The sequence below is a fragment of the Mercenaria mercenaria genome, chromosome 10, assembly GCF_021730395.1.
Source record: "Mercenaria mercenaria strain notata chromosome 10, MADL_Memer_1, whole genome shotgun sequence".
Lineage (NCBI taxonomy): Eukaryota > Metazoa > Mollusca > Bivalvia > Venerida > Veneridae > Mercenaria > Mercenaria mercenaria.
The window spans coordinates 18,314,689-18,386,777 of record NC_069370.1 but is presented as its reverse complement, the minus strand read 5'-3'; the positions used below and the strand labels follow the sequence as shown (position 1 = coordinate 18,386,777).

At 34.5% G+C, this 72,089-nt stretch overlaps 3 protein-coding genes across 6 annotated transcripts; 1 reads left to right on the top strand and 2 right to left on the bottom strand.

The window, feature by feature from the left end:
• The first annotated feature begins 12,708 nt into the window (after positions 1-12,708).
• Positions 12,709-26,464, top strand: LOC128559804 (uncharacterized). 2 transcript variants are annotated; one of them, XM_053552384.1, is made up of 8 exons: positions 12,709-12,852; positions 14,272-14,580; positions 16,166-16,477; positions 16,851-17,153; positions 17,875-18,147; positions 18,591-18,743; positions 20,460-20,511; positions 21,951-26,464. In XM_053552384.1, exons 1-8 carry the CDS (start codon positions 12,768-12,770, stop codon positions 22,048-22,050), a joined length of 1,587 nt encoding a protein of 528 aa, XP_053408359.1. In that variant the 5' UTR covers positions 12,709-12,767; the 3' UTR covers positions 22,051-26,464. The 2 variants fall into 2 exon arrangements, with proteins under 2 accessions (XP_053408359.1, XP_053408358.1); XM_053552383.1 differs by having other exon boundaries at positions 21,948-26,464.
• A 17,941-nt stretch (positions 26,465-44,405) lies between these two features.
• LOC123559853 (uncharacterized) lies at positions 44,406-66,435 on the bottom strand. 3 transcript variants are annotated; one of them, XM_053552382.1, is made up of 12 exons: positions 66,218-66,435; positions 60,906-61,002; positions 59,414-59,557; positions 55,386-55,418; positions 55,030-55,112; positions 53,195-53,890; positions 52,824-52,857; positions 50,847-50,996; positions 50,442-50,522; positions 49,461-49,619; positions 47,602-48,657; positions 44,406-47,267 (listed from the first exon to the last, which is right to left on the bottom strand). In XM_053552382.1, the coding sequence occupies exons 2-12, from the start codon at positions 60,961-60,963 to the stop codon at positions 46,279-46,281; spliced, it is 3,483 nt and encodes a 1,160-aa protein (XP_053408357.1). In that variant the 5' UTR covers positions 60,964-61,002; positions 66,218-66,435; the 3' UTR covers positions 44,406-46,278. The 3 variants fall into 3 exon arrangements, with proteins under 3 accessions (XP_053408357.1, XP_053408356.1, XP_053408355.1); XM_053552380.1 differs by having other exon boundaries at positions 44,411-47,267; positions 49,461-49,847; positions 66,218-66,434; XM_053552381.1 differs by lacking the exon at positions 50,442-50,522 and having other exon boundaries at positions 44,407-47,267; positions 49,461-49,847.
• LOC128546358 (loricrin-like) lies at positions 62,551-69,416 on the bottom strand. Its single transcript, XM_053516795.1, has 3 exons — positions 69,253-69,416; positions 68,712-68,959; positions 62,551-62,609 (listed from the first exon to the last, which is right to left on the bottom strand). The coding sequence occupies exons 1-3, from the start codon at positions 69,414-69,416 to the stop codon at positions 62,551-62,553; spliced, it is 471 nt and encodes a 156-aa protein (XP_053372770.1).
• Between the last annotated feature and the right edge of the window lie 2,673 nt (positions 69,417-72,089).

The following is a 72,089-nucleotide window of genomic DNA, read 5'->3' as shown; positions in this document are numbered from 1 at the left end:
CAATCGAGGTAAAAAAATTATTTGTTAGATTTTTGTATGATTTTTTAATTACGATTTTTTTTTAGTAAATGTTTGTTCATTCTACAGGATTTTCGGCAAGATATTAACTAGTTTCGGTATGTCAGGCTTATTTATTATTTCTTATTTTGATTTTTTTGTAAATTATTTATTTCGAAAGAGGAATCTAAACAAGTTGAAAAATTTATATTAAAAATTGTGTAACGTAATAATTAGAAAGACATTTTTGCATAAATTGTATATGGCAATCATTTCGTTGTAAATTATGGAACGCCGGTACTGCATTGTATAGTAATGTATAAATGTATGTTTCGACAAGTATAGTACTGTGTATTTGATAGGTTATTGCAAATTAAAATTTCTGTGTGCCAGTATATTGCATATCTATACAATATCCGTTTTAATGTATGATAGTCGATAATACGTTCATACCAGCTATTGTGTTATGTTTAATTTGCATTGCATTTTCGTTAATTTGTGGTAGTAAATAATAGCTGCAGTTTATCATCTTCTTAACTATGATTTTTCATCATAATTTTTTCATATCTTTATCATACTTTAACTTTAGTCTAGTAAGTACATTGATTTGAGAATTGATGGAAGTAATAAGTGACGTATTGTATTCACGTGACGCAAGAACTTAGTAGCACGTTTATTTTGTATAAGTAGCACGTATTATTTATGGGAGCCTGTTGAGGTATCGTGTACCAAAAGGAGCATTGTTATGTCTTTATTTGTATTTGCTATAATGATGCTTATCATATGTTATATATTTAAGCTTCTCCCACTAGATGATATTTTTCAGGTGATGTCAAGAAGTCTTAAACACCTGTTTAACCGTCACCCTGACAATCCAATGTAATTTTGAGACCTGAACATCTTTTAAAAAACATCAGATATTTTTGAGCTCAGTTTTCTTCTTCTTCTATTTACTAAATATAGTTTTTTTTTCATTCATTGCAAATATTCATTTTTTCTGTAAATAAACTTGTAAATATTATAATGAGTGTTAAATTGTTCGTATGGTTTCTGTCCCCGACTCGATCATCCTGCCACAAATTTATATTCTTGTTCATTAATATTGCGTTTCAGTCGTAAACCAAAGAACTCTCTTTAAGGCTGTTTCGTGATCAGTTTCGGAAATGAGCTTAAAATTTCGAATACTTTGAAATATTTTACTAATATAGCATTTTGGTTCGTGTTAAACTCTGATCAACCATTTGGGACACGGCACTAAAAAAATTATGTTTGTGTGGTAAAATCACTTCCTTTGAGCACTAACGGGAAAAAGGCGACATTATTAATGTCTACATCTTTATTAGAAAAGAATAATAATTTTGGACGTACAGTTAGTAGAGAATATTGACCCCATATAACGCATTGAGGTAATCGTGATATAAGCCCTAAATTGTTTACTCTTGTTTTCATGCATGAATGTTTTTAAAAATAAACATCAAAAATTATACGTAATAGCTTTATTTTTACATTACTTCAAATTTTCAAAGTATATTTGGCCGAACGTAAAAAATTGTTGGTTTTTCAATACTGTCGAGTGCACGTAATCAAATCAATGTACGTACATAATTTAACTCATTATGATACATCTTCCCTCATCGTTAGCCAGTAATTTAGCGCGGTAAGGTCACCATGAAATATATACTTTGTTTTGTAATCCTTTGCTTTTGTAAATAATGATTTAGAAAATGAGTAAATGTTTAATATTTTTCATGGTTTAATGTTTCTTAATTACTCTTTGTGCATGGTGTTGTTAAAATAATGCTAAAACTTTAGTTTGCATTGCTGGTATTTCGAGCAAAAGTTTGAGTTTGTTTCAGCGTAGTACTATGCCCCAACGATAACGTGCTCATCACGGTGATGTTTACATTTAGTTCGGTTTTAAGGTCAGCGATGTTTTTGCACTTTTGATAATGGAACGGTCCGTTATTTAGGTAGTGTTATTCATATAGTGGTTCGTACCAAATAAGATAAGATAAAATATACTGTTTTCCCTATTCGGCAGACGAGTCTATAAATTGAACTCTCAAACGTCAAAATCAAACTTTTTAGATTTAAATGAGGCACAGGGCTTTCAACATTTTTGTAACTAGTCAAAATGTAAATATTTCTAGTCTTCATACGGATTACAAATTAGCTCAGAGGTAAAGTACACTGTTTAATTTCATCAGCTCTTTTTTCTCTATGTGGGTTCGAAACTCAGGCGTGACAGTTAATTTTCTTTTTATTTGTGCATTCATTTTTCTCTATGACACAACGACAGACAATACGTCAGATAAGAAAATGTTTAGTATCACATCCAAGGTAATATTAGTTAAATGCATGTACTAATCATATAAATAGGAAATGAATAAAGAACATATGTTATGCAAATGCAAAACATCAAGGAAAGAAACGAAAAATACTGGAACATAACTGAAATCGGATAGAAAAAAAACAAAATCATCCAAAACAAAATCCTCTGGAGCGATGAGCATTCAACTCATACAAAAATACTGGTATCTGCATTTTACCTGACTAAGCTTTTTTTCTGTGTTGATAAGAAACAAATACAGATATTAACTTGTCAAGTATTGTACTAGCAATATGAATTGTTATTTTAACAATTATCATGAAATGGACGCGTCCTCGCATTTGCGCGGAAATCACGTTATTTGGGAATAGTACTGTCTATTTGTTTACTTGTGTCAATTATTATAAAACATTTTACAATTTCACTACATGCATATGTATTATTTTATTCGAAATGAATCACAGATACAACTCGCACGCTTCAGATACAGAAATGACAAAATATTGACATATGTTCCAAATGACTGAAACCTGAAAACACACAGCAGAAAATCAAACTAATCAGCAACATGTACGAACAGAATATCTCACAGAAATGGCTCTGATGCTGTCAATTTACATATCAATGACGCATCATTTTATGTGCGAAATCTAAATCTTATTTAGAAAGATTAAATTTTGTTTTTACAAAAAGTTAAGTATATTATGTATGTTGTTGTCATCTGGTTATCGTATGTCATGTATCATTATATTGCTCCTGTATTTGTATCAATGTCCGAGTGTTATAAATAAAATCTTGACTAAAGTGTTAAATTCAATATCGACTTTTCCAATATAATTATGGTAGATGCAAATCCTTCCAAGCCGAACAATAATACACATACTAAATTGCCTGCTGGCCAATAGACAAAATTGTTGGTCCAATGTCAGAATGCCCGAAAGCATGTATTTTAGACAATTAAAGTAAGTTTCATTATGATCCATCATTCAGTTACTTAAATACAGTCATAAATCCATACTTTGTACCAAACCGAGGAGGAAACCTGCCTTTCCTCAGTAAAGGCAGAATATACTATATGTGAGCAAAGGTCATGTGCTTCGTAATCATTATGTGAGGTTTTGTTAAAATACCTTTTAAATAAGAAGCATTTTCTATTATTTAACCAAATCAAGGGGGATAATATAACATTTGCGCAAAGGTCATGTACTAGGTAAAAATAATAGCTTTTGGGACTCTGAAAAACTTTTATAATTACAAGAGGGACATGATGATCCTATATTGCACACCTATTAAGCTTGGCCTTGGAATCATCAAGATAAACATTCTGACCAAGTTTCATGAAGACAGGGTCGTAAATGTGGCCTCTACATTGTTAACAATCTGTTCCTTTGATGTGAGCGGTGACCTAGTTTTTGTCCTCACATAACCCAGTTTCAAACTTGACAAAAATATCATCAAGATAAACATTCTGACCAAGTTTCATGAAGATAGGATTAAATATTATGGCCTCTAGAGTTTTAACAAACATTTCCTTTGACTCAAGCGGGTGACTTAGTTTTTGACCCCACATGACATAATTTCAAACTTGGCCTAGCAATCATCAAGATGAACATTCTTACAAAGTTTCATGAAGTTAGGGTCATAAATATGGCTTCAAGAGTGTTAACAAGCTTTTCCTTTCATTTGACCTAGTTTTTGACCCCATATGACCCAGTTTTGAATTTTGCATAGGAATCATATAGATAAATCTCTGACCAATATTCGTGAAGATAGGGTCATAAATATGGTATCTAGAGTGTTAACAAGCACTTCCTTCGATTTGTGAAAGTGACCTAGTTTTTGCATAGGAATCATCAAGAAGAACATTTTGACCAATTTTTATGAAGATAGGGGCATAAATGTGGCCTCTAGTGTATTAACAAGCTTTTTCTTTGATTTGACCTGGTGACCTAGTTTTTGAATCCACATGACCCAGTTTCGAACTTGGCCAAGAGATCATTAAGATAAAACATTCTGTGCTAGTCTGTGTCAAATCAAAGCATAAATGAAACCTCTATATTGCTGAAAATATGGAAAATTTTTACCCTTTCAGGTGCAAGTAACTCTAGAACCCATGATGGAATTTAGCCGGTTTTCGCAAAGGAACCGAGACATCACATTGTGACTTTTTGTGTAAGTGTGCTTAAAATCGAATGAAAAATGTCACTTCTATCATGTTCACAAGGTAAATCTCCATCATTTACAGAAAAAGAAAAAAAAAAAAAAAAAAAAAAAAAGGAATCAATAGTTTTTATGTAGAATATGAAAATTTTTGAAATACAGGTATGAAATAGTGGCCTCTGGTGCGTTCCTGGGTACAAATTTTGAGAGAATACAAAATTCCTTTACCAAAATAGTAGGGTGCATCTTTGATGAGTAATATGAGTAATATAAGTAGGGCTATAGGTCATTTCTCAGCCAACTGGAGGTGGGGGGGGGGGGGGGGGGGGAGAGGAAGGGGGGCAAGGGCCCCCTCGACCCGGCCCTGGATCCTGGCCTGCGGAATCTCTTGAAACTTCAGAACTTATGTTGACAGCGATACATTTGTTGGTTTTCGTGTTGTTGTTTTTAGGCTTGGTTTTACGTCACACTGACACAATTTAGGTCATAATGGCGACTTTCCAACAATCATCTACACTTTACAGGTAAGAAGTCAAAATTTCAAATTTATAAATATGACACACCTTCCGTAACCGGTAACGTCAATGTTGTTTCTTTTTGTCGGTGATAGAAAAATCCCTTTTTACACGTTTTCTTTTAAAGTAGCTGTGTCGATATGTTATAAAGGAAACTGAATCATTCCCGCCTTTGATTTAAATTTCATCCACGTAGTCAGACTGGCACAGTCAACAGGTAATTTGCTTTATCCTCATTAAATTCGGGACTCAGTTAGCTTCAATATTTACTTATTTAATCATTGTTGGGGTAGCTATGCGTAAGAGAGCCAGCATGTGCCGATTATGCACTTGATCGCTCGAGATATTTAGTGACGTCATATATAATGTATGAGATAATTGGAATTTAGCGTTTGAAAAGTTATTGTGTCATGGCGAGCTTCTTAAGTGTGTAGAAGGCTATATTCTAAGGAGGCTGAAGCAGTTGACGTCTTTGTATCGTACAGGTTCTTCCTGGATTATGCATTTGGAAAATACTGTGATTAAAGATATTGTTTCAAATGCATAGTTCAGTTATTTGCCTGAAGTTCTTCGAAAGACTGCCGCAGATTGACTAGATCAATTCTCGGATAATGGATTTTCAGTGTGAAACTTCTGACTTTGAAAATTGTGCATTGAACTGGCTATCGTTTGGAAGGACTTATGGATAAACGTTATAATGATTAAAGGAATTTATAACTGAATACTTTGCTTAATGGCCGGATTCTTTCGTTCAAAGTAAGTTCTTTTTCTATTTTAATTTTTACAATTTTCAAAATTTCGTTTGTTTAGATATACTAGATCTAAATTGTAAATTCTATTTCAAACCCATTCTGTTTCTTACGGGAGGAAAAATAGCTAAGTGTAAAAAATAAGTGTGAAACATCCCCAAGGAATAACACGTGAAATTTCCCGAAAATCTCCAAAAAAGAGAATATTTGGCAATGGCGACCAGAAATAAACACCAGCGAATTCCCATAGAGAAACTGAAATTTAGTCGCACGGGAAAACCAGACGATTGTTTCAAAAATCCTTGAAATTCTCGAGGGTGACTTATTTTTCATTCCCAAAAACATGTTTTATGTTCTTTGATCCCGTTTCATTTCTCCATACAAGCCCAAAGTTGAGGTCCAAAATTAGGTGGGACAGACTATAGTTAATTTTTTTCAGCTTTCACAAAACGCACCCGTAAACGATCCAACGCAGGAACGAAAATCGCGTTACACGCCTGTTTTAATTCCGGGCTACAGTCACTTACGTTTTGTCACTTCCTGTCATTGAAGGTATATCTTTGAAATTAGGATTGTGATCTACAATTTGAAGGGTTACATTGCCGATTCGGTGCATTAGTTAGGGTAGGTGACGGTATCAATTTGGAGAACAATTATATATTTACAGAGCAAATGTTTTCCATACGTTGCATATGAAAATATATATGGTACCGGAAGATTACTATGAGCTTTCACAAAACTTATCCGTATAGGGTTCATCGTAAATGAGGATCTTACACGATATCAAAAGCCTTAGTAATTCATGCTACTGTGACCTGAGATATATGTCACTAGTTAGTTACTTTAAGCTTTCACTTAACGCACCCGTATACGACTCAACGCAGAAACGAAAATCGCATTACAAGCCTGTTTTGATCCCGAGCTACGTTGACCTATATGTTTGTCCCTAACTGTCATTGAAGGAATATCTTTGAAGATAAGATTGAGATCTACAATTTGAGGGGTTACATTGCCGATTCGTTTCATTGGTTAAGACAGGCTGACGTTATCAATTCGGAGTAAAATTATCCGTATAGCGCGCTACGTAAATTAGGACCTCACACGATATCAAAATCCTTAGTAAAATTCATGCTACTGTGACCTGAGATATATGTCACTAGTTAATTCTTTTCAGCTTTCACAAAACGCATATGTATACGACTCAATCGCATTACAAGCCTGTTTAAATACCGGTCTACAGTGACTTAAGTTTGTGTCCCTCCCTATCACTGAATGTATATCTTTGAAGTTAAGATTGTAATATACAATTTGGGTATATGGTACCGGGTGATTACTTTGAGCTCTCACAAAACTTATCCGTATAGCGCGCTACGTAAATGAGGACCTCACACGATATTAAAAGCCTTAGTAATTCATGCTACTGTGACCTACGATATATGTCACTAGTTAATTCTTTTCAGCTGTCACAAAGCGCATCCGTATACGACTCAACGCAGAAACGAAAATCACAAGTGTGTTTAAATCCCAGGCTACAGTGACTTATGTGCGTGTCCCTCCCTATCATTGAAGGTATATCTTTGAAGTTAAGATTGTGATATACAGTTACACTGCCGATTCCGTGCATTGGTTATGGCAGGGTGACAGTAATAATTCGGAGTAAATTTATATATTTACAGAGCGAATACGTTGCATATGAAAAAATATATAGTACAAAATGTACCGGGTGATTACTTTGACCTTTCACAAAACTTATCCGTATAGGGTTCAACGTAAATGAGGACCTCACACGATATTAAAAGTCTTAGTAATTCATGCTACTGTGATCTGAGATATATGGCACTAGTTAATTCTTTTCAGCTTTCACAAAACGCAGAAACGAAAATCGCATTACAAGCCTGTTTTAATTCTGGGTTGTTACTTGTTAGTGACTTATGTGTGTGTCCCTCCCTGTCATTGTAGGTATATCATTGAAATTTTGATTGTGCTCTACAATTTGATGGGTTACATTGCCGATTCGGTGCATTGGTTAGGGCAGGGTGACGGTATCAATTTGGAGTAAAATTATATATTTACAGAGCAAATGTTTTCCATACGTTGCATATGAAAATATATAGGGTCCGGGTGATTACTTTGAGCTTTCGCAAACCTTATTCATATAGGGTTCAACGTAAATGAGAACCTCACACGATATTAAAAGTCTTAGTAATTCATACTACTGTGAACTACGATTCAACGCAGGAACGAAAATCGCATTACAAGCCTGTTTAAAATCCCGGGCTACAGTGACTTATGTGTTTGTCCCTCCATGTCATTGAACATATATCGTTCAAGTAAAGATTATGATCTACAATTTGAGGGGTTACATTGCCGATTCGGTGCATTAGTTAGGGCAGGGTGACGGTATCAATATTCGTAGAAAAATGATATATTTACAGAGCAAATGTTTACCATACGTTGTATATGAAAAAATATATGGTACCGGGTGATTACTTTGAGCTTTCACAAAACTTATCAGTATAGCGCGCTACGTAAATGAGGACCTCACACGACATTAAAAGTCTTAGTAATTCATGCTACTGTGACCTGAGTATTATGTCACTGGTTAATTCTTTTCAGCTTTCAGAAAACGCATCCGTATTCGACTCAACGCAGGAACGAATATCGCATTACAAGCCTGTTTAACTCCCGGGTTACAGTGTCTTATGTGCGTGTCCCTCACTGTTATTGAAGGTATATCGTTGAAGTTTAGATTGTGAAATACAATTTGAGGGGTTGCATTGCCGATTTGGTGCATTGTTTAGGGTAGGGTGACGGTATATTTTCGGATTAAAGTTATATATTTACAGAGCAAATGTTTTCCATACGTTGCTTATGAAAAATATATGGTATCGGGTATGTGTTTGTGCCTTCCCATTATTGAAGGCATATCCTTTACGTTAAGATTGTAATCAACAATTTGACGGGTTACTTTGCCGATTCGGTGCATTGGTTAGGGCAGGGTGACGGTATCTTTTCGGATTAAAATTATATATTTACAGAGCAAGTGTTTTCCATACGTTGCTTATGAAAAATATATGGTACCTGGTGATTACTTTGAGCTTTCACAAACCTTATCCGTATTGGGCTCAACGTAAATGAGGACCTCACATGATATCAAAAGCCTTAGTAATTCATGCTTCTGTGACCTAAGATACCTGTATGTCACTAGTTATTTTTTCAGCTTTCACAAAACGCATCCGTTATACGACTGAACGCAGGAACGAAAATCGCATTACAAGCCTGTTTTAATGTCGAGCTACGGTGACTTATGTGTTTGTTGAACTCTCGAGCCTTCCATAAGAACTACTTGATGGCCATAAACATATTTTACCGTGCGGCGAAATGGTGTATGTATTTAAAACTAAACAGCACTTGAAATTAACACTTACCAGGAATGAATTTATGCACAGTTTGATATATTTTAGCCCCCCTAGATTTTATTTAGGGTGACTTTTTAGTATAATAGGATGGACCGGCGTCCGTTGTTCATCATCCTGCGTCTTGCATCAACATTTTTCTCAAACATCTCCCCTGAAACCATTCGCTGGAAGTTGATGAAGTTGATGAAACCAGGCATTTTATAAGCATTGTAGGATTTTTTATCTTGTGTTCAACAGTACAATTTTGAAGACACTATAGTTAATTCTATGAGATTTAAATACCTAGTACATGTATTTTCTATAGTCGAGGGTGACGAGACGGCGTTATCTCACCGTTTTCTTCTGTTATAAGTATGTCAAATCTACGGAGACAGTAACATCGTTTATAAAATAAATGCTTTTGCTCTACTTTTCTCTGTGAACGTAAAACAAAGAATTGTTATTCTGGTTTTCTCTAAGTTATCAGCGGAATTTTATGTAAGAATCCCTGGATGGTCCATGCTTTTGGTATGATAACTGCCGCTAGTGTAACCAATTTATTCAGGCTTCACAAATTACAAGAGCAGATGTTCAATCATGTGCCACAATGTATCATTTATCATTAACTTAATCCAATTAAGGGGAGCTTATTTTAATATGTAAGTAACTAATTATCAGCAGAAACTGAAAAATAGGTATTACAAATCAAACTGCTCAATTTCTTTTACAAAATGGCCGTAATAAGTAACTTTTAACCCAGCTATATTCCCAATAACATCAGTTACCATCATCCATTTTCATTCATTCCGCATAACATTTCATTATAACTTCATAAAAGATGAAAAAATATTGATAATTATATTACCATCCATGAAAACTTTAATCCATGTCTTAAACGATGTTCATTTTGACGCTTTAGCGCAAATTATCGGCGAGTAATTGCTACAGATCGGTAAACAAACAAATTTTACTAAGTCTCACCACTATTGTATTTCTGTTTCACTAAAGATAGACAAAAATCAGTCCCAAGTAAATTTCAAACATTTTTCGCCAACATCCTCCATCTTCCGCATGTCGTGTGCTATTTACAGAACCGGTGATGTTACAATTGATTTGATTGACTAAGCGGCGCTTTAAAATCACTTTTTACATTACCCGTTCTGTCAAATAGCACGCGACCGAAAGGTTGAAGAAAATAAACTACTCCTAAAGCTGCAGTAAACAGAATTTGTCTTTTGAAGTGCCTGGAGTAGTAACAAGTAACAGCAATTTTGCTGTTATTACTGATGCATTCGCGTGTAAATGGATCGAAATTGATTCGTTATTATGACATACAAACTAACAAAGCTTACAAAATGAATATGGATTAAAGTTGTGTGTTTTCATGAATGGTAATGCTTAGCCCTGTAATTCAAAGAGAGAAACAATATATGCACGGAAGCGTGTTAAAATCTTAGGGGTTTTGTAGTGTGAGGTAGTTAAAGGGCCCATAGAGAGCAATTTTCCTGGTCACAGTTATATATCTAGTGGCCGATGTTTTTGCCTCCAGTGGCTTAGGACTATTTATTATGCCATATTAAGGTGACACACAGGTGTCGTACCCCTTTGGTCGTTGCTTGTGACTCTGTTGACGGACCGTTAGGGGAGGTAACTAGAGTCACCGATTGGGACTAGGTGGGAGGTGACTTATAACGGTCATTTTCAAATAAAGTTTTTGCAGTTTGATTTGTAATATCTATTTTACAGTTTTCGTTGATAATTTGGTACTTATATACTAAAACTAAGCTCTAAAATTGTTCAATTTTAGTAGAAAATAGTGGTTTCTTGAATTAGATTAATCTACAAAGCCCGTGACCTATATATCTAAACGTAAAATTCAAAGGCGTTGAAATAGCATAGCTTCGGGTTTATTTGTATTTCAACAAATTGAATATCCATGAGAATAATAGCTGTATTCACAATGACTTTTCCATAAAAAATGTCAGATCATGTTTACTGCTGTAAGTATTTTAAGCTGTGAAATTTGTTTAAATAGATGCAAGTAACAGAGAACATAACATATTACTTACGTTAGAATTAAGATATATCAAGATAGATAAACATGAAAGATATTTTTTAAAAATAGTTTTATAAGAAATTACGGTAAAAAGCAAAATATAATGTTTGGTGTTTTAAACATCTCTGTTGCCACGGTTACTTTAAATGCTAAGAAAAATAGAGTACCATGTAAAGTGTTTGGTATTTTGTTAATAATACTTTCCTAATATTCTATGTTGGTCATTAACAAAATGGCACTGAAGCCGTCGAAAAAAATCCGTTTTCATACATAGTTGTGTAAAAATGAGAGAAAATGCTTTACCATGGAAACACGAGCCCCGCGACATATACATTTGAAGCTTATAATAGAAAGCTAACGCGTATACAAGTGTTTGATCATTAGAAGCGTCACATTTATAGAAGAAAGGCACAAGATTTAGAAAATTTGCATTTTTCATGATTCCATACTTTTTTGACAGTTTGAGCCAACAGGGTTTCGTGATAACAGGGCTGATTCTTAAATTAAGAAGGTGATATTTCACACATGATCTTTATTCATTTTTGTGTCGAGTTTTTTCGAAAGCACTCGAAAATGTATCATTATTTACAAAAACAAAAACCCATCTACCTCGATTTTGTATAAATTGATGCGCAACACCGGACGTCTGTAGTGTAATGGTTAGGTGTTTTGTATTTTATTTCGGGTATTTCTTTCAGAAGTCTAAGACTTTAAAAATTATAGAAGAAAAAACTGTATATTTCATAAATTAACAAGTCAGACAAGATTTGGCAACCTTCAGTAGCTTAAGGGTATGAACTTGTACACATCAGTGAATTCTTTTCTACGTATCATTAAGTGGTCGGGAAATTAGGTAATGTGTCTGCTGTGTTTTCCTGTATAATCCTATATAAACTCATTATACTCTGTGATCGGGGAAGCTGCCCAGGTGACGGGCAAGGGACATATGTCCCCGCTCTCATGAACTGAAACTTAATAAGCAATGTTAAAAGCTATGCTGAAGTACATTTATAATTAAGAACTTGTGTTTATCAAGTTGTTAACAGAACTGATTTTAAAGGCTCATTGAACATTGATTATATCTGTGAAATTCGTCTGAACATTTATAAGTAACTGCATTGCTCCACGTAAGAAATGAAAATGTTAGAACTTTCATAATCGTGTTGTGTTTCAAGACAAACTTCAGGTACACTACGTTACACGTCGCGCAACCCATTTTAAGCGTATTCCCAGTGGGAATTGGATTGCTCGTTTACCACCCGTGAAATTACTGCGGTTCAACTTTTTTGAATGTACCATGATAATAAGGTATCCTACCTCCTTAATTATGTAAAGGAAAGAAAGTATTTTTAGCAATAATTTAGGAAGTTTTAATTGTTAGTAACGATATATCATACTTTACATCAATGTTATAAGTCTTCAACAAAGTCGGAAGTCACGGCAAAATGCACTTAAGAAAACAATTAAATTTGTCATTTAACGTTAGATGAGAAGTGCACAAAATCTTATCTTGATCTTATTTGATAACATGTAGTAGATTTAATTAATAACTTATGCAATAATATGAATATTGGAATGGCTCAGAATATTTGTTTCTTTTTCAGAACTTTTCTCATTGTTTTATCAATACTGATTTTGTTTGGAAAAGGTATGTATAGTTTGGTTTTTGACGTTTGTGACTTCTATTTATAGACTAATCTGCTGTTTAGGGAAATCATCATGGTTTGCTTTGTTTTATTAAATAGATTAGAACGACTTAGTGTTATAACGTCAAAATGACGTAATGGTTACGTGATGGCACGCCACATATGCTACATATGTACTGTGGTTCAATACTCCGACGAGTCTTTTTTTTCAGTGAAAATATTTAAGATGTAATCATGCTCATTTTATTATTTTAATATAATTTTACAATCATAATTTTTCACCATTATTGTCATGAACACTTAAATTCCACCTAAATGCAAAATACTAGTCATAATTCTTTGTGGTAAATACATTATATGATTTAATATTTGGTGTCCCCAGAAGGTGTAGCTTCTCTTTTAACTTAAATACTAACATGATCATTACCTTGACAGGAATATCCCAAGCATGCCGTAAAACAATATTACGAAGTTGAAATATATATTTTCTTAATGAACCCTACTTTTTACATTTGAATGATCTTCTGACTTTAAATTGTTTACAGTTAAATACACGGGATTGGTTTGCAATGATCCCGATGAAGACATAATGCAAAGGATTTGGAGTGACTAGCCTAATGGCAAAACAAAAATAAGATTCGAAAGAAAACGGCAAAACGGTCGACCATTTTCAAATTCAGTCAAAGAATTGTTACATAGGGTCATTTTCTGAAGTTGTACCCATAAAGTTATTAATATCAAGTTAGGGTATGTTATATGAATAGGGGTAAGTGGGAGTGGGGCAAATAAATGTAAATGGATATCTGCAAAAAATCACAGCTACCCTCGATTTATGTATGACATCATGCATTGATAAAACTAGGAAGTTAAGCTTGTAATTTTTTTGATCATGATATCATAAAGATTTGAGTTGAATAAAAATCAAAGTCCTCCATTTATTGTATGATTTCGTGTAACACGCTTCCCCTCAGTATGATAATTTTTACATTTAACGGAGGCAATTTCGTAAAATAATATACTCCTTTATTGAATTTTTAAGTTTATTCATATTTTTATGTGTAAAGTTGAGCCATTAGGCATTTTACCAAAGTCTGCCTAAATTCAGTTCCTCCAACAGTTTGAATGTCAGACACAGTTGTGACCAGCTGTTGTTTATTTATTTATTTGGGTTTTTCGGCGCACCAACACAGTATAGGTTATATGGCACCAGACCAGCTGTTGTAATTGCAGAATTTTTAAAAACAAAAAGTATATACATGCATGTGTAAATTTAGGAATTTTAATGTACATGTATTGAAATCATATCTCATACGTAACAACGCAACGTGTACTGAAACCTTCAACTGCATCAACTGCATTGTATGTTTTGCTGTTTTTGTCATAAAAATATAATTATAACTTAAATGTGTATAATTTCAAAGTCATTGCCGGCGTGAACCAATGCGGGACCCTGACGATAGAACAGCCCACTATATTGGGAAGAAATGTTACTTTTACTTTTACTCCGGAAACAACTTCAGACGCAGACGTAAACTGGCAGAGAGCAAAAGAAAGAAATCCGTGGGCTCATCTTCCTAATGATAACAAGTTTACACAGTATTTCCAAGATGGAACATATTACTTGATTTTAACTGATACTGTCATTGGCAATGACGAAGTACTTTACCGTGTTGATTATAGGAACAAGAGCGTAAGCTGTTCAATGGAAACTCCAAAACTTCAACTTCAAAGTATATATAATATATACATCCTTCCATGATATACTATTAACATTTAACTGATAAGCCACAACTATTACTGCTAATCAATATTTATGTTAAATCAAATGTGTTCTTTGTAAATATCCGTCCGGTACGTAAAGTATTTAAGACTTATCTAAGTTCAAACGACTGACTTATACGGATTCTTAAGCATGTATATGTTAAAACCAGAAATTCAAAGTTATTTTAATGTCAAGGTCTTTGATAAGTGTGGCAGTTATAACGCTTCATGTATATAATATGAATCATGATATCTATGGACCAGTCTTGTGAAAATAAATTTAGTTATTATATTACTCTTTATATAAAATCATGGGTCATTAATGTGTGCTATGTGACTAGTCTATATGCAAAATGTGCTTACTGGGCTAATATGTCAAACATTTGAAATCAAAGCTGTGGAAATCAGATGTGCTGTCATGTAATAATAACTTATTGAATGGCTTGTCGGTCAGTTGATGTAAGAAACGAAAATATACATGTTATACCGGTCTCGAACATATTTATGTGATACATCGAAACTATGTTTTAGTCATTCAGATATGCACGTGTTGTCCGTAAAGATAGATGAAATTTTGCAGCTGTAAACAACATTGATTTTACAGCTGTATATTTCAATTTGCAGCTGTAAAACGACTGTAAGACAGTTCGAATTATGCAAATGAGATACAGCAGCTGTACAACATCTTACAGCTGTAAAAATGAAAAAAGTTACAGCTGTAAAAATGCCTCAAAGTTACAGCTGTAGAAATATTACAGTTGTTGAAAAAGAGAATATTATTTTAGGGACGAAAGCAGAGGTACAAAAGTTTTAGGATGAATTTTAATTCTCTAGAAATGGTAGCAATTACTACAAAAATGGCAAAATAAATGATCTTGTTACTAAACAACAATATGAAATATGTTTACAGTATAGCATTTTCAAAATTCAAGAGTAGGATACAAACTAGAAAATATGTATCAGATCTTCTTTATAAAACTTTTTGTGACATAAAAGCATATGACAATTTTATTATTTATTTCATTTAAACTTATCAGCTTCAAATATAGTGTAAACAATTAGTGCATGCACTTATACATGTGCTTCTACAACTAGATTACATAATAAACAATCGCACTTACTCTATGATAGTTACAATTCCAATATTTTAGAAGATGTTTTTTTTCCTGTTAACTTCATTTATATCCCACCAAAATGAATAAAAGAATGCTGACATTACCCGTGTTTTCCTAAAGAAAGTTACAGCTGTAAGTTTGAGACAAGAACATTTTACAGCTGTAACTTTCAATTGTAATTTTTACAGCTGTATTTTTGAGAACTACATGTAAATCTTAACTGTATTTCTGGTCATTTTCCATTTACATGTATTTTACAGCTGTAATTTCAAAATACAGTTCATTTACAGACGTTTTACAGCTGTAAAACAGTTCCTATTTTCGCACAGTAAGACTGATAACAAGTTCTCTCGGCAAAATATTTAAAAAATGAAAATTAGTGCAGTCAAATATGAAATAAATTGTATTATTTTTCATTTCCTGTTTTTTTTTCACTTAGATATATCAGATCTGTGTGGGTTTGTCTACCTTAGAACAACAAATGTGACAGAAGGCGAGAACGTAGAACTAGAATATTATCCATCGAAATTTGTTATGCGACTTCCAGAATACACTGTACGACAATGGATGCGTTCTACAAATAAAATTTTTCAAATAATTCTAACGAAAGGTCTGTATGAGGAAGAAAAGGAACCGAATGATAAATATGTGTTGACACTAACGATGTTTAATGAACGAATGAATGGCCGATATGGAGTTTACTGCGGCGAAGCTGCGAAATATTCAAATTTTGTCGATGTGATATTACCAGGTACATATATTTAAAGTCAAGTTTCTGATTCAGTTACATTCCGAAAAAAAAGTTTAAACTTACGGTAGTGGACCGGTAATGACAATCGGCTATTTCCGTACGATTAAAGTATTCTCCGTTTGAAATTCGGCATTCTTCGGCTATAACTTCATAAACAACAGAAGAATGCCGAAATGTAATCGGATAATACGTAATTTCACGGAAACAGCTGATTGTCATTACGTGTCCACGACCTAAAATTCATTGTGTCTCGTTTTAATGATATTTGTTAATATTATGCAGTCACAATTATCCATTTGGTCATTTTTTCAAATACTTTTACAAATTATAATTTTACGTACGACTGAATTTTAATTTGAAATATATATTGTAGTTGCACCAAAGACGCCAGTATTTGAAGGTTTAAAGGACATAGACGACTGTAAGGGATGTATTGTTGGTGAGGATGGTGATCAGTTCAGCGTACTCTGCAAGACAAGTGGTGGTACACAACCAATTACAGTCACCATGTCGATAGGGAATGAATCGCTAAGCCCTGTACGATATAATGACACAGCGGATTACATGGCATTCTTCTTTCTTCGCAACAGACATCATATGGCAAATATGACATGCACTGTTATGAACGATGCATTAACATCGCCTTTTATCACAACTGCACCTGTGTATGTTATCAGTAAGTGAAAACGTTCGTAATTATTTCATTCTAAAGATTCAATCAAGTAGAAATAGGTTAACTCCAGTTAGTGTTAGTTTTGTCATCTTGTCAATATATTTATTACATTGCTTAGTCATTCGCCATACTTGTTTTTAGAGTCGCCTACATTCCATTTGTTTATGGTACCTAAAGTACATATAGAAGTTTCTGGTACGGAAGTGACATCAGCTGCCCAGACGGATTATTTCAATTCTTCCATCTCTTTAAACACTAATGCTGTCTCCCTGACAATATTCGAGCCAATCTGGAACAGAGAAAACATCACATGTTGTCGTTACAGTGAATGGTACAAGATCACCAGCAAGTGTTCCCCGCCAAAACAGGTCAATTTGTTGTGTAAAGATTTCATTCATATAAAGGCCTAACAAAACGCCGAAATGGTCTAACGTCATATGTTAATATTCGTGGACACATTCAAGTTTTCCTATGAATATTAATGCATTTCACCACGGCGTCATTTGGTCCTATAATCGGAATTGTAACGAAAACAGTTATTATTCAGTGTTATTTCAGATAAAATATTATAATTTGAGTATGACTGAGTGTGAAATTTAGTTCATTGCGATAGAAAAAATATAAACCTGTTCAAGTCAGCTTTGGCGTTTGTGGCTTGAGTAACACAAAAAGAAATACTATACGCTTATCATAATTAATCACTATTTCCTTTTCTTAACTGTAGATGCGCCTGTTGAATTCAACATATCTGGTTCAGTATTGAATATTTCTGAAGGGGAACGGGCATACGTAAAGTGTTCAGTCAAAAGCTTGCGCACCTTCAACATTTCATGGGTGGAACATACTGATGATGGAAACATGTACCAAAAGCACTGTCTCATGAAAACAGACTGCGTCATAGTAATTGATGCGTACCGTATTTCACAACGGCATTTGAATTGCCAGGCCAGCTCTTTACAAACAACCGAACAGGAAACATTGACAGTTAACATTTATGGTAATCACTTTATTTACGACCTATTTCGAGACATCTCTTAAATATGATATAACGTATCATTTTGCACTTGTTTTATATCCATAATCCTACAATTAAACTTCATTAAAAGAAATTTATCTTTCTCCAAAATTCAATATACTTTCTGGGATGTCAAACTTCAGATATCAATGAATAGCTTCATGCCATAGTGGTAATATGCAGTGACAACAATTACGGATGATATATCGTTTGTGCAGGTAAATCTATAGGTAACTCGCGTAGCCTTTTCCCAACTATCTTCTAGAATAATTAATTAATATAATATGCTTATAATCTTAGTACATTACAGAATAAAACAGATTGATCATTTAGATGGCGTTAAACTAACGTCTGATACTAGATATAGGAGTAAGTATAAACTTTGATTGTTTTCCCCTTATCAGTTTATTTACTTTCTAATTCAGAGAAATCTGAGCAACGTTTCAACAAACAGGATACCTCTGGCTCTGTAGGCAACTCGTTTATCTGGATCATTATAAGTTCTTGTTTAACTGCTGTCCTCATTGGTGCATTCATCGCGGGTTTAGTTGCAATAAAGAAACTGAAGACCGTTAAAGGTATAACAAGTTGAATTTTGATGATATGTCACCGAAAACAACTTGATTTAGAATTTAAAAAGATTTACCTTTTTCTCTTGAATATGAACTAAAATTGGTTTCAGAATGAAGAAGTGTCATTTTCTTACTTTAATAAGAAGGAAGCTGGATAGGAATAGGTGAAAATTAAATCTAATTGATTATCATTTATGATGGGTATTATGAGCGCTACAGTGTGTGTTACCAGCACATGAAATACAGCTTACAAATATTCTTACACAATATTCTTGTACAACAAAAATAAACCGAGAATTGCATTCATAAGAAAATGAAGAGAATCTTAATCCTATTCCACTGTTTATCAGGTAAGCAAACGCATTCTCATTCGCGGCATACTCTAAGCTTTACAAGCATAACATCTCAATATTTCAAATAAAAGGTAAGTAGGCGTTATATACTTACTGGTTGTATTACGGTTTTCCTATCATTTTAATGCTGTAAATACTGAAATTTATGTAAGTACATGTATTCGTTAATATGTAACTAATGAATTCTGAAAAGTAGATCCATCGGAAGCACCGAGAACAAGGCAGGCAGTGAAAATTGTAGACTCGGTTTTATTGAGTGTTCGTGAGCAGTAATGGAAAATGCAACACTGTCCACGCACCCTAGCACCGGCTTAAGCAGTATTTAATCTTCAAATCTAAATGAGATGAAATCAATGATCACGAAGGACCAGAAAATATAACAACACTGAGATAGAATGAAATAGATTACTATCATGCAACCAACTCCTGGCCTCATTCTGTTTCATTTACCGAATTTCTAACAGGGTTTTCCGCGGATATTCCGGCCATAGTTAAGGTATGAAGCTGGTGGTAAAAACGTCTTGAAATTTGAATATATCTTTAATTATCTTGGAATTCTACAATCTGATGTATGATAGGAATAGCTGTGTCTGATATTCAAAGGGAAATTAAGGAAATACCTTGTAATGGAAAAAAAATGAATTAAATAGTAGTTACAGCCTCGAAGTGCTTTGTATTACTGTTGCCTTTAAATACAATAGAAAAAACACGACAAAAACGAAAATGTAACAAGTCTTACTTTATATATTTCCGCAAAACACAATTTAACCATTGTTCTTTCATATTGAATGAAATATGCTTCGCGGTGTTATTTTGTAAAAGCGCAAAATTTTACTACTTCTTTATCTAGAGATTATTCTACCATAAGCAAAAACCTAGACCATTTCAAATATAGCCACCAGCTCCGGCTACTATTGATTTGTCCACAAGGACTGACTTTGATCATTATCGAAGATTTTAATGATACTTATAGGTACGTCGATAATATTTGAAATATGGACAAGTTATATTTTCATCAATGGTGAAACTCATCTGTCCAAAAGAATTACAACTTTTCAAAACTAAGTTCTCAGAGTAAGATGCATCATTTTAAACATATGTTTAAGGCAGAGAGATGCTTCGATAGGTAATACATCTAGCAAGAACGCAACCAAGCAAATATTGGCAAATTTTGTTTGACAGCATGTTTCATGTGAGGTCATAGATTGTGAAACGCCCTCTAGCAACGGATTAAGCGGAATCTCTTATGCCTTAAGCCAGAAATTGATTCTATGATTCAAAGGACCAGAAAACATAAAGACAAATTATTGTTCAAGATAATATTGAAGGCTAACATATTACTTGCAAAACGTTTACGATTTATTTCCAGCACAATCGGAAGCAAATCAAGTGAGGCACAGAGGAAATTTTGGTGGAACGAGGTTTGCATGTTAAAATTTCCTTAATCACTTCGGTCGTCTTTGAATCTTAAGTATTTCTTTATGAGTATAAACACAACTACAGTCAAACCTGTGTTACAGACCACATATGAATTGAAACCACCTGACTTTAAAGACCACATGTTTTGTATCCCATTTTAACATTTACAGTGTATTTTAGCCTATGAATAAGGACCACATCCCAATAAAGGCCACATTTTAGCTCTCCCAAGGGTGGTCTTTATAGACAAGTTTGACTGTAAATACTTGTTAACAGACCCAAACATACTTGTTTCTACTATCGACTTTAAATAAATAACTTTTTTACCGAAGTATGTATTTTTCAATCAAATATGCATTTATCTCACACTCTTTTATTATTTGGATTACATATTTTAAAAGTCAAGCGTATCTATACAGTTATAAGAGCATTTTTTCTCAATTTTTACTAAAATTATTATTCTTTTTTTTTTTGTTGGATTTAAGGTCGCACCGACACATGATAGGTCATATAGCGACTTTCCAGCTTTAATGGTGGAGGAAGACCCCAGGTGCCCCTCCGTGCATTATTTCATCACGAGCGGGCACCTGGGTAGAACCACCGACCTTCCGTAAGCCAGCTGGATGGCTTCCTCACATGAAGAATTCAACGCCCCGAGTGAGGCTCGAACCCACAGCGATGAGGGGCAAGTGATTTGAAGTCAGCGACCTTAACCACTCGGCCACGGAGGCCCCATAAAATTATTATTCTGTTGTAAATAATAAGTACTTGTATTTTTAACATATGAATGTGAACAATCAAGTAACGTTCCTTGTTGCTTTGAGCAAAGCATGCTTTATTGCACAAAGTAAGAAGATTCCTTTTTTAATACAACATAGCTGATTATTATAAACCCTGATGAAACAAATAGCTCATTTATAATTGTCTTGGTCAGGCTAACCAAAAATAGTCATGAACACCGGGAAAAATAGCGAGCAACATAAATCGGAAAACCAGATATTACAACGATCCTCAAAACATATTACGTTTAGGGAAGAAATGTCCAATGTCAATAATTTGTGACTTCAAGTGGTATTGTAACAAACAGGTTGTTTGTTTTTCTTACAAGAAAGTGCTATGTGCTGTGACGATAAAAACTGAACAATAACCTATACGTAAAGTGTATCTTCTCAACAAACAAAGTGACAATCTCAAACAGTCTGATAACTAAATTTAAACAGTTTCATATCAACTCAACCGAAAATACAAAGATTGCTAAGCTTAAATATGAGTCTTCTTGATGATGCAGATCGAAAATAGGACTATTCAAATTCAACAATACAATGTTCAATAAATTAGATTACACAAATGCATCACATTCACAGGCATTGTAGATTGATAGCATATTGTTGTGTTTTCAGCTTGATTTCTCAGTAATTAACTTTTGTTTAAATTCAAGCAGGAACGATGTAGAACTGGAAGATCGTGCGTATGAAAGATTGAATGATACCAGGCATGCAACTGGGCAATCGGAAACATTATATTCTCAACTATCTTCATAGACTCGCCAAGAAGAAACAGAAAGTATTGATCTAGTAATAGCAATAGACAGGTCATGTGAAAAAGTCAAAATGTAATTAATATCCCTGTTTCACAAACTGTATTGGGAAAACGTCCTCTAAAGAAATATTGTCCTAGATGTGGAAATGGGTGTGAAATTATAAGGCACCTTTCTTCGGACAGAAATAGTTAACTTTTTGAAATATGTTGACTTGACCAAAGATTAACATTTCTTAATTATACGAAGAATTTCAGTTTAACATGTATTTTGAAGATAAAATACCCTATTCATCTACATAGCGTATTTTTACTTTCAGAAACATTAAGGTATTAGACCCCTAATAGTAATGTTTGCTTGGTATATTCTTAAAGATGACGGTGTTTCGCACTGTTTTGCAATTTTTAAACAACTTTTACCGTGCCGATTTTTATAAATTTTGTATAACTTATGGTTTCTCATCAAGCTGAACTAGAGATAAATTAGTGATGGCCACTATCCAAAACGTTTGCAGAGAACTCATTTTACCATTAATTTTAAGAAAAGAAACACCAAACTATTGGTAAACAATTATAAAACACAAAATGAAAATGTCAATATCATTTTTTTTAGTGTGCCTCAAGTAAACGGATTTAATAAGATAGAATTCTTACTTCAACATTGAAAAAATAGGGTCGAATCCTGTGTTTCTATTTTGAATTTTGCTTATTTTATTAAAAAAATAACCTTGGGGCAGACGTAAAAACTACATAAATTTCTTTCACGATAAATAATCTAAAGAGTGAAAGCAAAATAGAGAACTTTTACCTGATGTAACTTAATATTTTTAAAGATGTGTAACTCTACCCCTTCTCTTTAAGTAGTAAATTCACTTTGAACAGCAATATCAAATTAATTTTTGTACAATAAATCAATCATAAGTCTTGAAAGAAGTAAACACTTACTAGAAAAAAAAAGAAAATAAGGAAAAATCATTGGTTCCAGTAGGGCTTGAGCCTACACCCCCTCTGAGAATTGCAGTAAAAGTAGGTTTATGGTAGGAAATGAATACTTTTCAAAAAAGGAGGTACTCTATTACGCTTCTAATACCTTAAGTGATCTCTAAAGCTAATATATTCTAAATTGCTAGATAAAGTGCATATGATTATACATTTAATCTTAATATTGTAATCATAATTACAGTAGTGGTAGGTGTAAAAATCAATTTGTGTACTGTCCCATTACGTATTTATGTATCTAAATTGTTCAGTAGATGAGTAAAAGAATATGTCTTGAATATGCAGAGCGGGTTGCTCATGCCGCTTGCGGGTCAAGGTCATGAATTCTTACAACGAAATAGAAAAGGGAGTAATAAAATGCCAATCGTTTCAAGTATCTCGCGTTACTTTTTTTGTAGAGATGAAATATTTATGTCATGCAGAATCTCCAAAGAAAATATCTAGAAATGTATCAATAAATTAATTTAAAAGAAAAACATCGAAAAAGAGAAAACTTCATGTGCGTCAAAACAAAAGTAATAGTGCAATCTACAAAAATACGCCCGGATCCAAACATGTTTAGTACAGACGATTGAATTGTAAATTCATTCTCGTGCTAAGCTCGCGGTGTCATTACAATTTATCATAATTTGAGCCGCGCCATGAGAAAACCAACATAGTGGGTTTGCCACCAGCATGGATCCAGACCAACCTGCGCATTCGCGCAGTCTGGTCAGGATCCATGCTGTTCGCTTTTAAAGCCTATTGCAACTAGGCAAACCGTTAGCGACCAGCATGGATCCTGACCAGACTACGCGGATACGCAGGCTGGTCTGGATCCATGCTAGTCGCAAACCCATTATGTTGGTTTTCTCATGGCGCGGCTCATATAAACTGATTTACACAGATGTACATAATATATCTTTATCTTAATTGATAAAATGACTTTTTGTTTTCTAGAATGTTATAAAAGATTGTTTATGCCTTTGCTTGTATTGTCTTTGTTTTACAAATGTGTTAATGTTATTGCTTTGCACACTTGCATTTCGCTGAACCGCTTTAAAACAATTACTTTCATAGCCTTAAATAACTCATGTTTTATGCTTAAGGTTGAAATCAAATTTTCTAAAAATACGAGACAAAATGTTCAGTATGAAAAAATACCTATTGGTACAACTTGTGCTTTAAAACACACAACACAAAAACGAAAGTCAGAAAATATAGGCATCATAAAGGCATTCGCCTGAAATGTTAATCAGATCAGCAAATATTTTTCATGAAATTGATTTCAGTGTGTTCTTCATTGCCTATATCAAAACAGTTGTCACAAACTGACATACGGGCCTCAACGTATGTGTAGTATAAATGCAGGTATTGCATCATCTCTTTGTAAATTTTTGAGTTATTGAGGTAAATGTCAGGTTTTACGCATAACAAACTTGTTTTTCTGTATTTTATAACTTAAATTTCCATGTAAATTTCAGTAAATTCGTCAGTAATAAAGAAGCTGATATTTTTTTAAACTTCAGTAATTTATGTTTTTATCCCCAAAACCACTATAACGGGCCTGAAACTTCCCGTTTTTCCTTCCCGCCGGTACAGTATGAGGGCATGGCTATGTCGTGATTACCGTGCAAAATCCAATAATAGTATTTGACGGGACATAAAGATACAAATTGACTGGTTCAGATATGCTTAGAGCACAACACCTTTTACAGTCTTGATGACACTATGTCACTCTTCTATTCTTGGTAGAAATTAAATTTTGCTCGATCGAGGTAAGAAATTTATTTGTTATATTTTTGCATGATTTTTATTACGATTTTGTTTAGTAAATTTTTGTTTATTCAACAGAATTTGTAAGATGTTTACTTTTCGGCCAGATGTTAGCTAGTTTCGGTATGTCAGGCCTATTTATTTATTGTTTTTTTATCTAAACAAGTTGCAAAATTCATATTGAAAATTGTGTAACGTGATAATTAGAAAGTAATTTTGCATAAAACGTATTTGTCAATCTTTTCGTTGTAAATTATGGAACGCCGGTACTGCATTGTATTGTAATGATAAATGTATGTTTCGACAAGTATAGTACTGTGTATTTGATAAGGTTATTGCAATTTAAAATTTTTGTGTGCCAGTATATTGCATATCTATACAATATCCGTTTTGTTGTATGATAGTCGATAATACGTTCATACCAGCTATTGTGGTACGTTTAATTTGCATTGCATTTCTGTTAATTTGTGGTAGTAAATAATAGCTGCAGTTTATCATCATAATCATTTCATGTCTTTATCATACTTTAACTTTAGTCTAGTAAGTACATTGATTTGAGAATCGATGGAAGTAATAAGTGACGTAGTGAATTCACGTGACGTAAGAACTTAGTAGCACGTATATTTTGTACAAGTAGCACGTATTATTTATGGGAGCCTGTGGAGGTATGGTGTACCCAAAGGAGCATTTTTATGCCTTTATTTGTATTTGCTATGGTGCTTACCATATGTTATATATTAAAGCTTCTTCCACTAGATGATATTTTCCAGGTGATGTCACGAAGTCTTAAACACCAGTTTAACCGTCACTATGACAATTCAATGTAATTTTGAGACCTGAACATCTTTTAAAAAACATCAGATATTTTTGAGCTCAGTTTTTTTCTTCTATTTACTAAATATAGTTTGTTTTCATTCATTGCAAATATTCATTTTTTTCTGTAAATAAACTTGTAAATATTGTAATGAGTGTTAAATTATTCGTATGGTTTCTGTCCCCGACTCGACCATCCTGCCACAAGTTTATATTCTTGTTTATTAATATTGCGTTTCAGTTGTAAACCAAATAACTCTCTTTAAGACTGTTTCGTGATCAGTTTCGGAAATGAGCTTAAAATTTCGAATATTTTGAAATATTTTACTAATATAGCATTTTGGTTCGTGTTAAACTTTTATCAACCATTTGGGACACGGCACTAGAAAATTTATGTTTGTGTGTTAAAATCACTCCCTTTGAGCACTAACAGGAAAATGGCGACATTATTAATGTCTACATCTTCAAGAAAAGAAAAATAATTTCGGACGTACAGTTAATAGAGAATATTGAGGTAATCGTGATATAAGCCCTAAATTATTTACTCTGTTTTCATACAGGTATGTTTTTTAAAACTAAAAATAAACAATTATATGTAATAGGTTTATTGTTATATTACTTCAAATTTTCAAAGTATTTTTGGCCGAACGTCAAAACTTGTTGCGTTTTCAAAGTTGTTGAGTGCATGTAATCAAATCAATGTACGTACATAATTCAACTCATTATGAAACAACTTCCCTTATCGCCAGCCAGTAATTTAGCGTGGTAAGATCACCACGAAATATATACTTTTTTTTGTAATCCTTTGCTTTTGTAAATAATGATTTAGAAAATGAGTAAATGTTTCATATTTTTCGTCGTTTAATGTTTCTTACTCTTTGTGTATGGTATTGTTAAAATAATGTTAAAACTTCAGTTTGCATTGCTGGTATTTCGAGCAAAATTTTGAGTTTGTTTCAGCTTAGTAGTACGCCCCAACGATAACGTGATCATCAGGTTGATGTTTACATTTAGTTCAGTTTTAAGGTCAGCGATATTTTTGCCCTTTTAATAATGGAACGGGTCGTTATTTAGGTAGTGTCATTCAGTACGATAGTGGTTCGTACCTAAATAAGGTAAGGTAAAACATGCTGTTTTCCCTATTCGGCAGACGAGTCCATGAATTGAACTCTCAAACGTCAAAATCAAACCTTTTAGGTTTAAATAAGGCACAAGGCATTCAACATTTTGATAACTAGTCAAAATGTAAATATTTTTAGTCTTCATACGGATTACAAATTAGCTGAGAGGTAAAGTACACTGTTTAATTTCATCAGCTCTTTTTTTTCTCCATGTGGGTTCGAAACTCAGGCGCGACAGTTAATTTTCTTTTTATTTGTGCATTCATTTTTCTCTATGACACAACGACGGACAATATTATGTCAGATAAGTAAACGTTTAGTATCACATCCATATAAATAGGAAATGAATAATGAACATATGTTATGCAAATGCTAAACATCAAGGAAATAAACGAAAAATACTGGAACAAAATTGAAATCGGAAAAAAAATCATCCAAAACAAAATCCTTTTGAGCATTCAACTCATACAAAAACGCTGGTATCTGCATTTTACACGACTGAGCTATTTTTCTATGTACATATAGAACAATTGATATGAAACAAATACAAATATTAACTTGTCAAGTATTGTACGAACAATACGAATTGTTATTTTAACAGTTATCATGAAATGGACGCGTCCTCGCGTTTGCGCTGGAATCACGTTAGCATTACTGTCTATTTGCTTGCTTGTCTCAATTACATGTATTATAAAACATTTTACAATGTCACTACATGCATATGTATTATTTGATTCAAACTGAATCACAGATACAACACGCTCGCTTTAGATACAGAAATGACAAAATATTAACAAATGTTCCAAATGACTGAAACCTGAAAACACACACCAGAAAATCAAACTAATCAGCAACATGTACGAACAAAATATCAAACTAATCAGCAACATGTACGAACAAAATATCTCACAGAAATAGCTCTGGAGCTGTCAATCAAATCTGTCTCATATACATATCAATGACGCATCATTTTATGTGCGAAATCTAATCTATATATATATATATATATATATATATATATATATATATATATATATATATATAGTGTTATTTAGGAAGATTAAATTCTATTTTACAAAAAGTTAAGTATATTATGTATGTTGTTGTCATCTGGTTATCGTATGTCATGTATCATCATATTGCTCCTCTATTTGTATCAATGTCTGAGTGTTACAAATAAAATCTTGACTTAAGTGTAAAATTTAACACAGACCTCTCAATATGATTACGGTAGATGCAAAACCTTCTAAGCCGAACTATTATACACACACTAAATTGCCTGCTGGTCAATAGACAAAATTGTTGGTCCAATGTCAGAATGTCCGAAAGCATGTATTTTAGACAATTAAATTAAGTTTCATTATGATCCATCATTCAGTTACTTAATTACAGTCATAAATCCATACTTTGTACTATATCGAGGGGGAAATCTGCCTTTCCCCAGTAAAGGCAGAATATACTATATGTGAGCAAAGGTCGTGTGCTTCTTATAATCATTATGTGAGGTTTGGTGGTTTTAGTTAAAATGCTTTTTAAATTAGAAGCATTTTCAATTTTCTAACCAAATCAAGGGGGATTATATAAAAAGTGTGTAAAGATCATGTACTAGGTAATAATAATAGCTTTTGTGACTCTGAAAAACTTTTATAATTACAAGAGGGTAATGATGATCCTATATTGCTCACCTATAAAACTTGGCCTTGGAATCATCAAGATAAACATTCTGACCAAGTTACATGAAGACAGGGTCGTAAATGTGGAAATGTGGCCTCTACATCGTTAACAATCTGTTCCTTTGATTTGAACGGTGACCTAGTTTTTGTTCCTATATAACCCAGTTTCGAGCTTGGCAAAAAAAGAAATCATCAAGATAAACATTCTAACCAAGTTTCATGAAGATAAGGTTAAATATATGGCCTCTAGAGTGTTAACAAACATTTCCACATTTCCTTTGATTCAAGCGGGTCACTTAGTTTTTGACCCCACATGACCTAGTTTCGAACTTGGCCTAGCAATCATCAAGATGAACATTCTGGCAAAGTTTAATGAAGATAGGGTCACAAATATGGTCTCAAGAGTGTTAATAAGCTTTTCCTTTCATTTGACATTGTGACATAATTTTTGGCCTTATATGACCCAGATTTGAACTTGGCATAGGAATCTTAAAGTTAAACTCTCTGACCAAGGTTCGTGAAGATAGGGCCATAAATATGGAATCTAGAGTGTTAACAAGCACTTCCTTCGATTTGTGACAGTGGCCTAGTTTTTGCCTAGGACTCGTCAAGAAGAACATTTTGACCAACTTTTATGAAGATACGGGCATAATTTTATGTGGCCTCTAGGTATTAACAGGCTTTTTCTTTGATTTGACCTGGTGACCTAGTTTTTGACTCCACATGACCTAGTTCGAACTTGGCCAGGAGATCATCAAGATAAACATTCTGTGCAAGTTTGCATCAAATCAAAACATAAATGAAACGTCTATATGGCTGAAAATATAGAAAATTTTGCCCCTTTCAGGAGCAGTAAATCTAGAACCCATGATGGAATTCAGCCGGTTTTTGAAAGGAACCGAGATAACATTGTAACTTTGTGTAAGTGTATTTAAAATCGAATGAAAAAAATGTCACTTCTATTTCACAAGGTAAATGTCCATCATTTACAAAAGAACAAAACACCAACCCCCGACACGAACAAAAAAACCAACAAAACAACAACAACAACAACACAACAACAATCATTAGTTAACGGCGCGTTTTCATACAAGGCAGTCCTTGTCTTTCTCTTTTAGTTAGCGACAAATCAAAGACATCTTCGTTAAGCTTATTGTATGCTCTTTTCAATGATGCCTTCTACATAAAATGCACATTAGTGCTCGTAGTCCACATCATGTTAAATAATAGTAAATTATGGCCCGGTACGTTTTCTGAATAGAAGAAATTGGTGTTTTCATATCTTTTTGCATTTAATTTATAATTTATAATAATATAAACAGAAAAAGGGATTTTTGCGTATAATTAATTGCAGTGTAATATTAAAAATGCTTGAATCGGTTTCCATACTTCCGGTACATGTGGTAAATAGAAATAGTGGAGCTTATGTTCAGTCACAATGTTCATAGTAGACATGTATTTTGCAAGTTACTTGCTTAGATATTCAAGCATCTGTCAATATGACAAAAGATTCTTGCACATCTGTCTAACTGACATTTGACACGTTCTTACCAAATTTTGCTGCCGTTTTACTATCGTTATCTGTATTCAAATTCCAAGTGTAATATACTGGTGGAAAGGTCGTCACTATAAGTTCACAATGACATCCTGATCATAAAACTGATTTGTTTGTACACGTTGTAAGGGCTTGTTGTCCTTACACTGTTCAGGAGCCCAGTTAACAGAGTTTTTCGACTTACCTTACGTACATTGATATTTAATATGGAACAGTGCATTTTAGTCTGTGAAGAACAATTGCCGATGTTTCTCTGCCTAATCGCTTGGGTGCCAAGAGCTGGATAACGTTATCAATTTGGAATACAATTAATCCCTTACATAATTTTTTATTGTTTTAGTGCGTCACAAAACTCATGCTTAAAAGGCTCAACGCAAGTGAAAACTGGATACGGTATTACAAGCCTTATTAACTTTAGCATTCGTTCCTATATTGCCATGAATATATATCTGTGTATTAAGATTATTATTTGCCCCACTAAAAGAACACAATTCCCACAGGGGTCTGTAACGGGTATACAATGTATGGAGATTTTTTGGAACTTCGTCAAATCGTTCATAGGGTCTTTTTCGACGTTGTCTAAAAATGTCAGCATATGACTCGGATGTCACATATTTTCGTACATGTATTTGAGAGCTGCAAACCTACACATTTATGAAATATTTTCAAAATGTGTTTGGTGTTTTAAATGTTGATTGTACGGAAGGAAGCGCAAAAGGGCCACCAGAGCCTAATACGTTTTAGTACGTTACGGCTATGGAAAGGATATGCTATGAAAATGTGTCTAGAATTTAAAACATGTGGTAAATAGAAATAGTGGAGCTTATGTTCAGTCACAATGTTCAGAGTAGACATGTATTTTGCAAGTTACTTGCTTAGATACTCAAGCATCTGTCAACATGACAAAAGATTCTTGCACATCTGTCTAACTGATATTTGAAATGTTCTTATCAAACTTTGCTGCCGTTTTACTATCGTTTTCTGTATTCAAATGCCAAGTGTAATATACTGGTGGAAAGGCCGTCACTAAAGGTTCACAATGACATCCTGATCATAAAACTGATTTGTTTGTAGACGTCGTAAGGGCTTGTTGTCCTTACACTATTCAGGAACCCAGTTAACAGAGTTTTTCGACTTACCTTACGTACATTGATATTTAATATGGAACAGTACATTTTAGTCTGTGAAGAACAATTACCGATGTTTCTCTGCCTAATCGCTTGGGTGCCAAGGGCTGGATAATGTTATCAATTTGGAATACAATTAATCCCTTACATTATTTATTATTGTTTCAGTGCGTCACAAAACTCATCCTTAAAAGGCTCAACGCAAGTGAAAACTGGATACGGTATTACAAGCCTTAGTAACTTTAGCATTAGTTCCTATATTGCCATGAAAATATATCTGTGTATTTAGATTATTATTTGCCCCCGAAAAGAACACAATTCCCACTGGGGTCTGTAACGGGTATACAATGTATGGAGATTTTTTGGAACTTCGTCAAATTGTTCATTGGGTCCTTTTTTACGTTGTCTAAAAATGTCAGTATATGCCTCGGATGTCACATATTTTCATACATGTATTTGAGAGCTGCAAACCTACGCATTTAAGAAATATCTTCAAAATTTGTTTGGTTTTTTAAATGTTGATTGTACGGAAGCGCGAAAGGGTCACCAGAGCCTAATACGTTTTAGTACGTTACGGCTATGGAAAGGATATGCTATGAAAATGTGTCTAGAATTTAAAACATGTGGTAAATAGAAATAGTGGAGCTTATGTTCAGTCACAATGTTCAGAGTAGACATGTATTTTGCAAGTTACTTGCTTAGATATTCAAGCATCTGTCAATATGACAAAAGATTCTTGCACATCTGTCTAACTGACATTTGACACGTTCTTATCAAACTTTGCTGCCGTTTTACTATCGTTATCTGTATTCAAATGCCAAGTGTAATATACTGGTGGAAAGGTCGTCACTATAGGTTCACAATGACATCCTGATCATAAAACTGATTTGTTTGTAGACGTCGTAAGGGCTTGTTGTCCTTACACTGTTCAGGAGCCCAGTTAACAGAGTTTTTCGACTTACCTTACGTACATTGATATTTAATATGGAACAGTACATTTTAGTCTGTGAAGAACAATTACCGATGTTTCTCTGCCTAATCGCTTGGGTGCCAAGGGCTGGATAACGTTATCAATTTGGAATACAATTAATCCCTTACATTATTTATTATTGTTTTAGTGCGTCACAAAACTCATGCTTAAAAGGCTCAACGCAAGTGAAAACTGGATACGGTATTACAAGCCTTAGTAACTTTAGCATTTGTTCCTATATTGCCATGAAAATATATCTGTATATTAAGATTATTATTTGCCCCCCGAAAAGAACACAATTCCCACAGGGGTCTGTAACGGGTATACAATGTATGGAGATTTTTTGGAACTTCGTCAAATCGTTCATAGGGTCCTTTTTGACGTTGTCTAAAAATGTCAGTATATGCCTCGGATGTCACATATTTTCGTACATGTATTTGAGAGCTGCAAACCTACGCATTTAAGAAATATCTTCAAAATGTGTTTGGTGTTTTAAATGTTGATTGTACGGAAGCGTGAAAGGGCCACCAGAGCCTAATACGTTTTAGTACGTTACGGCTATGGAAAGGATATGCTATGAAAATGTGTCTAGAATTTAAAACATATAAATACATAAAACATAAAAATATGACAATGCGCATCGTGGCTACGCGTCCGGTAACCGAACCTCTAAACATGTTTGATTTGTCGAGACGTCCAGTAATCAAAGATTGAAAAGTCCTGTGTATCGTCAAGCCTGTACGCATGTTATTTTATTGCATAGGTCTTATGAGATACCACTCGTCTCTAAAAGAAGCATTAAAAAGCGATTAGATCCATCAGCTTTTTTTACTGGCGTCCTTGAAAGTACAAAATTGGAAACCATTTACACATTAATTATTGTTACTGAAATTGGCCAATATAACATGCACATAAACATTATGCCTAAGTTTGATAAAGACTGAATATGATTAACGAGGGACACTGCCGCTTTTGCGATATTGGTGTTAAGGGGCTATAACTCATGACTTGGAGTATCTACCAGGTTATCGAATTTACCTAAGATTTTATGCTCCTAAACATTGTGACAAGGTTGGTGAACCAAAGTAATAATTTACACTGTCAGTTTTTGCAAGTTTTAGTAATTTATGGGCCGTGATATAACAGTCACTGGGATAATCCTGCTGACTACCAAACTTTGCCTAGATATGCTACCAAGATACATTGTAACGTTGGATAAGACCTACTAAAGATAGAGAGCGGACAACGTTAGTGTACGCCGCCCGCCGCACATAATACGTCCCGTTTCGAAGCGGGGGTATAAAATGATATTTTGATATTATTCATCCTTCAGTATGTCCATTTTTACTTTTTTCACCATAACAAAACTAAATACTGTTGAAAATATTCTAACACCAGACATTAAATCAATACTTAACAAACGCATACTAAACTAATGCAAAATGCTAAGTGTTCATTCCTTTTAGAATTGTCTAAAGGATCAATTCTGATCAACTTTCAGGTACGTTATCCAAATGATATCCAGATATATCCACACGTGTTATATATTCTACATATACGGCTCAACAAAGTCCTGCCAAGCAAAATGTCTGTCACGAAATGCATTCAAGTTAGGAGAAAAAGCAGGCCAGAGACACTTTAAGTCCTTTTTATGCTACAAAAACACACTCCATTCAAATGCCTAAAAAAATATTCTTGCATAAAAACTACTTTTTTCACTGGATCCGCCCATGTATTAACGGGAAAAAAACGTGTGCAAACAAGGCAATTCACGTGCTGTTAATACCCGATTTTTATTTTTGAACTGCTTTCCCAGGGACGTAAATGTATTTCTGCGCAGATTGACATCTGGTATTTGCGTCTTGTTTCTTCCATAAAAACCTCTTCTTAAAGCATAAAAGATGCAATCTAAACCACAGCATGTTTTGCTGTATCGGTAACTAACGCCAAATGCGCTGCCCTCAACAATGTTCGTACTCGTTTCTTCCCTTGTTTACTCATCTTTAAGAACTCGACGTCGATTCAGATTTTGTAGACAACTGTGAATGTTAAAGAATCGCGAGTAACCTGTGCGATTCTTTGTTTTTAGGAATCATATTTATAATTTTGGTAAGTATCAGTCGGTATGTTTTTATCTAATTTCTCGAAGAATTTATATAAACAGATTGGAAGCTTGACACTACGTTCGTACTCATCTGTACTCCAACTGTGTCCGTATTCAATATTACTCGAATGTAAAATTATTATTCTTGAAATTGTGCTCGAGTGCACCAAATTGTGAAGTGATATGAACAGTTATTGGTAATTTTATGTTTGTAACAACGAGAGATAAAAATATTGTTTAAAAACCTTCAGGATGTGCTTTTGATAGTGTTGTTTATTTCTGGGCCCTGGATACGAATATTTAAAACATGTTTAGCGTTTCCAAGAACAACAGAGAATGGTAAATAAAAAATGTACCGGAATCGTCAAGTCATCACATATGAAAACAATACATAAAGTCGTCGTGTAATGTTTTTTTTTTTATGCAAGAATAGCGACAATACACGTTTGTTTTGTGTATTAACGTCTGCAGAAGCCCTTGGGATATGTTTGTGACCTCGACCTTCGGTCTCGGTCACAAACAATCCCGCGGGCTTCTGCAGACGTTAATACTCAAAAAAACTAGTATTATCCCTACATTGACTCACAAATTTTATGGATTTAGGATCGCATCTGCTATTGATAGTCACATGCTTGCACACTGATTTCTTTAAGCATTAAATCTCAGTAATAAAAACATTTACATTAACACATTTTGAACAAAGAAACCCATTTTTTTTTTTAAATGACGGGGACAATCATTCGAAACTGTTTCCCTGCCACCGTAACATTTTACCTGTCATTTTATTTGTTCATGATATTATAATTTACAAATTTGTTCTATACTCAATATAAAAAAGAAGTAAACATGCAAAAATATGTTGTGACATATTTGATATGTGCATAGCCTCCGTGGCCGACTGGTAAAGGTCGCTGACTTTAAATCACTTGTCTCTCACTGATGTAGGTTTGAGGCTCACTTTCTGGGCGTTGAATTCTGTATGCGAAGAATCTACCGAGCTGGCTTACGGAATGCCGGTGTAATGAAGTATTTCGAGCCCCATAGAATAATGACCCCCCGGTCATTATTCTATAGAAAAAGTGACCCCCGGTCATAGTATTATGACCTCCAGATCATAGTACTATGACTCCCACACGTGAAGTAAACTGAACCTCACGAAGAATATTGACTCCCATAAAAAAAACGACCCCGGTCATTTGGTCAAATTTAGTGATAACTCATGTATCTAAGGCCTAATTGCTGCATTTTATGCCCCCACTCAAGGGAGGGGGGCATATAGATTTGCCCTTGTCCGTCCGTCCTTCCGTTTGACCATTAGCCCCAGATACCATCACTTGACACAAAAATCAGAGCATTCCGCAACGGGAAAAGGGATTCTATTTCTAGACGCTGTATCTTGGTGTATACATTTTTTTCAGGAAAATAACAATTCACAATACGTTCACAAAACACACCAGTGTCAATAATCCCTGCAAACTTCGGTATGAAGTAATTCTTCAGAAGAAAACTGCACAAGAAACTGCCAGCATAGAACTTAGTATTAATAGAAGTTGCAATACTTAGCAGTGGTAGTAAAGTACGGTAGCGGCAACAATAGAAAGTAGTAGTAGTAGTAGTAGTGGCAGTGGTAGTGGCAGTTGCAGTAGCAGCAGCAGCAGCAGCAGAGGAATAAGTGACAGCAACAACAGCAGCAGTAGAAGAAGAGGTAGATGTACAAGACGTATTAGTGGAAGCAGGTATAGTAGTATCAGTAGTAGCAGTTGTAGTAGTAGTAGTAGAAGTAGTAGTAGTAGTAGTAGTAGAAGAAGAAGTACATGTAGTAATCGCAATAGAAGTAGCGGCACCAGTAGTAGTAGTACAATCAAAATGAGAACTACAATGTATTGGCAATGGAGGGTATTAGAGTTGTAGATCTAGTAAAATTGTCCGTTAGGTTTGGTGGTGATCACTTTTTAATAGATATTATCGTCGAAAGTCTTTTTAGGAGCCGGTGTTTTACACGGAAAGAGTAACTTTTTTAAATAGAATAATGTCCGGGAATCGATATTGTATGAGAGTTCGAATGTAGTAATTTCGGCAGTGAGTATTTTACATGGAAGGAGTCACTTTTTCTATAGAATAATAACCGGGGTCGTTATTCTATGAGATTCGAAGGGAGTCATCTTTAGGGAGTCAGTATTTTACTTGGAGGGGTCAGTTTTTCTATAGAATAATGACCGGGGGTGGTGGGGGGGGGGGGGGGGGGGGGGGGGGGGGGGGGGGGGTCGTTATTCTATAGAGTTTTCAAAGGGAGTCATTTTTTATAAGGGGAGTCAATATTTTACAGGAAAGGAGTCACATTTTCTATAGAATAATGACCGGGGGGTCGTTATTCTATGGGGGTCGAAATACTTCATTACACCGGCGGTTCTTTTCACTACCCGCTCGTGATGAAATAATGCACGGAAGGGCACTTAGGGTCTTCCACCACCACCAAAGCTGGAAAGTCGCCATATGACCTATAATTGTGTTTGTGCGACGTTAGACCCAACAAAAATACACACAAAATCTTACAAAGCAACTTTCCTAGCTGATATTTGAACAATAAATCTGTCTTTTCTCCACTTAAATTCTGAAAAAAAGAGAAAAATACAATGCGTTTCAATGCAAGAACAAATGTCATGTACAATGTATTCTGTAACTGGAATAACCCAATGGAATCTGCGTGAGGGAAAATGTAAACCAGACGTTATACATGTAGACTGATGTCTGGTAAACAGACGGGTCACTCGCTGATGATGAAACCGCAAATGATGACACCGCAAACCATTGTTTAGCATTCATAATTGAAAAACAAAGCACGAGAAACATACAACCACCTTTACCAACCAAATATATCTATTTTAGTGTCGAAGCAGGGAATATGTCAAGTCAGGGAAATTTATGAATATATACCCCCCTCTCCCCAAACATAAACTGGCACAACCAATACCCATCTGCTGTACACCAGCCTGTTCATTTGCAGTAATTTACATCATATTTCGTCCAGCATTAAATAAATCTTAATACTTTATGTCTTTCTAGTGTTTCCAAAAAAGTGTGGTCTTGAGACCAGTTTGCTAAATATTAGAAATCAAGAAATATCATTATTTCAAGCTAAATTTCTAAAATAAAATGAGCTAATTTTTCATACAAAGCCGACTCAGCTTCAGTTCATGCTAAATTTATCCAGTGATATCCAAATGAGCCACACAGACATATCCAGGCGTATGGTTTGTGTGTGTGGGGGGGGGGGGGGGGTGTGTGTGCGTGTGTGCGTGTGTGTGTTTGTGTGTGTTGGGACAGGGTATCGTCACACCGACTCACTTATGATGTCATATGAAGGGTTTTCAGCTTTTAAAGAACCAAGGGGATCCTCCGTGCATTATTTCATAAAGACTGGGCATCTGGGTAGAGCCATCGACCTTCCATTAGCCAGCTGGATGGCTGTCTCACATGGAGAAGTCAAGCCTCGAGCGAGGTTCTAACCCGCATTAGTGAGTGGCAATGGGTTAAAGGTCAGTGACCTTTACCACGCTACCAAGAAGGCCCCTGTCCAGTCGAATGAAGCAGTTACATACTATTCATGATGAATCACTTTTTACCTTTCCATCACAGTAATATTACCTTCTTAATGACGAGATTCTTATAACTGACATCTTGTATAGGCAAAAAGAAATTATCTCGAGGGAGTGGGTTTTTCGAAGCGCATCCCGAATACTAGAAAATTTCAAAAACGCGTCATAAACACTTACTGTCATTTTGCTACAGAAAACGCTCTACTTCGTTTAAATTTGCCTCCAATAATTATGACTCACAGAATACATGTATATGGATCTGGTGAAGCAAAATATTCGCATCTGCTTTTTATAACTACATACATATACACATAGATTTCAAAAGTGGACGCAGTTATCCAGGGGTATCACTGTCTTACCAGGAATATTGAATGCGAGCCTCCGACCCTGCACTTAAAAATACTAACATTGGGATAAGAGTCCCGTGTAAGGGTGCTTTACATCTGACATTTTGCTGCTGGATTTGGGTGCGTCTTCTGTATCATGCAGAATCTTCCCTTTAACATTAATTTCGTACAAGTGATATCGTGACTGGACAAGTAGAAAAAGGTTTGATTTTTATCTTTGTTCATTTGTTCATTAAGTTTTCATTTTATTTCATTTATTGTTCGTGTTGTCACTTTTTCTCCTTTTATCTCTCTTTATGTCTACATATATATTTTTCTTTCTATTTTGGTGATTTTTCTGCAACCTGCACACATTTTTAGAAATAAAAATTGAACACTTTTAGAATCAGACTAGAAGGCGATGCTGAATAAAAAGGCAGGCTTAGAGACTTATTATCCAAACTGTCATTTGCAGGTCGAAGACAGAAGTGATGTATGGTGGATGGTACTGGCCAAAAATCTGATGACCTTCAATGGGATTTGTCTCAACCAGTATCCACTCCGGGGACCGCAGCTCTGAAATGGTTATACTTCTGCGAGTACAGCCGACAGACTATAGAACATCTAAAGGTAAAGAAATATCTGTGTAAAACTTTGAGATTCATTCGGATGTGATTTAGAACATCGGACATCTTTCCATTTTAAGTAACCTATTACCACATTGCTATCTGTTAGTCTACTAAGCTGTACATTTACCGATGCGGTGAAAATTTCCAGTATCCACATGATCTTACACTTAATAAATGCCAAAAGAAGTGTAACCCCGTAATAATGATATATTCTGATAGTTTTACAATGTTGACATTTGAGCCTTCTTGATAATAAAAAGTTATATGTTTATAAAATTCTACCAAAATTCTTTCCCCTACATGTGAATTTGTTCTGAGAACTTCTGAAATGTATGTGCACTTTAAGAAGCAGTAAGAAACTTAAAGAAAAAACGATATTTTAAACCTGCACATCGTTTATTCATTTTCAGTCATGCTGAAAGACAAGATCATTATAAATGATGATGATGATGGTGATGATAGCGATGATGATAATGACGATGACGACGAACAATGGCTTGTTTTGGCTCATATTCGACCATTTTACAAAGATGCCCGTAAACAAGGGCGTCTAAAAAGTAAACTGTCTAATTATAAAAGAGCAAAAATTACTGACATCTTCAAAATACATTTATATTTTCCATTGTGACTAACCAGAGTGCTTATGCATTATGAAGTTTGTCCGGCAAAATTTCACAAACTTTAAGTTAGGACATTAGATGCCGCATTTGTGTAACAATTATAAACAAACCTTAAAACATGTATACATCTATTCGAAGAACTCTGAGAAGTTAGATATTTACAGCATTACACAGAATATTGAAAATGTTTTGCAAGAATTATGGCCCCTTTTGAACTTAGAAAATATCATTTAATAGGGGTGACACTATAATAAACAAGACCTTAATCTTTACGATATAAATAATTAAACCCTCATTTTCAGTACTTCAGAGTATGACAATCATATGAAAACCATATAATTTCCAGTTAGTATAACATGTTTTCTTACCAAAAAGGAAATAATTATTGAGATATGTGTCACATATAAGAAAAATAATATGTTTTGAAAAACAACACTCTCTGAAAATGTTCACGTGAAATTCGTTGTTTAGCAATTACACGTATTTAGAAATTTTCTCAATGAATAAAACTAAAACCTGGAAAATTCACAATGATCTCCAGATAAGCAATAAAACGAAACCAATAAATAAATAAATAGAAATAAATAAAACTGCCGCTTTCTTATATGCCGCTTAATACCATCATCAACAACATGAAATTACATTTTGCACTACTTCTCATGTAACACTGAGTAGTTACTTCCTATTTGGTGTAAACAGTCCTCAATCGTTCGTCCCACAGGAGGTGTCTTTGTTTATTTAGGTATACTCTAAAGTGCTACTCAGCATCGAATTTTTCGAGCGCACTGTCTCCTGACAACTTTTGCTTATTATCTCCCTTTATGGTTCTGACATATCTTTGAGTGACCATTCCATTTTGTACTCGGAAAATAATGCGTTCTTCCATTAGTAAACACAATAATGTAAAACTCAGATCATAAAAGTTTCAGCAGTCGTTACTTTGAATTACTTTGAATAAGACAAAACGAGCAGTTCCGTCAAAGAGCCAATAATTGATAATCAATGTCGTTATGACTTTACCTGTGACCTGATTTATGGTCGCATGTGACGCAATATCAAAAGTAATCATGAACTCATCGGTACAATATACTGAATTACATTCATAAAAAAACCCATTAAATTAAATAATGAATCAATGTGTACACAAGACAGACATGTTTTTCTCTCTATTATTTGATCTGAGCATTTAGTTCCACAAAAGCTAATCATGCCCTCCTCAAAATCGACCAGAGTGTTTCATTCGGGGTCGATATTTCAAAACATTTCCGGGGGAGTTCCCCGTACCCGCACCAGCGGGAAGGGGACACATCCTCACACACTCTTTTCTACATGCGCGTATAGTTTATCAATCCTAGGAGAGGTTAGGCCTTTATTCTATTTTATTTCTATAAGTTTCTGAGGACTTGGTACTTATCCCTTTTGTTGTCTATACACGTGTGATTAACACGGAAATAGTACAAACAACAAACTTGGTGAAATCTAAACTCAACTCAAGTCAAAGTCAAGTTTAATATAGTCTCATCTCTGTACATAATAGTAAAATCATAAAATAACAATCAATTTTATTTTTTCAAAACACTGATAAAAAAATCTTTCGTAGAGTCTACAAAATAACTAAAATGACATATTGCTTGATTTGAAAGAAATACATCCGCCTATTACAGTATTTGATTGTTTCCACTATACCCGAAAATCCATTGTATTACTAAACACAATGATTAACATTTAACCATAAATTTTTCCATTCTTCAAACTATAATAAGTGAATGCAGTTTTTAAAATACTATGCTTAATAACATTTTTAATAGAGTTATTATACCAGAGCTTTACAATTGAAACATTTTTGCTAAATTACTTTGAAAAATGACGAGTAGATACAGACGGGATTTTCCCATAGAGCCTTTAGGGAAACCTAGTCCGATTCCGGGCTGCCATGTTTTTGTTTGCCAAACCAAAATAGGCTTTACAATTTTCTGTAAGAAACGTTGTTTTAGGGGACATGACATTTTGCGGCCATGTTTTTGACAAATCAAAATACTATGTCCAATCTAGGTAGATAATCACCAAAGTAACATTTTAGCCTTTATGGAAATATTTGACAAATCAAAATATAATGGTCGCTCTTGGCAGATAATCACGCAACGAGCTTTTATATGTAGTTATTTTTTTTTTTTAAAAAAGGCAAGGATAGATTTCCCGGAAGCTCAGAGCATCTTAAACACAGTCAAAGAGCCATGTATCGCAAAGTAGACCCGCAACAAAAAACTATAACAAGAAAATATAGCAGACGCCTTCTTCCCGCCCGCTTAGCTCAGTAGGGAGAACGTTGGTCTACGGATCGCGGGGTCGCGAGTTCGATCCTCGGGCGGGGCGTATGTTCTCCGTGACGATTTGATAAAAGACATTGTGTCTGAAATCATTTACCTCCACCTCTGATAATTCATGTGGGGAAGTTGGCAGTTACTTGCGGAGAACAGGTTCGTACTGGTACAGAATCCAGGAACACTGGTTAGGTTAACTGCCCGCCGTTACATGACTGAAATACTGTTGAAAAACGGCGTTAAACCCAAAACAAACAAACAAACAAACTTCCAAAATCCAAAAACAAGTACATTTTAATTATATGTCAAGTTCAAAACTGGGTATGGGGCAATTAAAGGGTGGGTAATGAGGAAAAGTGGAAAGACTATAAGGATCTTACATGCCTGCCTGTTTAAGACGGGGTTTTCCCTACCCGAGGGACAGTGTGGAATGGAAAATCGAGCGTTAGCGAGGTTTTTTATCCATGCTGTCCCGAGGGTAGGGAAAACAGCTATCTTACACAAGCAGACATGTTAGATCATTTTTCTTGCCTATCATGTTCCAAATAGATCGTGGAGACAAATAGGTTTGGGTATTTCCTGACAATATTTATAGCGAGCTCGAAGAGCAGGCCCGAAGGGCCTGCTCGAGAATCGAGCTTTACGGTAACGCAAGTATACTTCCACACTTGGTGATGGATTTGAAAAGTTTCGTCGGAAGTTCTTAAAAAGCGCACCCTAACGGATAGGTGCTCACAGGAAGTACTTCTTTCCGGAGTGAATACAGAACTTCATTCAACTGCTAAAAAATATTCATCACTCAACAATAATGAAAGAATGCTTTCCAGTTGTTTGAAAAAAAATATTATTTTCATTTAAAAGATCAAGCATCGGCCAGAAAATGGAAAAAATGTCATTAATAAGCAGAAAGAAACGGGAACGCGGCAATGACGTCACCGTGACACCGGCTTCCCATAATTTTTGCAACGTATGATATTCACTGTTTCAGGTATGGTGACACTAAATGTAGACTTCTTCAAGTGAATAGGTTCTCCTGAATTCTTGTGAGAAGGGAATAGTTTCTTTATGACAAATAAATGATGCATAATATTTTTAGCTAAATCCGATTTCTTTGAGCTCGCTTTGAGGCTTTGCCTTATTTCATATTAAAATTTATGACGTCACGATAGTACTACGTGACGTCACCTTAGTGCACGCTATTTTAGACAAGGTTTTTCCCTAGGGAAAGACAGGAATATCTATCCCCGGCGCGTGCTCGGACAAATGTATACTTTCCCCGCTAGGTAGGCAAGAAATGGATGAATATACAATGAATAGGGAGTCTAACAAAAAAAAATAGCATTCAGTTCTTATATTTAAAGAGGTAGGTCACCTTCATATTTGTATGTGCGCATGTCCAACCGGAAGCTAACGTGACGATTTACGACGACGTTTACGACAAACTAAATGTGTTTGTATATTCATTCTTCTGAAAATAAATCATGAACTTGTCTTCGATCTGATGCTTTATGGTTTAATAATGCAGAAACAATGAATAAATTGCCGCAGAAACGCTTCAAAACAATGTTGCCTTAAAATGACGTCATTGACGTCATGACGTTACGTGTCAGTTACCGCGCAAAATTAATAGCTTTCATCTTAAAAGTACGTAATTCTGTACATTTTCTTTATTTTAACTATTTTCAAATAACCATTATTTGCTGAAATACTTTTTATGAGTCTTTTGCTCTGAATAATAATCAATATTTTGCTACTTTTATGTAGTTATATTGAAGTGTTATGCGGAATGTAAGAAAATGGATGATGGCAACCAATGTTATTTGGAATATAGTTGGGTGAAAGGTTACTTGTTACGGCCATTTTCAAATAAAAAGTCTAGCAGTTTGATTTGTAATACCTGTTTTTCAGGTTCCATTGATAATTTGTTACTTACATACTAAAACTAAGATCTAAAATTGTTCAAATTTCAGTAGAAAATTGTGGTTTCTTGAATTGAATTGATGTTACCATGGAAACGAAGCCCGTGACCTATGTATCTAAATGTAAAATTCAAAAGCGTTGACACTGGTCTATTTAAGAAACACAGCTTCGGCTTTTTATTTTCATTTCAAAAATATCCATGAGAATAATAACAGCACGCTGAACGATTTTTCCATGAAAAATGGCAGACGATGGGTACTGCTGTACGTATTCTAAGCTGTGAAATTTGTTTGAATAAATGCAAATAACACGAAAATGTAACCTACGTTAGAAATAATATGTTTTAAAGCTACATCAACTAGAAAGATAATCTTATTCAATATTTTTTTAAAAGAAATTACGACAAACAGCAAGATATAAGCTATTTTTAACATCTCTGTTGCCATGGTTACTTTAAAATTTAAGAAAAATAGGGTACCATGTAAAGTGCTTGGTATTTTGCTAATAATATTTCCCAAATATTTCATGTTGGTCATTAACATAATGGCACTGAAGCCGTCGAAAACCCCTATTTTTATACATAGTTGTTTAAAAATGAGAGAAAATGCGTTACCATGGAAACACGAGCCCCGCGACATATACATTTTAAGCTTATATTAGAAAGATAACGTGCATACCAGTAAAATTATCAACTATGCAGACTTCTACGGATATCAATGAAACTAAAATACACTGAAAAGTGTTAAATATCCGTATTTTCGTTCTTCTTTTAATATGAAATACCTTTGGAGGGTCATATTCTTCAAACCTGGATAAAAATTGAACTTGAAGGGACAGAGACGAACGAAATTGAGATTGTAGCAGTTAAAACTTCATATTACACGAAATACAAAAAGATGCTGCGGTTCAACTAATTTGAATTTACCCTTGTAACAAGGTATCCTACCTCCTTAAGTTTTACAGTAGCTTGCTGCAAAAATAAAGAGGTCTGCTTTCCATGAGTTACAAAAAAATCAAAATAGATTACAGGATATCGATCTTTTCAACGTGTAGATAGAAGACCTAAAACGCCCCATCACGTTTATTAGTTTAGCTAAAATGTACTATTCTGTTTGATATTTTGGTGTCCAGTTTTGATAATAATTTTCCGAATAACGCCATTTTGTTCTTGTAATTTTATAGATGACGTCAGATTGCACGTGCAGTCTCGCGGAAAGAACTGTTCTCGATATCGTTACGCCAATGCTGTTTATACGTAAATAAACGTTTTTTTTTCTTTCCACACAAACTATATAGTGTATGTAAATATATGAAATTAACTCCTCATAGCAGTATTTTTATTATTTCGAAAAGCCATGTTAGCATGTCAAAGTGTGGTGTCAGTGCCCTGGCATTCATAAATATTCAGTATATTTCCGTAAATTAATTTTCAGTAACTGAACAAAAATAACCATATGACTGTTGCATATATATAAAGCGCCTTTGAACGTGAAATTGATCATGAAAAGGGCGCTATATAAATCTGGTATAATAATAATATAATAACAATAATATATATTTTAATTAACATAATGTCAGATGTGCATATAGCCGTATGGACAAAACGTCCAGCTGCCAAGTTTGAGTCCTGCATCTGACTAAATCTTTTTTTCTTCAAATTTTACTACTAATATATGCAGTATCGAATATAACTATAGGTAGTACACTGGAGCGTACAATACACTGACAATAGGTTAGGATTAGGTTTAATATAGATACTTTACTGCCACGAATAACATCAGGCAGGAAAAATGCCAAACTAATCTAATCAAACATATCATGGCTTTTATGATATAAATACACTTGTATTTATGTTAACCGTTTTAGAAAATGCCGAATTAAAATCTTTAGAAATATCTTAGATAAAAAGACAAAGTACTTGTCAACAGCATTTTCAGTAAAATATTGCAAGAGAAAATTATTTAATTCGTGAAATGTGTAACAAAAATATATTAGATATAAAAGCAGTGTTTCAAGAGACAGTCACTACAAAAATGCAATTAGCAAAATGACTCAAAACTCACTACAGCAAGAGACTGGTCAGATAAATAACCATGTGCCATTAATATTACATCAAGTTTTAAGCTCAAAACAGTCATTGTTAATGTCTCTTTCAACACTGCAATTTGAGTGTGAACCAGTGAGCTCTCCTTTTGACTGTTGCATTTATTATTTTTGAGAACGAGCTTCAAATTACGAAATTCAATACTTTATACATGTTGTTGCATGTTAAATTTCCAGTAGATGTATTTGCATGACTCCTTTAAAAGATGGTTCTTCGGAATTTCTATCAATGCCTATATGCATTGACGTGAAAGATACTGACATTCCGGTTGTCTTTATCTTTTAAATAATGCCTTTGATTAAAATGTGACGGCCACATTTTTTGTTATGAACATAGAATACATTATTTTCTTGTTAAATCCAATGTTTGATAATTGTTTTCTCATGGATTTCTCATAGGTTTTACTATATGATTAACATATTATTAGAAAGTACGATAAAATGTACTGTATTGATTATCTCCCTTTGTGACCACATTAACTTCATAATTTCATGTGTAATATTGAAAGTAACATTTTTCTTAGTATTTAATTATGTGTAGTTTCTATTTGGACAGCAGCATTATCTGTTTTTAACATACAATTAAGAGCCTTATGGAACTTCAAAGTCTCTCTCTAAAGCAAAAACAGGATTCCAATACAAAGAAATATTGAACATGCCAGTAAATATAATATGAAGATCTTTTATGTAGATTGGTATTCGAAGCGTTTGCCGCAGGATTTGGCCGAAAGAATTCGGAAAGCATGTTCTTTATAGAATTAGTTTGCTCCTGCAGCTGCGCTTTAAATTGTTCCTGCATAACATTCATTTTGCTCTGAATTTCGGTGTTTGATTTATCTATATCCTGCTTCAACTCTGACTTTGTTTTTTCTACTTCCGATTTAATGTTTGTGATGTCGGATTTAAGTAAAGTTACTTCTGTTTTTAGCGTGTTTAATTCAGATTTTACAGGACGTAACTCTTGATTTACTCTAGTGTTCATGTTTTGTTTTATTTCTTGAACATGCCTGGCGACCTCTTGTGTTATTTCCTGATCAAAAGTCTTAAACTTTTCTTCAATATGTTTAAGAACAGCGTCGTCGTTTGTCGATATTCCTGAATCACTTCTATCTGTTATAGTCCGTGATGAATACGAGTCCGATCTAATTTCCATTGGTATATTTTGTATGTCTTGGTAATGCAATGTGAATTCCTTCGTGCTTTGTACGTTTTGCAATTCCAAAGCTGAAAACACATCACAAATTGGTGTCACATATATAACGCCTGGTGTTCCACCTTCAACAGTACCTATAACTGAAAGCTCGTTGTTTTCATCAGTAAACACTAATGCACCAGAATCCCCAAATTCAGCGAAAAGTGTTTCTCCAATATTCTCTATCTCGAATTGATTATGTAATAAAATTCCAAAATTATGAATCGATCCTACCATATTGCTCCATCTTGCCGCTCCAGCAGAAAATCGAAAACTTCCTCTTGTCCAACCTGATGAGCAACCAAATTTTACAACCGTCAGTGTTTTACTTCTAATTAGTCTATTTACTTCTTCTCGATTACACATTTTCCCAGTTGAAAAGTTTGGACGGTCGATTCCTGAAAAAAAATTCAGTTTCAGTTATTGTGCTGATGGAAAAAATGACGTTCGCAATGACTTCCAATGCATTTTACTTTTCCAGCACTTTACGTAATTACATTATCACTAGATATGCATGCTGTTTTTTTTTTAATTATTACAAATCTTATTGCTTAAACGTTGAAAACATGTAACATTATACACCAATTGCTCAAGCTCGTAATGGAATAAGTTAATGTCCCAGGCTTTCGAGTGACTTTAATACAAGCTAACTTCAGAAGAAAACTTAAGTTCATTTGTTTGAATCTATTATAACCTTTATCTAAGGGAATATTCTTAAATTTTAATTAGTACCTGGATTTCTACGATATGGACATGCTGGAAACTCTCCAGAAACGGGAAATCTGTCCTGTACTTTAATTACCACTGCCTCTACTCCAGCTTCGCCATTGCCACCTTCTTTATAAACAGCACGCACCCCTTTACCAAACGATCTTGATCCTTCTACAACTGGTTGGTGAGCTTCAAACGTTTCAATATCGTTTCCTGGGCCTAGGTCACAGAATTTCCCACACTGGTTCAATTTACCCATGTCTGCTGGAGACATAAAAGTATGAGCGCTTGTAATACAATACATCTCCCCACCTACTTCAAAGAACCCGCCGAGCGTTCCCCCAAGAACTCGCCCTTGTGCGTTCCTCAATCCGCCATGTATAGCGCAACCCATTTTAATATGTTCATGGTGTTCGTTAGGAAATGTGTACGGCAAGACAACGCATTCACGTACATCGACATCAATTCCATCTATTACTTCCGGTAAAGCGGTCTCATTTAAGGGAACAAACCCTTTTACCTGCACATACAAAACGATGCAAGTCTTCTGTGTTATATTCTGATGTTTTGTTGCAAATCCCTTTGATTTAAACCAACCAATAGAAACTCTAGTGAGATTTGTGTGCTGTTCCATAAGGGATTTTGAATTTTTGTTTAAGCATTCTACAACTTTCTCTGTTTTGGCGTATTCTTTAGGGACGTCTTGTTCAAGTTCTGTAATAAATTCATTTTCTTCTGAACAACTCGTTGATATTTCATTAATATGCCTTATATAATACCGATATTCAAATGCTTCATTCTCATGAGGACGTGCTCTGTAGATAACAAATGTGATCTGTTTGTTGCTTAACTCGTGTCTATAGTCAAGCGCAGGGCAGACGTGGTTAATATGAAGAAAGTTTTCTTTCATGTAACAGCAAATAGCAGCGCATATGTTTTGCACAATTTTCGAAGAAATACCAAATACTTCTAAACCACGATCTAGTAACTCCTGGTCAGGTAGGATTCTTTCATTCAATAAACGATTGGCCTCTTGTACATTTTTCATTTCAATGCATACTTTCCAAACTTTTGTATCTGAAATGTAGTAGAACAATATATATTGTCGAATTTGGTTATTTGCCAATATCTTCAAATATACTTGCAGTACTATTATTAAAATGACCGTTATCGAGCAATATGTTGATGATAACATGTAAACATTTAAAAACAAGATCAAACTTTGCTACCATATAAATTTACTTATTTTACGACTTCAACCCAATTTTAAAAAGTCACAAATGTTTACTTAAATGACTAGATTTTTTAATAACGGCGTTGTCATGCCCTTTTGAAGAAGAGCATTTAAATTGTTTGCGATATTCAACCATGTTTTAGCAAAATAAATCAAAATCTACACATCTGTACTCTTTAAAATGGTATTCATTTCTAAAATATATCTTTTAGGGGCATTTTCGTGACTTTTCAAAACTAGGGTTTGGTAGTATAACAGATAACATTAATTCATTGTGTGATTCGATGTTCTTAACATTTTGACATGTTGACCAAGTTCCTGTATCAACGACAGGTTAGCTGGTGTGTTCCGTATAAATCAGATATTTTTTAGTGATACGTTTATATTATAATTTCGTGTGTGCATCCATTCGCTATACAAACTCAATTAATATCTATATTCATATAATGCGAAGAGAAATCATAATAGTATCTCTTCATTATGTCGTTCCTAAAAAAAGTGATGAAATGGTAAATTAAAATGTACTGCAAAAATAATTTTACGATTAAACTGTGTTCTCCCAATGCGTGACACAGTTAAGATGTTTAAAGTTGAAATCTCAAATCTGCTTCAACTGTTTCAAAAACGTACTTCTTTAACAACATACCTATCCTCCAGCCAGAAATAGTATCTTCTTTGTTTCCATCCTTGTTGAGGTCAATTTCTTCTCTGTCATCTTGTGCAAGATCCTTTTTAGAATCTTCATCTTTTGTGCGATCCTTCTTAGAATCGTCATCTTTTGCACCACGATCCTTCTTAGAATCGTCTTCACTGTCTGATCCATCGCTTGGATCTTCAGGGTTACCTCCGCATACCGCAGACGTCCCATCATCTGGATACTGATGCGTCTTCTTTGTGCTAACATTAGACTCTCCCTTCGGAATATCAGAGTCTGAAACACCGTTTGTGACAGAGAAGGTCGTATCCACTTTACCAGTTATATCATTCCGCCCGACATGCCTTGATTCCTCAATACTTATATATTTATCGATGTCTGAAATATAATACACTAATTTTACTTTACATCATCTTGTAACAATTTGAACGACATCCATGTGATGATCAGAAAAAAGCGTTAAACTATCAAATTTAGACTGTCAAACACAAACAATAGAAATACCGGGGACGAAATTAAGATTTTATATTAAAAAGCGTCTTTGAGCCTATTAAGGTAGTGGACCCGTATTGACAATCTGCAATTTCCGTGCGATTAAGTATCATGCGTATGCGATTTCGGCATCCTTCGGTCATTGCAGAAAATCATTTTCAAAACAACCGAAGAATACCGATTGTCATTACGGATCCACTACCGTAACTGCGTGAGAAGACCCTTTTTATTTTTTTGTTACTTTTTGTATCTGAACGAGACTTTCGTTCGTTTCAGATCAACAGAATGACAGCCCGACAAAATGCACAGAAACCATAACATAACAAATTCTTTTATTATCCTGTCATATCCGAGAATAAAGATTAAATTTGACTTCATACTTGACAATATATCAAGCAAGCAAATATTTCATAAACATATTGTAAGTCACATCAAAGATAATGCCAAAGTGTACAGAGGCGTAAGAAGCTTTGCTTTTACCCATCTCTCTATGAGCCATATCTCTTGATACAACGTTTCTACAGTGAATTTCATCTCCATCAGCTTCAGTTAGTTTCTTCACTGAAAAATATTCGGTTTTAAAAGACTGAAGACTGCATTTAACTGATGCTTAAAATGTCTTACAGCGCTTCCCTTTCTTGATATGAAAAAAAATGTGAAATGTCATTATACATATAAATTTTGTGTTTATAGAAAAAACGTTTAAAAGGTTTAATGAATTAAAATTTAAGCTTGAATTTCTTACTTGACATTATTGCTTTATAAATTACTAAAATATCATTGAAGAAAGAAAAGTTGGTCAAAATAAGCTTTAATTATGTTTGCATTTGACAAATCAATGAACAATGTCTGGTGATCAGAGACGAATAATAAAAAAGGGAATACCTTTATCTCTGGGTACCATGCGATGATGTCCAGTGTCGCGTTCCATCGTAGCAGCTAATTCATGCTTGTCTTTTACTACCCCGTGTATAATTTGTTTGTCATGTATATGACAATAACATTTGCATTTTCTGCACATGCAACAAATGTCACCTATAAATAAGATATAAGAACGTGTTAATAAATGTCAATCGTGAAACTAGATGATTTTTTTTGTATTTATGGATGCCTTCTAAAAGTTTGAAACCTGTTTAGAAAAAGAAGCTAATGCACAGACATTTTGAAATATACCCCTAAATTAATACATAGGTGGAAACAACAATTAAATTAGATGTGTGTCCATAGGACACAGGTACCACCAATCCTTTGACTGTACATAATTTTAATACCCAAGGTTTGATACTTGTTAAGATGTTTGCAACAAAATATTAAAAACTTTATGTGTATTTTTCACATAGTGAAGGGCCAAAGTAAAATCTCAAAGAGTACACCAGATGCAAAACTTCATAGGCTATAAAACAATCCTTTAATGTTTTATGACTCTAGGTCAAGTACAGTTTGATAAACCTTTTTTTGACTAAGTCAAGGGCCATAACTCTGGTGAAAATAAAACACAAAAAATTCAGGTGCACAAATTCACATGATGGATAATATTCCTACATGATTTCATTACTCTAGGAGAATTTTTAAGACATATGCAACATAAGCACTTTATGTGTTTTTTCCCACTAAGTCAAGGACCATAACTTCAACCTGGCTGAGTGAAATCCCAAACAGAACACCAGGTCCGCATCTTTACATACTATATAACAATCCCCTAATGCTTTACGACTCTTAACTAATGGCCATAGCTCTGGTCTGACCGATAAATATTCAGAACAAAATCCCATGTGCACAATTTCACATACTGAATAATATTTCTATGATGTTTCATGACCCTATGTAATATATTTTTAGATATGTGCGAAACAATTGTTATGCTTTTCTATGCATATTTATTTACTACGTCAAGGGCCATAACTTTAGTCTGACTGAGTGATATCTCTAACAAAATCCCAGATGCACAACTTCACATTCTAAATAATATTCCTATTACTGGGTCAGATACTTTTTGAGAAACATGCGACACAAACATAGGCCCTTTTTATGCCTATTTGAATCAAGGGCATAACTCTGGTCTGACCGTGTGAGATCCAAATTAAAACCCCTGGTGCACTGTTCGTGCTGAATAACAATCCTGTGAGGTTTGATTACTCTGGATCAAATACTTTTTGGGACATGAATGATACACATTCGGACGGACGTTCCTACACATGGGTATTTATGTGGCTACTTTTTTATTATCTCTTTTGTTCTTTTAGCCACGTAAAAGAAAAATAGCCACATAAAAACCTTACGGAATGAATGACATCAAAGAAAAAGTGTAGTTACCTATTGTTCCTATAGCCACAATGTATGCAAATGTGGGCTTGGGCAGACGGGCGGAAAAGGGCAACTCATAGTGTCCCCTCTCCAAAAAAATAATGTGATGGAGGGTGGGGGGGGGGCGTTGGGGGGGGCACAAAAAGCGAAAGATGGTGATAGGGTGGGATGGGGCACAAAAATGTGAATAAATGATCTGATTTCTATACCTCGGAATGAATATTGTGTTACCTTCGTTCCACATCATTTACTTCCAAAGAATTATGTTTGTCATTCTAGTCTTTAACTATAATTTAGCCCTAACAAAGTTACAAATTAAAACTAACATATTCCATCCATTTATATATTTTATATAATTATCGTTCGTGATCGCGTTTTGGCTGAACAAATAAAAGGCTAATCTTTAAGATCAAGATACATGTATACTGCCGATATAATGGTGCCGGTAAGCTTATACGTTTTTTTCCCCTGCAAAACCGAGCATCGCTGTTAGAATATGACATATTAATATATAATATTTTTGAAATTAGTATGAATTTTATCAATTTGCATATATACCTCCTCCCTCGTCTGAGTAATCAGCTCCGTCTCGCTGAAACATTCAGTATAAAATGATCTTACTGACATAAATCTAATTCAACTGTAAATTTATAATTCATATTTTTATAATACAAAACATACTTGATATACATAAAGGGTATATAATTTATCTAAACGAAATTTAATCAAGTTAGTCATGATGTTTTGACAAAGACGGTTATTGCCTATAGGACTCAACTCCGCTCAATTTTAACACAAAGAATTACTTTGATCAAGCTAGCTTGGTTGCATGGACATTTAATATAACCAAATTATTTGTTTGTTACTGATGTTATTGTTTTATGTTTGCCTAACTTAACTAAAGTTTTCATGGATCTTCTTTGAAATACCTGTTTCCAATGTGGCTCCATTACAAAAGACTTTGCTGTGATAGGTTTATGCATATTTAGATTTTCTTTCTGTTTTAATTGCAAGTCTTTTATACGTTCCTGTCGTAGTTGTCGAAGCTGCTGCTCAAAATGCTCCTGATTTTCCTGTTGCATTTGGTTATGTTGTTTTCTTTCTTTGCTTTGCATCCACAGTTGGTGATTTCGGTTCTCCCATTTAATCCATTGCTCTTGATTTCCTCCTTGAACCCGCTGTTGATGGTTTCGGTTCTCCTGTTTTATCCGTTGCAGCTGCTCTTGATTTTCTTCTTGAACCCGCTGTTGATGATTTCGGTTCTCCTGTTTTATCCGTTGCAGCTGCTCTTGATTTTCATCTTGAACCCACTGTTGATGGTTTCGGTTCTCCTGTTTTATCCGTTGCAGCTGCTCTTGATTTTCTTCTTGAACCCGCTGTTGATGATTTCGGTTCTCCTGTTTTATCCGTTGTAGCTGCTCTTGATTTTCATCTTGAACCCGCTGTTGATGGTCTCGGTTCTCCTGTTTTATCCGTTGCAGCTGCTCTTTGTTTTCATTTTGAACCCGCTGTTGATGGTTTCGGTTCTCCTGATGTAGCCGTTGCAGCTGCTCTTGATTTTCTTCTTGAACCCACTGTTGGTGATTTCGGTTTTCTTGCTGCAACCATTGTAACATCATACGTATCTAAAATACAAAAAATCATCAACAAGTGTTATAAGGAGGGAATTATGTGTTCTCGTCGAATATTTGACTGGCACAGTAATGTGAATTTTCAATATCAACAAATGTGTTTATTTCCATACATTTTGGAAACGTATACACATAATTTGCGTTTTTGCTGTAGAGTAAAAAGCAAGCAAGGAACAATAATTAAAGGACATAAAGACACATTAAAACCATCCATAGACATTCATCAACTCAATTAGAGTAGGTCTGAACAAATTTCACTTCTAAGAACAAGGAATTTGGTAAACAAATATTCAAACCCCTAAAAGAATAAGAAACCAGAAACCCCTGGGCAATATAGTCACATGCAAACAGTTACCCATCAATATATATTCTAATTTGAACAGTTTCTAAAAAAAGTCAAGCTTTCCATATAATGTTCATAATACAAAAAGGACAAAAGCCTTAAGGACAAATTTATTGCCTTCAGTTATCTTCTTTAGAATGTGTTGTATAGACTAAAAGTATGTCGAAGAATAGTTATTCACAGAAACATCGAAGTTGTTATGACTTTTTTAACACATGTCGGCTAACGAATGTTTCATAAAAATGGCATTTACATCACATTCATTGCATACAACAACTAGAGTTATGACCATTTTGATACCATTTCGGAAAATATAGTAAATATCCCTTTGTTTACTAAAGGAATAATGACCTTTGTTGGTCAGGTTATTTTGAATTCGACTATTCATAGCTACGGTTTGGAAACAATGGGTGAATGAACTTGACATTATGTATCTTCGATTGCTACAAATACAAACATATTTATCAGTAAAAGTTTTTGGGAGGAACATAATTCTCACTCCAGTGGTTAATAAGAAAGGAAAATAATAAAACCTATTGAATGGACATACGCATAGTGATTTTGCTGAGGAGAAAGTTAAATTACTTTTGAGATTTTTATGATATAGAAAAACGTCACTTCGAGGCAAACATATAACACACAAAATATTTCTTATTTTTGACAATTTAAAAGTTATGGTCAGAAAAAAAAATGATTAAAAAAATAAACAAATCCATTTTGATTATTAATAAAAATTACATACACGTTTGACAGTTTGATGATAATGTATATTGCTTTTAACACGACATACCAGTGAAACCAGTAGACCATGTGGTACACCATATTGTCTGAAGACGTCCGCCTCTTGAACACTTTCACTTGGTCTTGTCTCCTCTTCAGTAAAAAACATTTTGAACAGAAAAATACATACAGTAATTGTCATATGCAAAATGATTACTTTTACTTGCGTAAACCGGACAGGAGTATCAGTTTTACAAGCCTTAGATTACACTGACTTTCCCCGAGACGAATTCACGTCATTTTAGAAACATGTTACCTAGCCAAAAATCTTACATAAGATCATAAAATGATGGATAAAGAAAAAAGTATAATTTCTTTCAGTCATGCTGAATTACAGCAAACCTTACAGAGAACTAAGATAAATACCTCGCCCGTCACCTTGGCCTCTTGTTTCTAGAGCTGAAAGTAAAAAAAAAAAGAAACAATGATACATGTGCGTATAGTTCCTGGAATAGGAGTATCTATTAGAAGAATTATGTTTTATTAGCTGGAATTTAAAACAAAAACACAAAACTGATGCAATTAATTCAGACACAGGCTTGTTATGAAATAAAATCTATAGGAAGATCCTTTCGAAACAAAGAACGTAACCAAGCAAAATAATAGCAGATTTGGTTTGATTTGTTTGCTTATGATTACCCTCATGCCTCAAGCTTTGACTTTAAAAGCAAATGCCTGTCATGAAAACATAGAACGGTCTCCATGATCGCGCAGAATCAGAAATATTATCGATTCTAAATCAAAATACGAGGTGACGAAGGACGCACATTTTGCTCAAAGTGACTTGTTAAGGTTTAAAAATTTAGGACATTATGCAGGATTATCGAGTATATGTTTTTTCGTTAATTGCACGTGAAGAGGAAAACTTGCAACAATGCTGTCAAATGTATATTAGTATTTGAAATTGCGCATATTTGTTCCAACTATATAAAACATTTCTCTTAAAATACTCTACCAGATTATTAGTAGCAGTTATTGAAATTTGATTCTAGTATATTCATGTACCTAATGCCTAAAATAAAACATTTCCGTTTTATAAATAAGTTATTGAACACCGTGTTGAAAGCTTGCATGAGCGCATCATTTGTTTGAACGTTTCCGACTTTGTAACTTTGTTCCATGTTCAGTAGTCTCTAATTTATGCTATTGCCTGTATTAAAGGGAATTGTTTTTGTTCGATATTTTATCAATTGTTAATAGAAATATTCACCTGAATCTGGTACTAAGCTTGGTACTAAGCCTTCTGAAAATGTATTCGACCTTGAAGAGTAGTTTCTGTAATTAATGTTCTGTAATTGTCCTTTTTTGACATTTAGATTACAAAAACAGCATTTTTATTCATTTAAAATTCATTTAGAAACAAGGACAATGACTTGAATACTATATTAACTTCTATAGTTTTAAAAGTTCAATCTCTCTGTTCGTTCGTGAATCATAGGCGGCTTACGGTTGATTAAGATTGTTACCGCAGGCGGATTAATAAACTTATGTCTTCCCGGCAACTAACTTTGGTTTTCGCCGCATGGTAATACTGATTTATTAATGAATTTGGTAACGAGAGCAGCTGTGCTTTCTGTGTAGTGACGCAGCTAAAATTCCCTGCTCTTTTATCAGTATAAATGTTGAATATGCCCAAAGAAAGGCGACCCTTATCCGAGAACAAGATGGCCCTAGTTCTTTAACCAGAGTTTCAGACCTGAAAAATGGTTTAGTGTTCAATCCTTTTACAGTTGGACGCTACGCTTTCCCCTTTGATTGTGTCTAACGGAACATGCAGGGGACTCTGGGTAGTTCTTAAATCTTACCGGGACTGAACTGCTTTGATATCTGTCGTTTGGCCTGTTTTCCTTGATGCTCTGTCTTGTGCAAAGACACTGAGTACACGCGGCTTTGGTTCTTAACGTTTGATTTATATATAATATACAAGAGAATTTTTGTATTTTACATAACTTTCCTTCTGTCGCCATTGCGTGTATCTTCCAGTGGTGACTTTGCCAATGATCGTTCAAAGTCGGTGCCCCCCCCCCCCACCTCCCCCTGTATTCCTTTACTTGTTAGTTTTGTCCTCGTGTGTTTGCTTTGTCTTTGTATGTGTGTGTGTTTCTCTGTGTGTTCTGGTCTTTTGCACGTCTGCGTGCTTTGAGTTGCGCTTTCGAGAGGCTGCATTTTTGGAACGTGGCCTTTCCTGTTGGCTATTCATCCTTGTGTTTGTGTATAGAAGCATGGCTGTAACGATTTAATTAGCTCACTTAAAGAGGATCTTAACCATATTTCAAGCTTCTTTTCATAGAATTTATGACCATGTTTGGTTGTGCTCGAGAGATGTGTCAGTATTGAAAATTTCTGATATATTCAGAAGATCGGTTAAAAATTGTAGTAAAGTTAAAATGCTTTAATTGCACGCAGTTTGATGAAACAATAGTTCTTGATGAAAGAAAATTCAAAGTTTACCTCATTTATATACGTTCAGACTTTAGGCAATTTTGGGACAAAATGTAATATGGTAGGGATTATGAATGATTTGTGTGCACAATAAACAGGATAAAAAATCCTAGTGATGTTTTTTGCCACTGGTAGGTCCAAGGCGGTGTTCCACCGTGTTCGCTTTTTTGTCTTTATTTTTTTTTAAATATGTTTTTACTTTGTCTATAATTATCTATTATCTTTGTTTATATGTACTGTACATACACTGATATTAGGGTGTTTGTATGAGCGGGTGGCGTTCTTTGGTTCTTTCTACTGGATTTCGCCCTTTCTTTTCATAGCCATGACGCCAGTATTACACCCCTGAACTTATATTTATATCTGTTGAATCTTCGGTCATGATTATATTGAAATTTTAGAATAAAATAACTGAAAATAATAATAACTGGCATGAAAAAGCAGAATTCTCATGAACGACCAGAAAAGTAAATGAAAGCATAAATTCATTTTTACTTAAAATGAAAATAATACCAGTGCGTGTTACATTTCATTTACTTGTAACAATTACTTTATAAACGTGTTTCAAATAAATGTATCAGCGAATATTTAAAGGAATATTAAAATGAAAACAATAACAGTGCAAGTTACATTTCATTTACTAATAACAATTACTTTATACAAATGTAAACGTGTTTCAAATAAATGTATTCTCGAATATTTTAAAGAATATTAAAATAAAAATAATAACAGTGCGTGTTACATTTCATTTACTAATAACAATTATTTCTATTACTTTAAAAACGTGTTTCAAATAAATGTATTAGCGGAGATATATTGGATAAAAATTCTGTTAAAACAATTTGATTTTCGTAAATGCATGCACTATATTGATTGATGAAATTGTTTGGCATAAATTAAATCACCAGCTACACATACAGCAGTAACAAACGAAACCATCAGATTAGACAGGATTCGATGTTTATTGCCTGCGACCTGGAGGCCGCAGGTATATTGGAATACAACAAGTAGTGTAGCATATAGAGGCTGGGTGATTTCACGTGACTTTTTACCGATATGCGATTGGCTTATCGCTTTTATGGAACGCCGTTTTTGCAATATAGCTGGTACTCTATTTGAGATATAGAGAAATGTTTGTGACTTGAATTCCTCATTCATTATTTCATATAACTTATTCAAACTTTCAGCAATGATCAATACTGATACCTAGTTGTGCATAAGGGTTTTTGTGTGAATAATGTTCTTCAATTTCCTGGATTATGGTCCTGTGTTGTCAAAGAAGTCCAGGTGAAGGCATGAATCACATTTGTGAAAGCTCTAGTAAAGTATTTCAGTATAGTCATCAAGGAATGTGACCAGTTGAGCTAAAAGTTATGTTATACATGAAATGGAAATATAATTATTTTTGCTCAAAAGAATAACTTTCAGAATTAAGAAATACATGTACATATTCCATAGCCATAGATCTACTTGTAAATCATGTAGAATGGAGTAAAATTTCCTTCATTAAAGCGTAATGGTATTATAATAATAATAATAATAATAAAAAAAAAACAAAAAAAAAAAACGCACGTCATTCACCCATAGGTTACTTTTTAGGCTGAGTGGTCACACATACGTCCATAACAATTTCTGGTCTGTATAACTTCTGGCCGCAGGAAATCTTTCGACTTGTCAAAATACCTGGATGTTGGTTTTTAATTTTCTTGAGTGTATAGGAGCAATATTCACCAATGGCCCTCGTTGAGAAACGAGATAAAATATTTTAAACGTTCTTGCCATTACGTCATGTCGTATCTTGTACACAGCACTATTCATGGTGTCAGTTTAGCACTAAACTTATCTTTTTTTATATACATCTCATTTCTTGTTAATGAAATCGTTCTGTCAAACAATATTTAACATCCTGTCTTAGGCTTAAAACAATTGTTACTTGTAGAGGAAATATTTACCTGATGAAATACACGGCTTGTCTCGTGATTGTCGTCCACCAAGTAGTGCTCCGCCTGAGGAAATATTATTTTGCTGATCCGGTAGAATGTTATTAGCTTGGTTCGCTTGCACCATACTCCTATTTCTATCTTGCAAAATGTTCTCTGTAATTAATTATATGTAACTTAAACCTCTGACCTCTCAGTTAAAAGAAAATGACATCAATACTTATGTAAAAATAATCAAAGTTCGCTGAAAATAAAGACTATTAATTGCGTCTTATTGCTGTAGTGGTTTCATTTCAATGCTGCAGTCTAACTAAATCCCCTGCTCTATTATCAGTTATATATGCCATCATTTCAATGTGTTCAATGTGGAAATACTTCATAATTTGGAATATTTTACAGGTGACGGTCGTCATTTTAAGTCATGATGCCTTTAGTTTATCGGGAGATTTACAGCTCAAACAGATATCAGGGCGACTTTGTTTGGGTAAGTCAACATGATGTTTAAAATTTTGGTAGACGGTCACCCAAAGAAAGATTTGTTGAAATTCAACAAGAAGGTTTTTAATCTACTATATACAACCCTAGGCCGCTATTTTTATTTGCTTGCACAATTATAGGTTACCAAAGCAGCATTTCTGTAAAATTGTTTCGAAATTCATTAAAATTTCTCTCGAGATGCTTTAAAATGTTCCAAAGAGAAAAGTGACCATGCCCCCTCGGCGGTCATGTATTTCGGGGAATCTAAACAATCTTTTCAACATTTGTAAAATATCACTAAATGGGCATGTCCGTGAAATCATTTCAAAATGAAACCATTTATTTGAAACGTGATGCCGTTTGAACATATTTCTGTTTTAAGTTCTGGCGGTCCTTATGTGCAGCCAAACGGACCCTTTTCCACAGCTTTGGAAGAAAGCCCGTGTCAAGTTTCATTCACTTCCACCAAATGTTCAGGGAAGAGGTTAGAAAAAAATCTTAACAAACGACGTACGGACGGCCCAATGTCTTACTCTCAGCACGACTCAGGTGAGCTAAAATGGAATCAGTATTATATACAATTTATTACAAATATACGGAGCTGGACGATCAACTGAATAGTTTGTTTCTTGAAATCAGTTGCTTTTTATCCTAACGTGCTTCATTCAGGTTAATGACCTAACTCGATAAACAATGTCTCAATGCGCGTGTTATAATGAAAATAAACAAGGCTTCCTTGTGGTTTATCGTCTGATTTTCAATGTAAAAAAGGAAGAAAACTTTGAACTCCAGATAAAATAAGTTAAAATAATGGGGTTGCCATTAACGAGAAATCAATCTGCAGAACTAAACAAACTGGAATATAGAGAGGGGATCTAAGAATATGGAACTAATCATGAAATAAGATTGGATTAAGTGAATCAAACATTCAGAGTCAGATACAGCATGAAAAATTGGAATTAAAAAGTATTTGTTATGATTAGAGGGTCAGTACTCAGATTGACTACATGTACAAAGTTTTACATACCCGTTGGGCCATCCTGGGAGTAGTTTCTTCCATTTTTGTTCTTTTTTGGCCTCTCCATCAAGCACTTGGTAGGTCACTTTGCTTTAGGACGACATATCTATTATGAAAATATTTATCTTAAAATACAGTTTGTGTACGTGAATGCTATTTGAATATCTATTTTAATATGGAACAGTGACACAATAGTAATACATTTGGTTTTTGTTTTGTGTTGAGTTTAACGCCGTTTTTCAACAGTATTTCAGTCATGTAACGGCGGGCAGTTAACCTAACCAGTGTTCCTGGATTCTGCACAAGTACAAACCTGTTCTCCGCAAGTAACTGCCAACTTCCCCACATGAATAATCAGAGGTGGAGGACGAATGATTTCAGACACAATGGTCCATTAGTAGTAAGTCAGCAGACTAGTCTTCTAGATGAAGTAGCAGAAATTGAGTATCTATGAGTTGACCAATGTTTACAATAGAAACCTTGTGAAAAATTAAAGAAAAGTTTGCTTCAGTCATGGATTATACACTGCAGTTCCATGAGATAAAGAATAGTTTAAAATCGTTGCAAACCTGTAATTATTTGTTTTAATTTTTCAGTCGCGAGTTCAAACCCAACTCGGATAGCTATATATTTTTTTAATTTTGTGTCATGTTTGTTTTCATTTTCATCTTTAAAATATTACTTTTAGGGGAGGGGTGGTAAAGTGTTTGAGGTTCCGACTGCTCAACCCATAGATCGTGGGTTCGAGCGCCACTGAGTGACGGCCATGCCTTCTCACATGACTCCAGTATTGGTTTCTCCAGGCAGTAAAATTCGAGTGTCATTCAAATAAGCTTCAAGCTTTTATCAAGCTAAATTAATAGCATAAACCAAAACATTTCTTTTTGTTTGTTTATTGAATGTATTTATATTTATAAGAAAAACATGAAAAGGATTATGAACAGTTTCAACATAGACCAGGGATGAACACTAGAAAATCTAGACGGTGAATTTTTATTTTGCTTGCTTGAATGGGTTGTATGCTAAGGTGGTATGTTAAGGACGCAGTCACACTTATCTTTGTTAGATGAAATTATCTGAGTTCTGACACAATAATCGTGCGCTGAAGCTAGATGTCGTGTGATCAAAATAAGATATTGTGTGATGAAAATAAGATGTTGTGCGCTCGAGATAATAAGTCGAGCTCTTGTAAATAAGATGTCGAGAGCTCCAGATAAAATGTCGTATTTCGAGATAAATTTATTACGCTCGAGAAGAAGTGAAATATGGAGAATTCCACCCCACTCCCTATTTTCCACACACACTAACTGTACCTTTAATAACTCTTTCATTCTAAATGTAACTATTATAGTCTCAAATATCTTAAATACAAAATGTTATATTTTTAACACACGGAAGTATTTGATATATACAATTAATCCAATTTCTTTAACCAATGGCAATGTATTAACAACTCCAAATAGGGAACTTAAATATCACAATCACACATGAACGAGTCTTGATTAAGGCCTTCTTATAACTTTTGTTTTTGAAGAAAAAATCAGGAGCTATGACCACTTGATTAAATAAACATTTGTTCAAAAGAGCCAGCCTAACGGCTTGCCATCCATTGATATAGCAATAATTGTTATACCGTATTAAGTTAGTGGGGGAATTAATCTTCAAATGTACCTCCTTTCTCTATTATGTTTGCTTTAAAAGGTATCTTAGGTACTGTAAAAAAATACTAAAAATTAAAAAAAAAGAAAGAATTTTTTACTATACATGTTTGTAAGTATAAATATTGTAATTACAATTTAAAAATTGTCCTCTTTTGTAATCATATTTCTTTCATCTTGGTCAAGTTAATGTTGAACTTTTTCTAGATTTCTAGATGTGATTGTTCTACCAACTGAATATCCGGTTATATGTAAATAACTGCATGTATTACCAACATAAAACCATTAAAGCCTGAATAGCAAGAGAAATATCTTTCTACTCTGATAGAACCTAATTTTGGAACTATGTTTTTAATATTTAAATTTAATAATAAACTCTTTGAATATTACATTACACAGCTCAAAAATGTAAAAGATCTCTTTGCAATCTATTTTGCAGTGATGTATTATTTTTGACAACCTAACTGGTCATCTAGTACACTTTACACGGTGCCTCCATGGCTAAGTTATGAAGGTTGTTAGTATCAAATCAATTGACAATAATCTCTGTGGGTTCGAGCCCTGCTCAGGTCGTCGCCGGCTTGCGGAAGGTCAACGATTCTACCAGGTGGCCACACATGCCTGAAATAATGCCTGTGGGTGGGGAGGGGGGAGGGGGAGGGGGCAAACCAAGGCTTCCTCAACCATTAAATCTAGAAAGTTTCCATATGTGTTGAACTGTATCGATTTGGTGAAAACTTTAAATATTCAACATAAGATTGTGGTCAAGAACTGGGCCATGAAGTTCTGTTTCATAGGGTTTTATGTCACATCTAAACATTTCAGGAATATAGCAAATGTCCAGCTTTGAATAGTAAGGGAAGGCCCCAGGTGCCTCTCCCAGCAATATTAAAGGCATGGACAGGTGCCTTGGTAGAACCAATAATCTTCGGTAAGTCAGCTGCATTGTTATCTCACATGAAAGTATTCAACGTAAACTTTCTATTTGATTCACTTAATTAAGTTATATTTTTAGAATAAAGCATTGTGTATAACACAACTAAAATTTGATTTATTTAGCTCAACAATGGAGAAAATAATGTATTTGTGAATGTTCATTCCAAGATATCTGGATATATCTCTCGCATTTTGTAGTTATCTATCTTTTTTCCAAACCCAAAGGATAAATACTGATAATATCACATACACAGTTTATCTTGACTTATTTTATACAACAAATGCAATCGCTTCATTGATAATTGAATAATTTTAATGATTTACATGTATGATGCCACGTAGCAAATGCATAATTGTATTTTTGACTTCCTTTAATTTGTCTTTATCGTTTCATAGATGTGCTTGAAACGAGAAGTATAACCTTATGAAACATGATGATGTAGACATATTTGTTTAAAAGAATGTGTTTTATTGATAAGAAAATGGAAAATAACATAATTTAAAGCGGTCATTTTGAAATCAAGATGGCCGCCAAAATATTGATGATAAAAATGTTCCAAAGGATTTTGAGAGATTTGTTGTTTAAATTTTCAAAAAATACAACTTTGTAAAATATAGCAACAGAATCACAAACTCATAGTTTCGGACAATTCGACGATCGCCATAGACTACCATCTGAATGGGGAGATATGAATGACCAAACATTTTAACTACTTGAACTATATTGAAGACGAAAAGCATATTTTACTAGATTGTCCAGTTATTTCCGTGCAATTGTAAATCTCCATGACAAAACTAGTTGTTTTTACTTTGTTGCTTCTATGATGGTATAGTGGACGCAACTTGACACCGATGGTTGACCTTTGCATTATAATACATAATGAAGCACAACCTATTATTGAAAAGGAGTGTACGTAAAACACGAGCTACACGAGAAAGAGGAAATATAAATTTGTGTGAATATGAATAAGTGTATTGGAAGGTTTTAATTGATCAAATGTAAGTATATATACTTTTATACTGCATTGTATACAAATTAATTCCATATAAATATACACGGCTACCCTAAGCACCCTTGATTTCTAAAATGAAATAATCGATATGAATAATCAGCCTAAGGTCAACCATCGCGGTCAAGTTGCGACTACTATAATTACATGTAATTTTCAATCAAAAATATAGAAATATCGGTTTTTCTGTTAAATCAGTGACAAAGTAATACATGTACTTGATAATTGACAGCATGCACAGTACTTAATACATGTACGCAGAATACAGTGTGTTTCTACTGTTTAAAATGTTTTTTCGTTCTCAACTTGAGAAATTTTACAAACTTCAAACCAAAAAAAAAAAAAAAAAAAAAAAAAAAAAAAAAATGAAAAAGAAAAGAAAAAAAAAGAAAAAAGAAAAAAATAATGATCACCAGCCAGCCCCCACCCCACCCCCCAATAATAACGCAGTATCAGTTACTTTCTTTAAATTCCATTGAATTACCCATCATAGCGGTATAGTATTATAACTGTTATAGATGACTTTGAATTTAAGAATAAGTTACATAAAGTTCATGGTCGTCCTATGTCTTTATTGAAAGCAATCCTACTGCAGCGACATGACATGATTCACAACTATAAACATCCCGGTCTATTTATTGTAAACAGACACGGAGTAACTATACCTTCCGCTGCGAAAAAAGTGTTAATATACGGGAGTGTACGGGATTCCGTATATTACTAATATACGGGAAGAAATACGGGAAAACTAAAATACGGGCGTGTACGGGACTTATATATTTAAAAGTCCGTATACTAATAAAATACGGATTTCCGTATACTATGAAATTCTTGATATACGATACCCCGTATATTATTGAAATACGGAACTTTTTTAAAAAGGTTATTCTGATCGTATACAACACTTTTATATTTACCGTATATGCTGGTGTACGGGAATAAATTAACCCGTATATTACGGAAATACGGGCCGTATATTTCCCGTATATGTTTCGTATACAACCTCGTATATTTCCCGTATATGCTGGTGTACGGGAATAAATTAACCCGTATATTACGGAAATACGGGCCGTATATTTCCCGTATATGTTTCGTATACAACCTCGTATATTTCCCGTATATTCTAGAAATACGGGATATGAATAATTTGTTTATTTCGAAAATACGGGCCGTATATTTCCCATATATTGTTCGTATACAACTCCGTATATTGCCCGTGTATGCCGGAAATACGGGATTTGAATAATTTGTATATTTCGAAAATACGGGACTGATATTTTCCGTATATTCTTTGTATACAACCCCGTATATTTCCCGTATATTCTGGAAATACGGGATATGAAATTTTTGTGTATTTTAAAAATACGGGACTTATATTTCCCGTATATTCTTCGTATACAACTCCGTATATGCCGGAAATACGGGATTTAAATAATTTGTATATTTCAAACATACGGGACGTATATTTCCTGTATATGCTTGTTATACAACTCAGTATATTTGATGTATGTGTCGGAAATACGAGATTCAGAAATAGCTAATATTGAAAATTTGGATTATGTAAATATAAAACAAACATGACAAAGTAGAAAGTAAAATTTTCAGCAATTTTTAATAAACAAAACACATAAAAACAGAATAACCTTTTAATGCATTGCATTTAAAAATACAGGCAAATAATTGTTCCACTCAGTTGAAGACAATTAGTGTTACTCACCATTTCAAAACTGCTTAAAACTCCGGTTGTACGTTTTTCAATGTATTTTCATACTATTGTCAAATATAAAATTTAGTTATTGTTATTCCAAACTTCCGTAATAATTTTCAAAATGGCTGCTGTTCATATAACATGGAGTTTATTGTGCATGTCATCTACCTACTTGGTATTATCTTCCAGTTACGCAGTTACTCTTACATTCTATCGTATTAAGTGAAATGATTTAACATGGCCTTTCGAAATGACTTAAACGTTTGTTAAGTGTTTTTCCGTTCCGGAAACTAAGCAAAATCCTGTTTAAGGCTTGATATTTTTTTCACTTTATGGTTGCATGTATATAAGTATTTAGGTAAAGCATCACTGCATACAATTAAATATTAAGTAAACAGGAAGGTTTCTTACGAAGTACTTCTTGAATACTTTCGCCAAACATATAATAAATTCCGTTTCCTGTATCTAAATTATAACCTGATCCTGCTGATATAATGCTGAAGTTCTTAAAAGCTACAGTCACACAGACGGATATGTCCGTGCGTTGAGGTACGGTGCGGATGGACATGTGTGACAGTAGCTTGAATAGGATATAACTTTTAAAAAAGTATAGTTAAGATTATAAGAATAACCGAATACTTAAAATGAATCTACTTAGAAATATATTCCCGAAACCCCTTACTCCCATATTCTAACTGTGGCCTAGGTAAGGGGACTCCGTGGCCGAGTGGTTAAGGTCGCCGACTTCAAATCACTTGCCCCTCACCGATATGGGTTCGAACCTCACATGGGTAGTTGAATTCTTCAGGTGAGGAAGCCATCCAGGCGGCTCACGGAATGCTGGTGGTCTACCCATGTACTCAGCTGATTAAAGGTCCAGGAAATATTTCATTGATGACAGGCATTCTGCAAAGAGACATTACTATAGGTAATTTCAATAGCCAAATGCTGAATTTTAAGGATTTTTAGGATAAGAATGAGCAATATGGTCTCATTAATTAATACAAATCGAAAACGGATATTTGAGTAATTGTCTTCAAAAGACAGATTGCAGGCAAAACATACAACGACACCGTAGCTTCTAAAAATTTACGGAGCTTGATTCTCCCTGTCCTACACCTGTTCTTGCGCGTATGGTATAAAAGACATGGCTAACCTCTTTACTTGTTCTTTTGAACAATTTAGTATAAAAACGTTTGAGAATAATGGTCTCAAATAAGGAATCACTTAAGAGTAAATAAAATACAGCCTTCCATTATACTCTGGGGTTGAATAGAAAACACGTTGTTGTCTGCATGGCTCAACACAACACAAACTACTTACGTCTAAAAACTAGACAAGTATTTTTGAAATACAATTTTTGTAAACATAAATGTAAAGCATTTTGATAAGGCCACACCTGATTTAAAAGTCGTTCATGGATTTTTTTTGAAAAAAAAAAAAATATATGAGGCGTCGAGCGAAAAAAAAAGATGATTTTATTTTTTTATTTTTTTTAGTAAATCAGGAGCTAGCGAAGAGCGGGTAAAATATTAATGTCTTGTTTTGGCTTTCGATAAATTAACGAAAAGCTTAAAATAGAAGGTACTGCCTTTTTAAATTGAAACTAATTCACAAGGGACCGGGAAAACATGGGCACACTTTGGTGTCTGCGCTATTGTGGTTTACGTTGTAGTGCGGCTGTTTTTAAAGAACATGGCATTCCCTTGAATATGCGTCCTTTTTCAACTTTCCCCTTCGGATTCCTCCCCTACCCCGACCCCATTTCGCTCCTTACTATTTCCTTCCCCTTTATCAATATTTAGCTTATATTAATATGTACTTGTTGGATGTTTGGAGCAACCCGTCTGAAATATTTTTCCATTACAGCTTCTTTTTGTTGTGGGTCTACTATGTAAATGCGTGGCTCTGGGGCTGTGATTTTGGTGCTCTGTGCTTTCGAGAAATCTACCCTTACCTATTATCTTTTGTACGTTTTGACCTGCAGGCGCACAACACAGCGAACTCCTGAAACAAACGGTAATAGCACAGGTCTACAGAACGGTGTTATCAAATAATGCATGTATTTGAAAATGCTATTAGAAAATATATAATTTACAACAATGCATAAACTTAAACCATAATGATGACATAGATTGAGACATGCCATAGGAACACCAACATAGTAGCTTTGCGACCAGCATTGATCCAGACCAGCAAGTGCATCCGCAGCCACGACCGCTACTACTACCACTACTAATACTACGACAATCACCACTACTACCACTACCACCATCACTACTACAGCCAATATCACTTCCACGACCACCACCATTATTATTTCCTCCGCCACTGCCACTATCACCACAAATACTACCATTACCAATACTACGACGACCACCATAACTACCACTACCACCACCACTACTAATACTACAACCACAACCACTACTACTACCACTGCCAATACTACGACCATCAATACTACAACTTCCACCACCACTACCACTACCACTACCATCACCACTACCACCACCACTACTACCAATACCAATGCTACGACGACCACAACCACTACCACTATCACAATCACTACTACCACTACAACCACTACTACTACTACTACCACCACTACTACCACTACCAATACTATGACCACCACCACTACTACAACTACTACCACCACTACTATCACTATCACCATCACTGTCACTACCACCACAACTTCTGTTACGACCACCACCACTGCCACCGCTACCACTACCACCACCACTACCACCACTACCACTACCACTACTACTACTACCTCCACCTCTACCACTACCATCACCACTACTACTAGTACTGTTTTTCTTTTTTATATCTCGTGGCCACGAGATAGATTTTTTTTTTCTTTTTATATCTTGTGGCCACCAGTTAACATTTTTTGTTTCTTTCTTTTTTATATCTCGTGGCCACGAGATAACTTCTTTTCTTTTTTATATCTCGTGGCCAAGATATAGTAACATCGTGTGCTTATAAAAAATCACATGTCCCCTATGAGCTTCCGTAGTCTTCGGACTTACTCTTGCTTATTTTTACTGTAGAGTACCACAGAACAATCGTTCCGAAAACGAAATGTACGTTTGTTGATTTTGTTGGGCTTAATGTCACATCGACACATTTCTAGATCATTTGGTGATTTTCTAGCATTTGATGGTGGAGGAAGACCTCGGTAGCCCCTTGGCATGGGCTAGGGCGGATACCTTGGTAAAACCATCAACCTTTCGCACGCCAGCTGGATGACCTCCTCACATGAAGAATTCAACGCCACGAGCCAGATCGACGAGGGGCATGTGATTAATCAAAACCATTTTCAATTACTCGTAATCGTAATACAATCGATTACAGACCTAAAACTTCGTGTTATCACCGATTACATTTTCGATTACTTTTGATTACATTTTTGTTTGGAAGTTACAAAAAATAAAGTAAGTTATGTTGAAGAATAAATACGACAAAATGTCTCCACTTATTATACATTAAAAATCTTGCCATTTTATATGCAAAATGAACTTCATCTTTCGTGCCTGTGTAAATTATAATCAACTATTTCAAGACAAGAGGACCATGATGGTCCTGAATCGCTCACCTGTCCCCACATGACACAGTTTTGTGTATGATATCGCTTTTTCTATTATTTGACATAGTGACCTAGTTTTTGAGCTCATGGGGCCCAGTTTTGAACTTGGCCTAGATATCATCGAGATAAAAATTCTGATCAATTTTCATGAAGATTCATTGAAAAATATGACCTCTAGAGAGGTCACAAGGTTTTTATATTATTTGACCTAATGACCTAGTTTTTAAGGGCATGTAACCCAGTTTTAAACTTGACCTAGATATCCTCAAGATGAACATTCTCACCAATTTTCATGAAGATCTCATAAAAAAATGTGTACTCTAGAGAGGTCACAAGGTTTTTATATTTTTAAACCTGCTGAACTACTTTTGGACCGCACGTGACCCAGTTTCAAACTTGACCTAGATATCATCAAGATAAATATTCAGACCAACTTTCATATAGATCCCATAAAAAATGTGGCCTCTAGAGTGGTCACAAGGTTTTTCTATTATTTAACCCTACTGACCTAGTTTTTGACCGCACGTAACCTAGTTTCAAATTTAACCTAGATATTATCAAGGTAAACATTCTCATCAATTTTCATGAAGATCCATTGAAAAATATGGCCTCTAGGGAGGTCACAAGGTTTTTCTATTTTCAGACCTTCTGACCTAGTTTTTGACTTCACGTGACCCAGTTTCGAACTTGGCCTAGATATCATCAAGGTAAACATTCTGACCAACTTTCGTAAAGATCCCATGAAAAATGTGACCTCTAGAGTGGTCACAAGCAAAAGTTTACGCACGCACGGACGCAGAACGGACGACGGACGACGCACGATCACAAAAGCTCACCTTGTCACTTTGTGACTGGTGAGCTAAAAAATTATTGGCCATTGTTTGTTTCAGGATTCTGTTGTAATTAATGTTTTATAGCGTTACTGATCTGGCTGTCAGATTTTTGAGATAAAGTAAAATTGGTACCTTATTATATAATTAAATTCGAATTATTTCATTCCCAGTTTTTCATGGTTTTTCAAAAAAACTATGTTTCCAACAATGATAAGCCCTAAGCTTTATATCAGTAATATCAGATCTCCTTGAAACGTTACTGGAGATGAGCCCAGTAAAGTTTGTATTATTGTAAAAAATCTAATAGCTCATTAAAGTTTCTCTCAAATGAATGCATAGCATAAAATAAAAAGTTACTGTGTCGTGGAAAAAGACATTTTAATATAAAACAAAACACAGGTGCATCCCTTTCACTGCCTATATCGAAAAGTTAATTGGTGCTTGGGCATCTAGGACCATCCTAGCAACAGTTGCATGCAAAAAATCGGGGTCCGAAATTTCGACCCAAAACTGCTATTTTTCCTGATGCCCCTGGTAGGAAAATTCGCCGATTTGGGAGGGTCCTATTCACGTCACTTTCACTGCCTATATCGAAAAGTTAATTGGTGCTTGGGCATCTAGGACCATCCTAGCATCAGTTGCATGCAAAAAATCGGGGTCCGAAATTTCGACCCAAAACTGCTATTTTTCCTGATGCCCCTGGTAGGAAAATTCGCCGATTTGGGAGGGTCCTATTCACGTCACTTTCACTGCCTATATCGAAAAGTTAATTGGTGCTTGGGCATCTAGGACCATCCTAGCATCAGTTGCATGCAAAAAATCGGGGTCCGAAATTTCGACCCAAAACTGCTATTTTTCCTGATGCCCCTGGTAGGAAAATTCGCCGATTTGGGAGGGTCCTATTCACGTCACTTTCACTGCCTATATCGAAAAGTTAATTGGTGCTTGGGCATCTAGGACCATCCTAGCATCAGTTGCATGCAAAAAATCGGGGTCCGAAATTTCGACCCAAAACTGCTATTTTTCCTGATCCCCCTGGTAGGAAAATTCGCCGATTTGGGAGGGTCCTATTCACGTCACTTTCACTGCCTATATCGAAAAGTTAATTGGTGCTTGGGCATCTAGGACCATCCTAGCATCAGTTGCATGCAAAAAATCGGGGTCCGAAATTTCGACCCAAAACTGCTATTTTTCCTGATGCCCCTGGTAGGAAAATTCGCCGATTTGGGAGGGTCCTATTCACGTCACTTTCACTGCCTATATCGAAAAGTTAATTGGTGCTTGGGCATCTAGGACCATCCTAGCATCAGTTGCATGCAAAAAATCGGGGTCCGAAATTTCGACCCAAAACTGCTATTTTTCCTGATGCCCCTGGTAGGAAAATTCGCCGATTTGGGAGGGTCCTATTCACGTCACTTTCACTGCCTATATCGAAAAGTTAATTGGT

Bases quoted from the DNA above. Each gene is read 5' to 3' on its own strand.
- LOC128559804 (XM_053552383.1), top strand. From the start codon at position 12,768: ATGAATATTGGAATGGCTCAGAATATTTGTTTCTTTTTCAGAACTTTT. The intron at 12,853-14,271 runs GTATGTATAGTT...ATAATTTCAAAG, and splicing joins ACTGATTTTGTTTGGAAAAG to TCATTGCCGGCGTGAACCAA. The intron at 18,148-18,590 runs GTAATCACTTTA...TTTCTAATTCAG, and splicing joins ATTGACAGTTAACATTTATG to AGAAATCTGAGCAACGTTTC.
- LOC123559853 (XM_053552380.1), bottom strand. From the start codon at position 60,963: ATGGAGAGGCCAAAAAAGAACAAAAATGGAAGAAACTACTCCCAGGAT. The intron at 52,858-53,194 runs GTATTTCAAAGA...TGAATGTTTCAG, and splicing joins TGGAGCCACATTGGAAACAG to CGAGACGGAGCTGATTACTC. The intron at 50,997-52,823 runs GTATATATGCAA...TCTTATTTATAG, and splicing joins TTACTCAGACGAGGGAGGAG to GTGACATTTGTTGCATGTGC.
- LOC128546358 (XM_053516795.1), bottom strand. From the start codon at position 69,416: ATGCCAAGGGGCTACCGAGGTCTTCCTCCACCATCAAATGCTAGAAAA. The intron at 68,960-69,252 runs GTAAGTCCGAAG...TAGTGGTGGTAG, and splicing joins TACAGTAAAAATAAGCAAGA to TGGTGGTGGTAGTGGTAGCG. The intron at 62,610-68,711 runs GTGATGGTAGTG...ATTTTTTTACAG, and splicing joins TAGTAGTGGTGGTGGTAGTG to TACCTAAGATACCTTTTAAA.